The sequence below is a fragment of the Cryptomeria japonica genome, chromosome 4 (genome assembly GCF_030272615.1).
Source record: "Cryptomeria japonica chromosome 4, Sugi_1.0, whole genome shotgun sequence".
NCBI lineage: Eukaryota > Viridiplantae > Streptophyta > Pinopsida > Cupressales > Cupressaceae > Cryptomeria > Cryptomeria japonica.
Genome location: NC_081408.1, coordinates 133,553,819 through 133,625,907, shown reverse-complemented (window position 1 = coordinate 133,625,907; position 72,089 = coordinate 133,553,819). Strand labels below are relative to the sequence as shown.

Below are 72,089 nucleotides of genomic sequence, written 5' to 3'. Positions count from 1 at the left end.
CTGATTTATGAGTAAATTTTCACTCAAATGCTCACAGCAGTAAACCTATTTTTAATTATTGTTTTTGTTTCTTTTTTTTGTTGTGGGTGCAGAGCAAACCTTTCTCCATCCCAAAGTCAGTTTGATTCTGTTTTTTGTGTAGCTTGGAAATATGTAGCAGTGGGGTTCCTTGGTCGCTTGGACATTTGCACTGAAGTTATATTAGTATGGAAGTTTGAATTGTCTAGTAGGTTAATTAAACTTCTCCTGAACATCAGTTTATTATTTTCAGTTTGAGTTATATGTAATAGTTAGCTACAATTTGTGGTAATTATATAATCTTAACTCTGTTCGACTATTTTTATATTTGACGAAATTAAAATTAGTGAAAATTTTAAAGTTTTTTTTTTATCAGATGAAGAATGTTCTAAAAATTGTGAAGCAAAGAAAAAACCAGCGTTAGGTGTATTGGATAAAGAGTACATTGATTTTTTATTTTTATTTTTATTTTTTTATCTGGACTGGATTGTTTTTTTTAACATTTAAATATTATATTTATTTATTTTTAGATAAATCTTATTATCTTTGAAATATATATATGTATTGATATCTAGATCAAATTAAAAAGTCATATCATATATTTATTTTTTTCTTTGTCAAATTTTTTAATTGACTTCCATCAATTTGATGAGGTTAGGGATTACTGTAATAAAGAACAACATGATTGTGGATAATTAACAGAGTAACTTAGCTAACTATTAACAATGATCATTCAATAATTCTATTTATTTTAATTTTAAAATTTAATTGAAATGGTAAATTTCAAAATAGTATCATTATGTTATTAAAATATTAATAGAAAAATAGAAAGTAAAATATATTATCTATTAATATTGTATATTTTAAATTGAAGTCATGAAAATTGATATCTAAAGTAAAATATATTATCCATTAGTATTTTATATTTTAAATTGAAGTCATGAAAATTGATATCTAAAATAAAAAACATTATCCATTAGTATTTAATATTTTAAATTAAAGTCATGACAATTGATATCTAAAATTTCTAGTCATTGTAGTGTAGATTTCTTAAATTTGGTATTCTTAAACTCTGTATATAACAATTGATATTAAATGGTTCTAGGAAAAAATATTTTATTTTATAATTTATATTTTAAAATAAAATAAATTAACTATAATTGTTTCTTTTACTTGTATTTTAGTGGTTTATTGTTTTTGACTATCTTGTATGTAATTTGTAAAACTCCAATCTTTTAAATTATGATTAATATTTTTTCATTTAATTTTTTTATTTGAAAGGATTGTAGTTTTATGGATTAATTGCAAGTGGTGAGGGTGATGTCATGGTCTCTATTTATGATATTAATCAAGATTCATTAATTTTAGAGGTACCATAAATGAAGGATGATATAAGATTGTGGTTTTAGTTTTATTATTTATATTTATTTATTTTTATAATGATATTATTTAGTATATTTATGTTACAATGTTAATTATGATATTTTTCATGGTAGTGTAATTGGGCAACATTCATGTGAGTATATTTTGTCTTGTGATAGTACCACCTATGGATTGAATATGACAACCAAGTTGGTGATGTTTTGATTTTAATTATCTTGTAATAGGCATTTGATTAGGTTCTATCATATACTAAACTTGTGTGCTTCTAGACATCTCCTAATATTTATTGCTAAATAGATGTTGAGCAAGATGAATTGTAAAACAACTTCTCACCATTCATGAAACACATTTCTTCTTATATTCGAAGAGTTGGTGTTATTATTGTTGTTTATACTTAAGTTTCCTCTTATTTTTAGCAACCTTTATCTTTAATTTGTAGTTTATTTTGAATTTCATAAGACTAAAATTATGAACTCAATTTTCTTAAAGAACCAATTCTTAGTTCATTATCTTGCTTCAGACTTATAAAGCCTATTGTTATTTCTATAGACTTGAGTTAAAAAAATCTAATTTTATAAATAATATTGTTGTGAAGCTCTAAGTACACTTAGAATGAGCATCTCAAACCTACTATCTAACTTCAATTTCTATTTTTATTGGACTATAACCATTTAGCAAGCTCCCTACTAGTCACCCCTATTTTCTTTATCCTACTTACATGCATTAAATTAGCAATTAAATTAGCAAGTCAATTGTGTGGAGGTTTTGTATCCCTAACTCTCATTTGCCTTTTTTTTAAAAGTTTGTATACCATTTTTTTTTGGCACATATTTATACAATTCTAATAGTTGTTTACTAATTTTATTATCATCCTTTGATATTGTTGTGTGTGGGTCTTGCTATAATTGGAATAATTTTTTTGTTTATTGATTGTACTAAGTGATTTGTATATGGAGAGCCACAATAAGACAAGTACTATGCTTTTAATTATATAAGACTTCCTTAGTTTAGTAGGAAAAACATAGAAATACATCCAAAGAATGAACATAGTAATTTATTAGTTGTAAACTATATTTTTTATGTTTTGTTTCTATTTAAGAAAATAAGGAAGTGGAAATAAAGAGTAATCAACTTTATTATATTTCATTTTGGTGGACTTAAACTATTAAGCATTTTATATTACTTTTGTTTACCATCAATTATTCAATTAGAATCAAAGGGAAATCATGAAACCCTATCTAATCAAAGAATCCTAAACAAAACCAATATATCTTCATCATCAATGGGTGAGTGGTTGTAATTTGTCGTGTCTATTGTTTGTGGGCTGACATCATGATCAAATAGGAATTCATAGTCGTGAAAATCTATCACACTTTCTATGTATGTTCACCATCTGAGGTTGTATCACTTATCCCCTCTTATTCTTGTAACTCATTTTGTTGTAGATTTGTGGACCTCCTTTGTGTGGTGGATACCCTTCTTAAGCCTGATATAAGTGGGTGAACTCACAAAGGTGGTTCCCACTTTTTCGTACATGCCGATTTTTGTTGAAATCATATATTTTTTAGAAAATATAATGATTTAAGATTTAAGAGGTCCCATTTGAAGTAATTAATTGAAGAGAGTTAGATAAAAGGCTCTTAGATCAAAATTTCTTGGATAGAACCTCTTTATTTCCAAATCATACTTGCAATGGAGTTTCCTTTGCATCTATCAAATGCTGATAAAAAACCAATTTATAATTAGCTTTTGGGGGGTCAAATGAATTCATTTATAAGTTTTATTTTTTTAAGTATTTATCCCTTATTATAAGATTTCTAGATATTATAATTTTTAATATATTTAATTTCATTAATATATTTTTATTTTGTTTCTTATGAATATAGGGTTATCACCGAACATGAACTTCTTTGTTCAATGCTTATGGAAAAATAGTAAACGTCACCCAAAAAATTTTGAAAAATATTTACGCACTAGGTATTGAAGTCCTCTTTCCAACAAAATAATAATCACTAATTTTCGTTACATATAGAACAAGTAATGTAATATCAAATGGACATATGTCAAAATTACAGTTAACTCAACTTCAAATCTTAATAAAACATGAAATATTGAAGATAATATTATAGAACTAATTGAAAACACTATATATGGATGTTACAAAAACAAATTCGAAAGAATCGCATTCATATCTATTATAGTAAAAAAGTTATGGTATATGGAGTGAGTATCACTCTTTAAAAATGTTGTTTTTTGAAAAAAACTAGTTTTCGAAGGAGATAGAAAAATGAAAGAAAATGGATTCCAAAAATTATCAAAAAAATATTTTAGAATCTACATACAAAATTACACAAATCACTAGTTCACTTCATCTACAATTTCCTTACAGGTTAGAAGTAATGGATGTTTGAATCTGAAGTTTTTTTTTTTTTGAAAATGAAAATTGCAGTGTCAAAGCTGGCAAAAAGTGTAACCCGCTATTGTGGGTTCACCCAAGTCACAGTCTTTCTTCATCTAACTCATTTGGAGGAGTTGAGTTGTCTCCCTTGGCAAAAGTATTAACAACAACCAAGGATTAGGCTCATTTGTTGGTGCTAAGCCCATGTCTATTACCATATTTGCTTGTGCAGATGTTTTAGATACTGTATTGCTAGGTGATTCTGTGATAGGTTCTTATAGAAGTTGTCTCATATCTTCACCATCTGATTCCATACTAGGAGATGCTGGTGCTCTCTTGCTTCTCTGAGACGAAGAGGGAAACACTTGTATTGATAACTGACTTTGAGGTATGTACTATGATGGTAGCCTAGGTTTGTTTAGTATATCTAGTGTATGTTGTCTTGCATCTCTTATATTTGGTACATGTTTATATCCTAACCCTTGATTATTTGGGTTTTCATTCGGTAAAACAGGTTCTAATCTTCCTTTCTTCTGTATTCCCAAGCATGTGGTACCATCGTACCCATTTTTTTGTAGCATCTTAAATCGTTGCCATACTGATCTAAAGGTAATCTAGGTATTGTCATGTCATCTTCTTCTCTGTATATCCAATGATTGACATCTTCATTCAAAGATTCTTCTTGTAAGTCTCCCCATCCAATGAAAGAACATGAATCTGAGTACTTTACTATCTCTTTTCCTTTATCTTGTTTCATCACTGTGTTCTGAGGCTTCCCAAAATACCTAGGAGAAAGAGATTATTGTCTACCATTCGAGGTACTTGAAATGGAGTATTCCCCACAACCAACATCCTTATTCTGTAAAGAAGATGTGGTAGATGTATTTTTTTGTATTTATGTCATCATCAATGACTCCATTTGTGTAGTGAGTGGTGCTTCTTGATTAATGGGTACCTGGTTATCTACACTTGCCTTTAAGTGATTACAGTGTTGGAATAGATTTGGATCACCCTTTATGGTGATTTCGATGTATAAATGAAAATTCATTTATGTAATTAAAAATTTAAAGTGTCTAATAAATAAAATGCTATGAATTCAAATCAACACACCTGTGTCTGTGGCTCATGGGTAAACATCATGTCCATCAACTCATCTGTCGGTGAGATGGGGTATGGATGAAGGGAGAAGGGGAGAGAGCGAGAGAGAGAGGGATGGGGTATGGAGGAAGGGAGAAGAGGAGAGAGAGAGAGAGAGAGAGAGAGAGAGAGAGAGGGGGAGGGAGATAGGGAGAGAATAAGAAGGGGGGAGGGAGGGAGAGGAAGAGATATCAAATCCAAGACATAATATGACCCTTAGAACACAATATGACCCCTAACAACATCTAACGGGTCATAGGGTGTCCTAAGGGGTTATATGACACTATATTATCCCTTAGCACACCATAGGACCTATAACGACACCAAATGGTGTCCTAAGGGGTCATACAACACCATAGGACCCTTTAGAACACCATATGATGTTGTTATGGGTCATTGGTGTCCCGAAGGGTCTTAAGGGGTCATATGGTGGGCTAATACAATGATATATTAAATTTAAAGTTATGAATAGAACATCATACAATGAGACTCCAAGCGAACAAACAACGAGGCTTCGCTAAAAAACAAGTGTAAGAGCTTGACCTAACCCTAAGAGTACTGTAGCCTAACTTCTAAAACATATGATGCTATTAAATTTGAAAGGTTATAAGACTGATCTTGATTGTGACTATAGGAATTACACACTTGATTTCTTTCATGGGTATGTACCATTCCAAGCTATTTGACAAGTGTTAATCATCATATACTACCACTGCCATGCATACAACAAACTTTAATTTCTTTAGGTGAAAGGCATTGTGTAACAACATGGGAACTCTTGCATACCCACCACTATCATTCTACAGGACATCAGTTGTGTTACTCTCCCTCTTTCTCTTCCTACCTGTTGTTTCCTTCTGAAAAACATATTGCAGGTACTCTTTTTCATCATGTTGCTTTGTTGACAGTATTTTCCACATCTACTTAGCTCATTAAAAACACATTCGAGAAGAATATTGCTGCAGGTTTCCTTGTTTGTCATGGTAATACACCTGTGGTTAAATTTCAAACCCTATTCCTCCTATTCAATATACACACACAAATCCATCAGTCAATTTTCTTAGGAGAGCATACATGATAAAAATCAAAGAAGAAGTTGCAGACAAGAAATAAATCCACTTACTTCTATAGAAGTGCAGACACAGTTGTAGTGGGGTATGGAGGGAGGGAGGGAGAGAAGAAGAGAAAGAGGGATGGGGTATGGAGGAAGGGAGAAGGGGAGAGAGAGAGAGGGATGGGGTATTGAGGAAGGGGTATGGGTAGAGAGGGAGGGATGGGGTATGGAGGAAGGGAGAAGGCGAGCGAGCGAGCGAGGGAGAGAGAGAGGGATGAGGTATGAAGGAAGGGAGAGGGGGAGAGAGGGAGGGAGAGAGGGAGGGATGGGGTATGGAGAGAGAGAGGGAGAGAGAGAGAGAGAGAGAGGCACCTTGTATGCATTTGAGAGGGAGAGACAATACACTTACATGTGTATATATATGTTTAATATATTTTATATATACATATATATTTATATAAATATTATATATTATACGTATATACACATTATATATACAATATCATATTATACACATATTATATGTATATAAATATATTATATATTACATATATTATATGTATATACACATATTATATATAGAATATCATATTATACAATAGTGCGTACGTGCTGTTTATAGTAAAAAGAGCGCGTACGCACTGTTTATAAGAAAATGAGTGTGTACGCGCTGCTTACACCATAAGTACCCCGTACACGCTTTTTAAACTTGTAGTACCCTGTATGCACTTTTGATTGTTTAGGCTTGGAAATAGGTCTGGATGACAAAGCTACGGTTTGGAAGTTTGATTTCCCTCCATTTCTCTCATTTTTGACGTGTTTTATTTTATCAACTTGGTTAATCGACTTTGTCTTCATCAGATTTACACTTTATCAAGTGGGTATTTCTAAAATTGCCACCATATTTTCACACATCTTCTGAGTTTTCTAACCATATAAATTTTTCTCAATTTGAACAACAATAACATATTATTATTGAATTTCTTTTACCAGTGTCTCCATAGTTCTCACAGACATAGGTGCACCATTTTTTGAATAAATTTTGATATACTTATCCAAATTTAAAAACTTTATATATTATTGTAGTGCACTTGATTCTTTATAATTTTAAAAAAAATAAATTGTATTTTCGATTTGTTTAGTCCAACTTATGCTTCACACACGAACATGTACCTAATTTTTAGGATGTGCTCGATTGGAAAAATCATAAAAAAAAAATACTCAACAAAAAAACTACAAAAAAATACACGTCTTCTAGTGCTCACTCTTAACTATCTTTCTGCCAAAGGATTTGTCAAAATACTAAATCTAACTATGACTTTTTGATGCGCACATTAGACACTATGTTATGTTTTTTTAGAAAAAATCAGGGTCATTTTTTTGTGCGCGAAGGATTTGACCCCTTTAATCTTATCCAATTTTGAAAAAGTTTAGTAGTTTGGAAACTAGATTCAAAGTACTACAATATTTGTTCTTTGATTATCTTCATATCTTGAGTGGATGACTTTCAAATTTTGCCTCCAAGTTCAGGTTCACTTGATTTCAGAAAAAAAGTGTCCACTTATACCCCCCTTTTTGACCACCATCTTTGTGCACTTACCCCAAGGTGCAACTTCTTTGCACTAAAAACTATTAAAGCTCACCACTAAAGCATTATCAATAAGACAAAAAGAGGAAAAGACAATCTAACGAATAATTTTTAACACTTGGGTGCCCTTGACTCAATGGGAAAATTTGGAAACTAAAAGTTGTAAATAAAAAGATTAAAAATAAAGAAAATGTAACAAGAGTAGGAAGGCTCTATTTTTTCCACACCATGTACATTAAGGAGAAACATAAAAGTGATAAAAGAAGAACAATTATGCAAGGATACCTTCCTAGATAGTATCCCAATGAGTCTACAAGGTCATTGGAGGGTTTTACCTCTTGCAATTTCTAATATAAGGAAACATATAAACACTTTGTCAGAATTCCCACTATTTAATAAGTCTATTTATTTAGTCATATTTTTAAGTTATGATAGTTTAGTGTTAATTATGTGTTCATATTATTGAATTTTAGAGAAATGTAAAATATGACTAAATAAATAAATCTTTTAAATGAAAAACTATTTATTAATATTTTCAAACTTATTTTAACTATATCTACACCTTTTATGAATTATGATATCATATTTAATTTCTTTTTTATTTATTATTGCACTTTTTTAAAAAGTCTAGTCTTTACTTTCTTTAACTTATTTATAATCCAATTCGCTTTCACTGATCTTGATAATAGATCATCCAATATTAGGAAATTTTAATGTCAAAGACTTACATGATTAAATCCAAAAACTGTGATGGCCTATAAAAATTTCATTCTTACAAAGAACAAACTTATAAAACGAATTACTATAAAAATTTGAAAATCATTCCAAAATTAAGAGCGCACTAGGGGAAAGGACCCAGTAGTCGTGCACCCTAACTTCACACTTCTCAAAATCCTACTTGGAAATTTCAAATCACTCCGATTTTTTTACAGCAGCTTACTTGGCAAGTCCCCTGCTTATAACTAAGGTTTCAGGGCCACATCATCAAATATGATGCCACATCAGCATGCTTTTTGCCAAGGTGTCCAAAACAGCCCCCCAAAAAAGTGAGACCAATAGGCGTGCAAAAGAGACCCCAATAGTTGTGCAGCCGATGTGGCATCCCCTGATTGGTTACTTTTTACAATATTAGTACATTTCTTAACAACTATTGGTACATTTCCTAACAACTGTTGGTACATTTCCTAACAAAAATTGATATTTTTTGTTTCAAAAAATAGGTTTTATTTGTTCAATTTTTGGAACAAAAGGTATCAACAACCCTCACAACAATTGGAACATGCTCAACTACTGGGTCCTTTTCCCTAATACAAGCCTCCACCCTATCGAAAGCACGAGCGCAAAGCATCTTAAACATTGGACAGAACAGTGGAAGAATATAAGATTAAGCTAGCGATAGGTCAATAGATCAAGGTGTACGTGATAAACTGGAGAAACTAAAACATCAGAGAGGAGCAAAAGCTGCATTGGATCTACAGAATCGTCTTGCTGATGGGGATAGGAAGAAGAAAGAGACTGATGGGAGGTGTGCGGGGGAAATCACAGATGTTTTTGAATGGCTAACAGAAGTTGTACAGGGGATATTCAGCCACTACTCAGAAAAGCATCTGGAGAAGAAGGAACTGGGCTGGATATTCAGGATGTGTTGAAGAGATTCGCCTTTGATAATTTGTACGTTCTCAAAGTGGCATTTGGCACGGACATAGCTTGCATCATTATCTCGTTTCATATTTCTCGCTGTCGATTTGAATGGGAATGCAACTTTTGGGTGTGCTTTATTTTGATTTTGATTTGGGCGGGCGTTTAGTTCTCAGGCGGGAGGAGACAAATTTGAAAAGAACATAATTGTGTGATTGACTGTCCACACTTGAGACCATTACCGTACTGACAAATGCTGTGAAAATGGTGTCTGGACGGGATTTAGTCGATTCTGCATAGACATAATGCCATCGATGCATACACTAAATTATTATGATAATGATAAAAGGTCAATAGTAGGCGGATGAATTATGGTTGGGGCCCATCTAAATAGTCAATACTTAGTGTGTGCTGAAAAGTTGTTCTGTCGGCCATATCTAAATAGTCAATACTTAGTGTTTGCTGATTAAGTTCTGTCGGCAATATCAGAAATTGAACTGCGCAGAACAACAAACCATAATCTGCAATGAGTACTTCAAAAAGATACTCAAAGCACTGATATAACATGTTATGAGTGTTAAGATAAGAGACCAAAAAATATAATAAATAAATAATTTTTTAATAAATAATTTATATATATATATGACTGCAGAAATGGGTATAACACCCCTATAAATTGCAGCTGCCCTTTTAAACTGACTTAGCATGACACGTCATCTGGTGCCAGGTAGACTTTGTTGCTCTTTGATGCTTTTGTCCTCGATGACAAGAAAATAAAAAAGGGAAGTTGGTGTTGTTTAAAGGCAAGTGTATTAAGCATGTGGTTATATATTTAAAACACCTTTCTCACGGGCCAGACTAGTGACACGGATACATTGACTTGGCTGACGTGTTATATGTTTAAAACATCTTTCTCTCGAGCCAGACAGGTGACACGGATACAGTGAATAACCTGACTTGGCATTTATTGAAACAACATCTTTGGTTTAAATTATGTTTAATTTATCTACGGACAAACAGCATATACTTCAAAATATATTTTGTGACCGACAGATTAAAAGTTTTTCGGGAGATGTTTTGTGTTTCATTTTATTTTTGAACTTGTTTGGAGTCCGTCACAAACCCTAACGCCATGAGAGATGCAGCCGCCGCTAAGGAGCTTGAATCAGTTTGTTCAGTTAAAAAGAATGAAGCAAAAATGGTCTTAACCGGGAGCTTAATGGTTTTCTGGTTAGTTTGTTTTCAGTTATCAATAAGGTTGCATTTCACAGGTATTATTCTTGATCATATGTTTAAAAGATTCAGATTTGTTTTCAAATCAGGTTTTTCAGTTATGCAAAATGAAAATAAGGAAACTGTCCATGCTTTATTTTTGTTTTTCATGATTGGGAAATCAAGCATCCTTTCCGTTGTACAGTTAAAAACGGTTATTTGTTTTTCAGTTTGCAATTCCTGTAAGATTTTGGTAACCCTATACGAGGGTTATTCTGGAAGAATGATTGAGTTTTTGTTTGGGTATAAAAATAGTTTTATACAGAGCAGTTGATACGGGGAAAAACAGAGAGAGGAGCGTGAATAAAGTGAAAGACATAGCATTTGTTAAAAAGAAAAAGAAGTGCTGTAGATTACCAGAGATAGTCGAGGGTTTTGAGAATCAATACTCTGTTTTGTTGCAGAGTACATAAGGCTTTATTGTTTGAAACTATTTTGTTCAGAGATTGAATTTTTCTCTCTGAAAGTGTTGAATTCATTTAAAAGTTTGTTATTATGATTCAAATCCCTGAAGAATATTGTTGCAAATTTTTTTTGAAAGAATCATTTGTACAGACTGGTAAAATATTATCGCTCCAATCCCTGATGGTTTTGTGACTGCAAGATTTAAGTGCATGCATAAAATCACCAGTGGCTGTAGCTCGAGTTGAAATGTTTATTGGATAAGAAGAGGGGTTGGTGCTCCTTGAGGCCTTGTGGTTTCTAAAACTTGTGAACTGAGTTGGTGCTCTTTGAAATAATATAAGGGATCTTACCGAGTGGTTTTTCTACCCTAGGAGGGTTTTCCACTCATGAAAACTATGGTGTTATGTGCATTGTCTTGTCTCATTTTGTTTTACTGGTTTATGCTCTGATACGTCATATCTTTAGCTCTCTTCATTTCATACTCTGTTTTGTTGAATTTATGTAATGCAATCTTTGAAGTACTCATTTAGATGTTTCATGTTTGTGTAAAAGATTTAATACCATTCTTATTTTCTGAAAAGTCTGAATCAAGTGTTTCAGTTGGTTCTATTGTATATTTCATGCTTCATTAACGTATTTCTTCAAGGTGTTAAGTCTCAGTCATCTGTGCATATTGAGAATCAAAATTGTCAAGTTCATAAAAGTATCTCTTGTTAAAATTTGTAACACTCTGATTCACCCCCCCTCTCAGAGTGTTTCCACTTCCAACAGACTTGTGGAGAACATCTCTCTGTTTCTCTATATAAAAGTCATAAGCTTTACTACTCATAGGCTGAAATATCTTGTCTATCATCTGAGGCAGAAAATCATCCTTTCAAAAAATTATCAATCTGCGATTCTTTGAGAATAGTGCTGACTTCATTCAAGAATCCTAGTGAGTGTTAATTTTGTTCAAGTGAAGCGGAGTCCTGGCTAAGAACTTGAGTACGCAGGCACGTTTCAAACTGGAGAACAGAAAAAAGTAAGTAGGCTGTAAAGATAGAGCTTTTTATTACTCTCGAAGATATATGCATGATGCAGATTTTCAATTGCAAGACTCTCAGCGTCAGAGCCGCTGCCCAGCTGAAGATATTAACCCCACTCATTCAGGAACTTTATGTTTCGGATCTGAATTTGCCCAAGGATAAGCAAAATCCCATCTTTCATGAGTTCTACGATACACTTGTAAGAGGTGCCGAACTCGTGAAAAAATGCGAAAATATTGGTACTTTCAACCTGCTTTTCAATTATAGGTATGCTATGCAGATTCTCAAGTTTGAAAAGGATGTTAATGGCTTCCTGGGCTTAATTCCTGCCCACATAATGCTTGATACCAGAGCTGTTTTAGAAGAACTGAAAACAAATTACCCACCCGAGTCTGCTGATATAAGCAGGGGACTGAATGATTTCATCTTCAAACAAGGTTCCATGCTAAGAAATAACCCTTCCCAAAATACCATGATGCTTCAACAAATGGTTTTAGAAGATTTGTTTGACTCTAATGATATTGAAGGAGATTCTGCAAGCTATGATCATGGTAATGGCTATGGAAAATCTCATATTTTCGTTGGTCTGGAGAAATCCACTGGGGATTTGAAGGAGCTTTTGTTCAACAATGAAGTGTCTGTCGTTGGAGTTCAGTGTATGGGAGGAGGCGGTAAAACGACGTTGGCCTTGGCTCTCTGCAACGATACTCAAATAAAAGGTGAAAGAGGCTACTCTTCAATTTGGGTCATGTTTTTCTGTTTTAAGTTTTCATTTGAAAGGCACTCTCTGCAATTTCTAAGGCTTCTTTCTATGGCAACATAATACAATATTTTGGGTGCTTTTTCATGCCCTTTTCTGAGAAGATGAGACGAACTTTTAGCATCCTCATAAGCCAAATGTTTTTTTTGGGGATAGTAGTTCTGAAATGAGCTCTAAACTTCTTAAAACTTATTTTGGTTATGACTCTACGTTTGGATTTCCTATAGTAGATGATAAATATAAATCTGTCTGATTTACAATTTTATGTAGCAATTGTCATTCTCTGTTTTATTTAGATAGGACTCTGCAAATCTCTGGTCATAAGGTGTTTTTGCATGGCTCTATGTACTAATTACTGGTTTTAGTTTACAGTAGGCAGTTTCCTTTAGTTTGTTTTTCTTGTATGTTAAAGAATTTATAGAATAAACAGATTTGGTTTATTTTGAATATCAGGTTATTTTGGAAACAACATATGTTTCGTCACAGTTTCAGAGTCCCCAAATCTCAAAGGCATTTTAGAGATCATGTGGGAAAAAATAGTTGGGGGGAAGAAACCTGAATTTCAGAATGTGGAAGATGTACATATACAGCTTCAGCAGCAACTTTCAAGGCAGTCTATGCCAACTTTGGTCATTTTGGATGATGTCTGGACCATAGTATGCCTGGAAAAATTGCTACTTGAAGGCCCAGGGTACAAAACTCTCATCACAACTAGAGACAGTTCCATTATACCAAGAAACCTCTCTGTTCGACTGTATCAATTACCTTTGCTGGACCAGGAAGATGCTCTGTCACTTTTCTGCTTCTGGGCATTCGGACAGACGTCAATTCCATGCACTGAAGATGCAAATCTAGTGAAGGAGGTGTTTGTTCTTCTCTGAGCTCTTTACTGTTTTGTGAGTTGGATGAAATCTGTAATACTTCTAAATATGCCAAATTTTTATTTTTATTTTTTATATCTGGGATTTTTGCTACAGCAAAATTTTATCCTCTTGAATTTTTTCTGGATTAGGCAGGAGGAAATAACGTCTGCTGGCAAGAATAAAACATATAATTAATCATTATGGAGAAATTTTTTTATAAAATCAAATTTTAAGTGATTTAATATCAAGTAATTAAATAAAAAAACTTAGAGATCCAAATTTTTGATCTCTTGAGTCAGCTCACTTGTCTCAACTGTTGTATTAGGTAGTTCAGATCTGGGTTGGAGTCTTGATTTATCCGCAGTGTGAATGAGTTTATATTGCATATCACTTGAAGGATTATAAAAGCAGAAGACATAAATAATTTATCTATTTTCTCTAACTACAATGACTTCTTGAATGTTTTTCCATTCTGAGTTACAGGTGCAAGCAGAATGTAAAGGTTTGCCATTAGCTCTTAAGGTGATTGCAAGCTCGTTGCATGGGGAACCTCCTGTAGTCATTGGAGTGTGGATTTTTTAAATTTGGTAGTCTTAAACTTGGTATATAACAATTGATATTAAATGATTCTAAAAAAAAAAAAAAATTTTTATAATTTATTTTTCAAAATAAAATAAATTAACTATAATTGCTTCTTTTACTTGTATTTTAGTGGTTTAGTTACTTGTTTATTGTTTTTTACTATCTTGTATGTAATTGTAAAACTCCAATCTTTGAAATTCTGATTAGTATTTTTTCATTTCACTTTTTATTTAAAAGGATTGTGGTTTTATGGGTTAATTGCAAGTGGTGAGGGTGATGTCATGGTTTCTAATTATGATATTAATCAAGATTCATTTATTTTAGAGGTACAATAAATGAAGGATGAAATTGGAATTGCTTTATGTTATTTTGATCAAAATAGGGGAAAGGATCTAGTTGAGTGCATTCTAATTCTTGTGATAGAAGTTTGTCGATTTAATACCCCCATACTTGCTGATTGTCCAACTTTTGCACAACATTGCACCAATAGTTATATGATAAATACCAATAATTGAATGAAATATACCATTTGTTGTGAAAAGTATGTGATGCCACATTAGCTGCACAAGTATTAATATACATCTTGGCATAACTAAGTTACATAATTTAACAACCCTAATTAGAATTATGGATGATGACTCTTTTGGTTTTTGTAAGATTAATTTTTATTTGTTTTTGTAATTGTTGTAGTATAATTTTAGAATTTATTTATCTTTTTTTTATTTTATTTTTTAATTTGAGTGTTGAATAGTTTTTATGATTTGATATAATATTGCAGTTTTAGTTTTATCATTCATATTTATTTATTTTTTATAATTATATTATTTAGTATATTTATGTTACAATGCTAATTATGATATTTTTCATGGTAATGTAATTGGGTAACATTCATATGAGTACAAGTTGTCTTGTGATAGTACGACCTATGGATTGAATATGACAATTGGGTTGGTGATGTTTTGATTTTAATTATCTTGTAATAGGCTTTTGATTAGGTTATATCAAGTTTGTAACCAATATTTCCTAACTTACTGAGTAAAAATAACATCCTTGGTTGTTTAGGATTCTCCTTCATTCCCTACATGCATTAAATAGTTATGATGTTTTTGATATTTTGTTAAGTGTGAGAATTTTATGAGGTTTATTAAAATATTCTTGTGTATTTCTAGAGTTAAACATTGTTATAGTGCATCCACCATTGCATTATTTTTAATCATAATGTTTGTTCATAACTTTGTATACTCTCTATACTAAATGTGTGTGATTCTAGACAACCTCCTAATATTTATTACTAAATAGATGTTGAGGAACATGAATTGTAAAACAACTTCTCACCATTCATGGAACACATTTCTTCTTATATTCCAAGAGTAGTTGTTATTATTGTTGTTTTAGTTTCCTCTCATTTTTAGCTCCTTGCTCTTTAATTTGTAGTTTATTTTGAATTTCATAAAACTAAAATTATGCACTCAGTTTTCTTAAAGAACTAATTCTTAGTTCATTATCTTGCTTCAAACTTATAAAGCCTATTCTTATTTCTCTAGACTTGAGTTATAAAAATCTAATTTTATAAATATTATTGTTGTGAAGTTCTAAGTATGCTTAGAATGAGCATCTCAAACCTACAATCTAACTTCAATTTCTATTTTTATTAGACTATCCATGGAGGTTGGAAGACTAAATAGAGACAACCATTTAGCAAGCTCCTTAGTAGTCACCCCTATTTTCTTTATCCTACCTACATGAATTAAATCAGCAAGTCAATTGTGTGGAGGTTTTGTATCCCTAAGTCTCATTTGCCTTTTTTTAAAAGTTTGTATACCATGTTTTTATGGCACATATTTATACAATTCTAATAGTTGTTTACTAATTTTATTATCATCCTTTGATATTGTTGTGTGTGGGTCTTGCTATAATTGGAATAATTTTTTTGTTTGTTGATTGTACTAAGTGATTTGTATATGGAGAGCGACGATGAGCTTCAATACTAGCTCAATTGCACCATCATCCATGAATTGCATGAATACCTATGATACAAGTACCATGCTTTTAATTATCTAAGATTTCCTTAGTTTAGTAGGAAAAACATAGAAATACATCCAAAGAATGAACATCATAATTTATTAGTTGTAAACTATATTTTTATGTTTTGTTTCTATTTAAGAAAATAAGGAAGTGGAAATAAAGATTAATCAACTTTATTATATTTCATTTTGGTGGACTTAAACTATTAAGCATTTTATATTACTTTTCTATATGCTAAATTTCATCATTTATTCAATTAGAATCAAAGAGAAATAACGAATCCCTATTTAATCAAAAAATCCTAAACAAAACCAATGAAATAACACAATCAAGCAATACGAATATAAAATCTATCAATTAAAACTCCATATTCCATGATCGGATGTAACTTCCATTGTTCTTCTCTTCTTTGTGGTATGATGGCTCTCAGATATTGCGCTGACAACCTGCAAATGACACAAAGATTTAAAGTTCGTGATTGTTGAAAATGGAGATTGAATGCTCAATTTATAGATTATTGGGTGAGATTGATTGAGAGGTGGAACATAATGATTAAGAGGTGGAACTCAAGTGAGCTCACATGCTGATTGATAGTTGAACTATTGATTTGGAGGTGAAACTCAATTGATTGAATAGATCAAATGAGTTAACTGATTGAGAAAAAACTTGTTTGAAAGATGAAAAAGAATGATTGGAGGATAATTGATTGATGACAAAGAATGCTTTATTTAGAAAAAGCTAACTAGAAGACACAAAAAGAAGGATAGGAGGAAATTAAAGAAACTGAAATAGTTAACTAATTGAAAGCTTTTTGGAACAAAAGAAAGTGGAAGATATAAATAGAGATTGAAAAGATAATGATTTAATTAATTAATCTAATATGTGCTTGCACTTTGACTTGGATTTTCAATTTAATCTTTGCATGTGATTTAATTCAAATATTGAATTTATTTTAAATTCAATTTGTTATTTGAATATATTTAGAACTTGGCTTTGATTTTCAATTTAATCTTTGAAATCATGCACATGTATTTGAAATTAGAAGAAATTGGAAGAAATATGAATTTGAATTTGAATTAATGAAATTAAATGAAATTAGAGGAATTAATTAGTTAATTAAATAATTTAAAGAAACTATTTAATTATTTAAAAATTAAATTTAATTAAATAATAAAGATTATTTAAATTAAAGGATTAAATCACAATTAATTAAATAATAAATATTTAATTAATATTTAGAAAATGGTTAATGATTAAATGATTAGAGATAGAAATTGAAAATGAATTTATTTAAATAATAAAGATTATTTAATTAACATTAGGAAATGGTTGAATGATTAATTTCAAGATAAAATTGAAATAGAATAATTAGTAAGATGGTGTGGAAATATGAAACTTAGAAGAATAAGATTAATTAGCTCAATTAAATAATCAATGAATTATTTAATCAGTTAGAAGAATAATTAGTACATGATTAATGAGACATTTTTAGGTGTCTACAAATTTGCTTTTCATATTTTAACATTTCATTATCTTCACTACTTAATCCATGCCATCTTTGCATCTTATTAATTGTATCTTACACTTGAATCCCATAATGACTATTTCTGCCAATCATTCTACCTTTATTTATGTACCTTAATGGTATGCCCACCTCCCCCCCTCCTATTTCTTCTTAACTTGAAGATGATTGTTGACGGTAAAATGTAGGCCTAAGGTCTATATTATTTATGTTACAAAAGTTGGGGCATTGCAATATGAATAAATTAGAAATAGAATAATGAATAATATATGTATAACTTGAGGATTAAAATCATTTTAAGCATTCATATACATCATAAGGCAAGTTTTTTATTATTTATTCATCTTATATATTTTTTGTGGACTATGCATTTTTTATTACAAATGTAGATATATGCATCACATATGCTTGGGTAGCTTCTTCCTCTCCTGTCTATTTTATGTTTATATATTCTATCTCACCATTGTGGGGTTCATAAGATTTGTGTCCCTCTTCCTTGAGATATTCCTTGATTATATTGTAGAAGGTATCACATGATGCTATTTAATGCTACTTGTATTTTGGTTACTATTAGATTATTTTGGTTATGGTTCATAACCTACCAACATCCTCTCAGGGCCTAAAACATCATGTTGTCTTTAAAAATACTTTTTTTATCAGATTGTGTGTTTCAAGGTTAGAGATGTTTACAGATAGAATTTAATTATTCATTCTTTTCCTCTCACCTCTTTATTATAGATTAAATTTCGTGTGTCATATGGGTAAGATCAAGAAGTTGAGTACACTTAGCCAAATTTTGCAAATCGTGCAGAGCACAATAGGATCTGGACCAAAAGAAATTAGAATCCCAGATAGCTTTAGGATGTCGAGTTGAAAAACAGATAGGGATCTCATTGCCTATGGGATCCCGAGCCTAATTGGAATCCTATTTTAAATGAATCAAGATCTCATTTCAAACTAGTATTAATTTAAAAAAAAAATGAGATCCAGTTTATTTTCACCATCAAACCTAATCAAGATCCCAATTCAAAGAGCATTTAGTTGCCTACCAACCCCTCTAGGTAGGCATTTTTCTCTCTCTTTTGTTTTATTTATTACCTTTTTAAGAAAAAAATTAAAATGAAAAAATATTGTTTTGTTTAGGCTTTTATTAAAAAAATTAAGCTTAGGTTTTAATATTAAAGCAATGCATAATTTTGCATTTAGTCACGTTTTAAAATTTATGTAGTTTATATTTTTTTGTAAAATAATTTGTTTTGCATAATCAACAAAAAAAAAAACGAATACGAAAATGAAAATAAAAACAAAAACAAAAATGAAAATGAATCCAAAAACGAAAACAAAAACAAACACAAAAATGAATCCAAAAACGAAAACGAAAATGAAATTCAAACCCAAACCACAAGCATAGAAGAGGAAAGCAAAAATGAAAGTTAAGACCAAAACCAAAATCAAAACCCATATTAGATAGGACCCCTTGACATTCTTGATTATGACTTGGGTGTAAACTTTCATACTTGACATGCACTTAACAGTTAGACATATAAGTACAATAAGACCCCTTAGGCTCTTTCAATGTGCATTTTCAACATTTAGGATCATTAGGACCTTTAGTTGAACTAGGACCCCTTAATATTTCATGCAGATATCTAATTAAATTGTTCTCCCCTTAAGAAATCCTATAATAATCCCCTTAAGACACATGAACTAGATCTTAACCCCTTAAGATTTTCCATTCTAGGATGGTCCTTGACATGTTCTAGGCTTAAGCTTGTATACTTGATGTACATGTAAGTTTAATGTTTATACATATATAAGTTTGATCATGACCCCTTAATCTCTTTCATACTTAATGTACTTTCAACATGTATACTTGACAATTCAAGGTTAGGATCTATAACTAAATAAGTATCCCTTAATCTATATCTCAATCATGCATGTGACCCCTTATTTAATCTTTCATTTATTTCAACATTCAGTATTAGGACCTCTAGCTGAAATAGGACCCCTTGATAAATTCATTATCACATGACCCCTTAAGATATTAATTATCACATGACCCCTTATACTTTCAATGTATGTACCTACATTCAGGATCTCATTAGGACCTCTAGCTGAAATAGGACCCCTTAAGACATTAATTATCACATGATGGTCCCTTAAAACATTCATTATCACACATGACCCCTTAAGACATGTTAATTATCACATGAACCCTTATACTCTCAATGTATGTACTTGACATTTAGGATCTTAGGACCTCTCTAAGTTGAAATAAGACCCCTTAAGACATCCTTAGTCAAATGACCCTAAGTATACTTTGAATGTTTACTTTCAACATTCAATATTAGGACCTCTTGCTAAAATAGGAGCCCTTAAGACATTAATTATCATATGACCCCTTAAGATATTAATTATCTCATGAACCCTTCTACTTTCAATGTATCTACCTAACATTCAAGATCTCATTAGAACCTCTAGCTGATTTATAGGACCCCGTAAGAGGTTAATTATCACATGACCCCTTAAAACATTCATTATCACACATGACCCCTTAAGAGGTTAATTATCACATGAACCCTTAAAACATTCATTATCACACCTGACCCCTTAAGACTTAACTATCACGACCCCAAGTATACTTTCAATGTATGTGCTTAACATTTAGGAGATCTTAGGACCTCTCAAAGTTGAAATAGGACCCCTTAAGGCATCCTCAATCACATGGCCACTTATACTTTAAATGTAAATATACTTGCCATTTAGGATCTTATTAGGACCTCTAGTTGAAATAGGACCCCTTAAGATATTAATTATCACATGACCCCAAGTATAATTTCCATGTATGTACTTGACATTCATGATATCTTAGGACATCTCTAAGCTGAAATAGAACCCTTTAAGACATCCTCAATCACATGATTTCTTAAACTTTCAATGTATGTACTTGACATTCAGAATCTCATTAGGTCATCTAGTGGAAATAGGACCCCTTCCTTGACATCTTCGATCGCATGACCCCTTAAGACATTAAAATATGCATTTATTTTTAATACATATGTGTACATGTCCTTGAAAGTTTCAAATGATACATGTGTACACAATTCTCAGATTTATCTAGTTAGATTACAATATATATGTATGTATGTACATCTATGATTTAATGTGTCTAGTTTTAATTTTGTGTTAAAAAATAATACACACACACACACATGTATATATATGTATACATGTATATATATACATATATGTATATGTATACATGTACATACATATATATGTATACATGTATATATATACATATATGTATATGTATACATATACATACATATATATGTATATGTACATACATGTATATATATACATATACATACATATATATGTATATGTATGTATATGTATATATATACATGTATGTACATGTGTAAAGCGGAAAATCGAACCCTAGGTGTTCCCCCCACCCCAAAGAGAGAGAAAGGAGGTCACTAGGATTGACGGTTTTCACTTAGGAGAGACTTTACATTCAAAAGAGGGGTTAAAACTCACAAGATCCAATCCCACACAATGCAAGATTGAATTCTAAATGAGTTTCAAGGGTTGAGACAACAAGGATACCCTCTTTTGTAAAGAATGTAGATAGAAGGATTGAACTAGGAGTGTATGTGAAAGTAGGAAAGATTCGCTTGTAAACGGAGATAGAAACACGGGATGAAGCTACGGACCTGAAATTAGCAGTAAAATGTCGAGATGATGTTGTCCTGCAAGTTTGAGCGAAAGTTGACAGGACGATGGTGCCCGGAGTGCACACGGTCCTCTGAAAAATCAGCGAAACGAAGGGGGATCTGTTCGTCTCTGCACAAGGATTCCAGATCTTCAATTACAGCCGCGTACCTGCAACCTACACACAGAAAAGAGAGGACGATTGGGGGGTTAGGGATTAGGGGTTTGCCTTCAGGTTAAACCCCGATTTTCGAATTAACCAAGAAATGAGAATGCTGTAAATGTAAATGTTTGTAATGTAATCAAGTACTGATACCTTGTTGTAAGAATGTTTGTATTCTTACATGCGAAGGTGTAATGATGTTGTATGTTGTATGTTGTATGTGATCTCCTCTTCAATGGTTGAATCCTTGTCTTGAATGCAACACCTAGCCTTGAACGGAGACCTAGAATGCTCAATTGCTTGAAGGAATGCTTGAATGTTTGCTTATCGCTTCCGCCTCTTGTACACATGTTTTTCCTCCTCTTTCTGTAAGGGGAAATGTAGTTTATATACTTGTCAATTAGGGTTAGGAGATTGATTTTTCTGACGTTAGGCTTACCTAGGAACATTATTTTCCAAATTGCAAACTTAAAGACCCGATGCCCAACAAGAGACCGGGCCCAAAATAGGGCCAGGGACCAGGGCGCTGGGCGCCATGGTCCCACCTCCCAGGACAGCAGGGTGCAAGGAGGATCAGGCCAAGGTACAGAAAGATGCAGTTTTTGATGTTGTAAACAGGTTTCGGGGTCTCCATTCAGGTTCAACGTTGCGCCGCCATCATGAAGACCCAAATGCAGTCGAAATTGCAATTGTCGCAATTTTACGACGCTACATTTAGCCCCCACTTTAGCGGGAGTATAAGCGTACACCCATACTTCTGGTAAAGTACAAGGAAACAACATTGAAAGACTTTCACCACGTCAAGGAGGCAAGATACACCAAGCCCCCAGTGGACTAAGGATCCCCCAGTGGACTAAGGATCTTACGACTTCGATTGACAAAGTAAAAGGGAAGATCACGAGGGAGAATCATGACTGATAGTAGTAAGGTTCCCTCACTATGAGTCATGCAAGAAAAATACCAAAAATTTTCAAGGCAAAGCTAAGTTCGCCAAGAAATTTTTAAGAATCTTGAAGAGATATGGACGGAGTGTATGCCCCCTACATTAAAGTGATCGCACACGCCTCATCGGGGGTGATTGCTTTAAGGTAGTGATGCACATAAGAAATGAGAAGGGAAAGGAGCACGTTATCACAAAGATTTAGCCCCCAAGTGTGAGATAAACCCAAGGATAATAGACACAAAACACAAACCACGAGGTGACTTCGCTTTCCTTGGGGTCAGTATGCTATATGATAATTCATGTATATCATATGTATGTATGCATAATTGTTCTTCATTCCCCAATCAAGGAAGGTCACCTAGAAGAAGGGAACACATGTGTCTTTTGAGTCAACATGAGAGAGACCAAAAGAGGTCTCAATGCTTTGCATCGTCCTCAAGTAGACAACACTAAGGACAACAAATAGAAGAATGAGAATAACACATAGAAGAAGTAACAAAAGAGATCAAGAGAGGAGAAGAGAGTCTGCTATGCTAATGAACTAGTCTAGCACATCATCCACCCCCCGATCTTGCTGATCAATATTTTGGGAAGGCAGGAAACACGCTAGAGGAGGAACATCCAACACAACAGATGGAGCTATCACAAGATCCAAACAAGGGCTGTGTTCATGTTCCAAGCCATGTTGTTCTTGTCTAGGAGCTAGGATAAGTGCTTTAGAAAATTCGTTAGATAAATGGTTATCAATATCAACATATTCATATTCACTATCAGAAGCAAGAGAAGTAACACTTTCATCATGAATAACATTTTCATCTATATCATCATCAAGATTTATAAAAATAGGATCTTTAACTTGCACAGGATCAAAACCATCATGCATCTTATGCTTAGGAGATTTTGGCTCAATTTTCGGCTGAGGAGAAAATGGAATAATACCAGCTGAAGGTGTTTTTGGGGATTGCAAAGTTTGAGAAGAAGCTGCATGAGCTCTAAGATGATGCTTTCATCGGCGTTCACGCACAGAACGATTTCGTCTAGTCTTAGTAGGAAGTTGAGAAGATTGAGGAGGAGGAATGTTCTCATCCTTATCACTTGGGTGTTTAGGTTGTGGTCTCTTAGGTTGGATAATAGGAGAAGAGGAAGGTCTCTTCTCTTTATACGAGGAAGGAGGAGGAACTGCTCCATATAAAGGAGGAATATTTGGTTTAGGAAGGAGACCAAGTCCATCATGACAAGGAGGTATAGGTCTACTTTTAGAAAGTTTATTAGACATAGACATAGTCACATCCATAGGAATGGGTTGGGAATCTTCTTGAGGAAAGACATTAGTTTTATCTTTCAAAGGAAGAACTTCCTTCTCAAGAACGATAGGAATATCAAGTTTGGGTGTTCGAGGTTCACTTAGAGATAGGATCATATCTTTTTTCCACTTTTGATAAGATTTGAAAAGATGATCACTTCGTGGTGGAAGAGATTGGAATTGTTTAGGCCAAAAATAATCGATAGGAACACTAGAAGTTCTTTCAGCTGGTTTAAAGAGACTATGATTGACAGTAACAACTTCACCATTATGGGGAAATTTCAAACACTTGTGAATAGGAGAAGCAATAGCTTTCATGGAAGATAGCCAAGGATAGCCTAGCTTCACACGAAATTGTTTGGATGATGGAATAATAGCAAAGCTCATATCAAGGGATTTGTTATGGACCTCAATAGGTAATGTAATAGAACCAATTGCAGGAGAAGAAAATGCATCAAATAATTTCACAACCACATTTGTTTTTTCATAGATCACTTGATTCAATTGCAAAGTAAAAAGAAATTCTTCAGTAATAGCATTAACCATGCAAGAAGGATCAATAAGCACTCCACGGCAAGGTGTATTCTTGACTTTTGCAACTATATATAAAGGACCATCAGGTGCCCTAATAGTTTCACTGGAATCAAATGTGATGGAAGGTTCTTTAGGGATTTTCTGCTGCTACAAAGTTAATCACATTCGGAGTCATAGACACAAGACCATCAGGTTTGAAAGAGGAATCATTATTCTCAATCACATTAGAGGTATGAGAAGGTAATGGATCATTAAAAATCTTAAGATTTTGATTAGGAAGAACTACAGATGTGTTGCCTTTATCATTCACGCCTGAAACATAGATAGTATTATTATCAATCAAATCTTGAATTTTACCCTTTAAAGCAAAACATTTTTCAGTATCATGCCCAGGTTGACGATGAAATTGACAAAAAGATTTGTTATCAAAATAGGGTGAATTAATCTTTGCAGGATCTATTTGCTTTATAGGAGGGAGAGTAAGCACATTTTGTTCCAATAACTTATTCATAATACTATGCAATGATTCATTCAAAGTAGTAAACTTTCTTTCTTTCTTGAAAAACTTAGAAATAGGAGGCACACCTGATGCTGCATTCACATTGTTGTTGGTGATGTTTTCATTGAACTTAACGAACCCTCTGTTCGGTTTAAACTTCCCAAATGGTTGTTGACTACTATCACCCTTATCACTCAGAGCCATAGGATTTGCTTGTTCCATTTGACTCATAGTCAGTTGATAATTGTGAAGAGTTGCACACAACTGTTGGAAAGAAGTAAACTCAGAAAACAAAAGTTTTTCTCTAACATCTTTTTGTAAATTAGAAATAAAGATTCTTTGAATATCATTGTCAGGTACTAGAAAAGAAACTTGAGCACACAAATGCTTATATGTACCAATGAAATCAGCCACTTTTTCTTTAACACCTTGTTTACAATGCATTAAATCAATCAAAGTAACTTTATGACTTATATTGTTTTGAAATTGTTGAATAAAAGCATTTGCAAGTTGTTGGAAAGAAGTAATAGAATAGGAAGGAAATGAGCAATACCATTGTAGAGCCTTATCTCTTAATGTTCTAGTAAACAGTTTTGCAAGCAACCTTTGGTCATGAGCAAAATTAGTACATATTGTTTGAAAGGTCTTAACATGTGTTAGAGGATCACCTTTACCATTATAAAGCTCCAACTGTGGGATTTCAACATGCTTAGGGGGGATAGCTCGAACAATGTCAAGAGAAAGTGGGCTCACAACATCAAATGTGGGCACACTAAACTTAGATTGATTCATATAGGCGATTTGTTGCTGTAAAGAAGAGACAGTTTCTGCAAGATTGTTAGTGGTCACTTCAGTCGAAGAGTTCATATTAGACGTGTTAGATTGTGATGGAGGTATTATGTTATTGAAAGAAGGTATTGATTGAGAGTAAGGTGGCGAGACACTATGATAGTTAGTCATAGGAGATGATTGGAAAAAAGGAGCACTACAAGGAGGAATGGAATGGTTGAATGAATTGCCCCCTTGCGTCATGTTCATTTGTGGAGATGTAATAGGGACACTCATTGAAGGAATGAATGAAGAAGTCGGATTGAATGAAGGAAGAGGGTTGATTGAAGAGGAAGGATTGCCCCCATGACTGGTGATCATAGGTGGAATGTTTTGTATTGAAGTAGTCATTATGTTTGATGTAAAAGTGGGTATACTAGCAATAGAAGTTGTCAAAGGGATAGAATGATTGACTTGAGTAGGAGGTTGTGTATAACCTAAAGTTTTGGCACAACTCTTCATAGGCATCACATTTGAATCCACAATGTGTGCAATACTATGCAAAATATCAATTCCATTCTTATCACTTTGAACCATACGTTTTAGACCCTCAATTAATGAAAGAGCTTGACTATCGGGGTATTCTCAAGACATCCATTGCTGAAAATCATCAAATTGGTTATCCAATTTCGAAAGTTGTTCTACAGAAACCTCATGGAGAGCTTCTTCATCATTAAGAGGATTAGGGGAATTACCCGTGTCTTCGTTAAAAAGGCCATTCAAATTAGGTTCTATCTCCTTGGTAATTAAACCTTGGAAAGACTTAATTCTAAGGCTTCGTCTAATGGGAATAGTGTAAGTAGGGCTTATTGTTGTAAAACTCATGCACTAGAGAGAGAGAGAAGATTTTGAATTTTGAAAAACAAAGTTGGCAAAATTGAACAATGAGATAATGATTATCCAATTTGAACTTTGTGAAAGAAGAGGGAAACACAACTTCCAAGAAAGGTAGGGACAATTGAAAATTAGGGCCAAGGGGGTAGCACTTAATTTTAATTGTTATCTTGAAAATTGAAATCTTGAATTTTGAATTTATTTTTGAATTTAGAGGTAGCAAGTTTCAATAAAATCAGCCAATCTCCTAGATTTAAGCTGTTAAATGCAATCACAACAATCTCCCGAATTTCGGAAAAAAATGTCAGGGACCGTGGTGAACGGAGTGCACACGGTCCTTGTAACTTTTTTCTGAAATTTTTAGGGATGAAAGTTATGATGATTTTAAAGCTAATCTGAAAAAATTGAGTGATTTTACGATCTGTAGATAGACCAAATTAAAGTTGCAATCTCAAAATTGAACCCTACCAAGATTGTTGAAAAATGCAAAATTTGAATTTTGAAAAAGAGAGGGAAACTGAAATTTTGAATTTTATGATTTTAGAGGGAATACTAAAAGCAATGCAAGCTTTGAAATTTAAAAGTTGACTCAATTTCATGCAAAATTCAATTTTGAAAGTGGAAATCAAAGTTGTTGCAATCAAACACTTAATTTCAAAAGTCACAAATTGCAAAAATTTGAATAAAGCACTGAAACTTTGAATGAATGCCAACACACTTTTCAGATTTAGGACAGTAAGAAACACAATTTCGACACAAAATTTCAATTTCAACAATTTTTGAATGATTAGAAGCCTTAATCCAAGGAATCACTAGACCAACTTTGACTTTAATTTTGAAAGTGTTAGAATTGATGAAATCAGCCAAGATTCTGGATTCTAGCAGAAAAATATAGTAAGATCTAGCTCCCGAAATTTTGGAAAAAATGTCGGGGACAATGGCGCTCGGGGTGCACACGGTCCTCGCAACTTTTTTCAAAATTTTCAGGCATGAAAGCTATTATGATTTTGTTGCGGAATCCAAAGTTACAGCCGATTTGGAGGTGTTTTGATCAGTGAAATCATCAGTCAAAGGTTGAATCAAGAGGGTTTTAAAAATTAGGGTTTTGACACTTAACCACGTAATTTTCAGAATTAAAGCACAAATATGAATTGATAATTTGCAATAGAAGGGTAGATCTGAAACAAGCATTAACAATTAAACATTTCACAAGCTCAATTACTAAAAAGAAAATTTAGGGTTTTTATGCAATTAACCTCTAAAATTTGCAAAAGATCAAACATGGAAATGTAATTAAGGAAGCAAAATTTTTTAGATCTAACCATGAATAATCAGAATTAGGATGTTCACATCGGGTTCACCAAAATGTAAAGCGGAAAATCAAACCCTAGGTGTTCCCTCCACCCAAAGAGAGAGAAAGGAGGTCACTAGGATTGACAGTTTTCACTTAGGAGAGATTTTACATTCAAAAGAGGGGTTGAAACTCACAAGATCCAATCCCACACAATGCAAGATTGAATTCTAAATGAGTTTCAAGGGTTGAGACAACAAGGATACCCTCTTTTGTAAAGAATGTAGATAGAAGGATTGAACTAGGAGTGTATGTGAAAGTAGGAAAGATTCGCTTGTAGACGGAGATAGAAACACGGGATGAAGCTACGGACCTGAAATTAGCAGTAAAATGTCGAGACGATGTTGTCCTGCAAGTTTGAGCGAAAGTTGATGGGACGATGGCGCCCGGAGTGCACACGGTCCTCCGAAAAATCCGCGAAACGAAGGGGGATCTGTTCGTCTCTGCACAAGGATTCCAGATCTTCAATTACAACCGCGTACCTGCAACCTACACACATAAAAGAGAGGACGATTGGGGGGTTAGGGATTAGGGGTTTGCCTTCAGGTCAAACCCCGGTTTTGGAATTAACCAAGAAATGAGAATGCTATAAATGTAAATGTTTGTAATGTAATCAAGTGCTGATACCTTGTTGTAAGAATGTTTGTATTCTTACATGCGAAGGTGTAATGATGTTGTATGTTGTATGTTGTATGTGATCTCCTCTTCAATGGTTGAATCCTTGTCTTGAATGCAACACCTAGCCTTGAATGGAGACCTAGAATGCTCAATTGCTTGAAGGAATGCTTGAATGTTTGAATGTTTGCTTATCGCTTCCGCCTCTTGTACACATATGTTTTTCCTCCTCTTTCTGTAAGGGGAAATGTAGTTTATATACTTGTCAATTAGGGTTAGGAGACTGATTTTTCCGACCTTAGGCCGACCTAGGAACATTATTTTCCAAATTGCAAACTTAAAGAACCGATGCCCAACAAGAGATCGGGCCCAAAATAGGGCCAGGGACCAGGGTGCTGGGCGCCATGGTCCCACCTCCCGGGACAACAGGGTGCAAGGAGGATCAGGCCAAGGTGCAGAAAGATGCAGTTTTTGATGTCGTAAACAGGTTTCGGGGTCTCCATTCAGGTTCAACGTTGCACCGCCATCGTGAAGACCCAAATGCAGTCGAAATTGCAATTGTCGCAATTTTACGAAGCTACAACATGTATATATATAGTGTCATAAAATTGCGAACCTTGCAATTTTAACCATATTTTAGGTCCTCACCTTGGCGAGGACATCTTCTTCCCTAACCAAGACCTATTTCTACATTCTCACCCCTTCACTCTTCCTCCTTCAAGACCTGTGGTTGCTTTAGACCATGTTCGGGCCCCAAAATAGGGCAGGATGGGGGCGTGGCGCCCCTGTCCCCACCCCATAGTGTGGCCTTAAGCTAGGTCTTCTAGGTCTCCTATGCATAATTTGCCTTCGCGGTTTGTAATTCCTCTTTGTCGGCCTTTGGTGGTTGAAAATTAATCCTTGAGGCATGTTTAACAGGGGATTCAGTTCCCTCATTTGAAGGAGGATGATAGGCATAAGGATAAGATACGAGATTTCAAGGTCGTCATCAAGCATTCAAGCATTCAAGTCTTCTTCATTCATCCATTGGAGCAACATTACAACATTCATTTGCAAGTATGTGTGTGTGTTAGAGTTTTGTTACGTTACATGCCATTTCATATGACACTTGTGATTACTTTCAAGAAGCAAAGCAACCATTATCAACAAGTTGCAGATCTACAAGGTATACATTTCCATTGTTTACTTTCAAGCATTTGCAATTACTTTCTTTCAAGGTTGATTCCTCAATCGAGGTTTGATTGAGGCAAACCCCTATCCACAACCATTCTTCCTCCCATTTCTGTGTGTAGGTTGTAGGTGTGCAACTGTAATTGCAGGTTTGTGTTAGGAGAACCGGTGAACAACTGAGAGAGGGGGGGGCAGTGAATCAGTTGTTAACAGATTATAACTTTTAATCCACTTAATAACCTTAAACAGATCAAGTACATGTAAAGCACATACAGATGCTGGTAGGAACAGATACCGGTAAACAATACAACTTAACAATTAAATAGATAATCAATGCAAAGCAACCATACCACATAACACCACGATTTGTACGTGGAAAACCTGGAAAGGAAAAAACCACGGTGGGAAGCCTACCCACAATCAAATGATACTTCTGCAGAAAGTATGTGTTACAATGAGGGGCATGCGCTTGCAAGAAGGCACACTGCCTAGAGCGTATTGCTCATTATAAAAGACTCTCACTGACTACAGAGAGGCTACAACCTTCTCAAGATAAATGGACAACAATCCAATAGAGTGAACTGCTAGAGATAGCATCTATCATGCTTGATTACAGTCTCGGTTAAGCTCAATGCTAGAGGACTAAATCCTCTTTTGAATCGAATTTGATCACCTATGATCGATCAACTCCTCTTCCTAAATGATATTATAATATTCACACATTACATTCCTTGACCATGACGTTTTCCTTAACCATGATATCTTACAAAGAGTTTCTACCTCTTATTTATACAAACCCTAAGACCTAAACCAATTAGGTCTGCCACCTAAAAGACATTACAATATAAATCCATATTACAATGATATGCCATGTTGGCTTAAAACCAAAACAACAATAACCAATCCATAAATCATCTCGAAACATCTCGATAACGTGTAGAGTACACGTTAGCATGATACCAGTCCATAACCTAGATAGGTACCAGACCTATTCTAGGTCCACCACACCAAAGCAAGTTCTTCAAGTAGTTGAAGCACGATCAAAGAACATCTTTAGCATCCTGAAATCCATGTAGAAACTGCACCAACACCAATTATGCATCTTGTCAAGATTCCTTAATAAAAGCTCTACCGGTTAAACCTTAAACTAGTGCCGGTAAGCGTTTACTAGAATGTATGACAACATTTGATTACCAAGTCAATACCAACTGACCAAAACATGCTCAAGAAGCACGTACCACATGTAACCAATCACATTCCATAGATCCAAACATGCCGGAAGTGCCCAACAAATAGTCTCTTCTACCGGTAACACTAGATCTTCTACTGGTAACCAAAACTTGTCTATTGGTAACCAACCATAGCAGATAGTGTTGACATCAATGACAAAACATCAATGCAACACATAATCAATTCATCTAGTAATGCCAACAATTTGGGTTTCATTCGTAGAGACGAAAGAACCCTTTTCGTTTCGCAAATTTTGTAGAGGACCATGTACACTCCCACTATGGTCCCGACGAATTTTCTCCAAATTTGCACGGTAGATCTGTATCAGTCTAATTAGCTCAGATCAGAAGTTACAGGGCAATCCCGAACTAGTAGCTCCTCATTTCACTCATTTCCTCTCTCTTTTCCACATAGTCAACAAGTCAAATTTCTCATTTACAAAAGAGGGTAAATCACACTTCAACCCTTGTAATCCACTTGGAATTCACATCTTTGTTTCCCTCGGATTTGGATCTAGTGGATTCAAGCCCCTCTTTTGAATGTAGAGTTCCTCCAAGTGAAAATCATCCTAGTGACTTCCTTTCTCTCTCCTAAGTGGGGAGTCACTAGGATCCAATTTTCCACTTTACATTTTGGTGAACCCAACGTCTTACACATTAGTTCTGATTTCTCATTATTAGATCTGATTAATTGAAATTTTAATTTCAAATTTTAATTTTCAAGTTTGATCTATTTGCAAATTTTAGAGGTTAATTGCATAAAAACCTTGATTTTTCATTTTGAGAAAATTAAGTTTGTGAGGTGTAAAATTTTAATTGCTTATTTTAGATCTAATTTCTATTTCAAAATTGCAATTCAAATCCATCTCTTTATCCTGAAAATTAAGTGGTTACATCATAAAACCCTAATTTTTAAAAATTTCTTCTATTTTCAACCTTTGACTGCAAGTTTGACCGATCTAGACATCTCCAAATTGGTTGTTTTTTTGGATTTCACATTAAAATCATAATTTCTATCAGCCTTGAAAATTTCAAAAAAAGTTGGTCGGATCGTGTGCACTCCCGCCATAGTCCTCGACTTTTTTTTTTTTTTTTTTTTTTTTTTTTTTTCTGAAATTTTGGGAGGCGATAAATTTGACTGTATTTTTATGCTCAAATCCATAAAATCAGCGTACTTTATCAATTTTAACACTCTCTAAGGTCAAACACAAATTCAAATCTTAAAATTAATTTTCATAGAAAGGTCCTAATTTTAGATATGTTTTTCTAGTAAATTTAGATTTCACTTAAGAGACTTTTAATGGCAATTAATAAATTGGATTTACTTGTTCTTTCGCATGTGATTACATTGTTTTTTGCACATATTTTCTACAATCATGTGTCGGATAAGAGTTTCTTTCATTTCATGTTGCTTCTATTTATTCATAGCACTTGGTCATATTGTGTTGTTAGGATTTCCAAATTATTTTCTTTTCAATTAGATCTCAAAGCTTTCATGTATCATTTATGTTGCCTTATGGTGATGTTGTTAATAAAATGCATTTACTATGTTAATCACCTTAAAGCTTTTGTAGATCCTAAACCTTAAGATCCTAACCTTTGTACCTCTTTTAGGGTATCTTGTGTGAATGAGATGAGACCTAATGCTATAACCAATGACCTCTCCAAAAAAGAGCAATCGTTGGAAAGTAACATGGATCTATCTTCTTCTCATACACATATCCTTGAGCAAGGGGGGCAAAATAAAAACATCAACATTCTCACATCTTTCGATTCTCCTTATTCTCTGAGAACCTATTTTCGACGTCAAAGTATATGTAGGGAGGATGATGTCATGCATTTTATTCGTGACATTTCCCCTCGCATAAAAATAACTAAAACTGAGCTTTTAGACAATGAAGATGTTCATCCCCAATCCACCCAAAAGGATAAGCTTGATAAAGGCAAAGAGAATTCTTACATAGATATTCCCATATGGTAATCAATTTTATTGATGAAATTTTTAACAATTTTAGAGGCACACCTAAGGTGAATGAATCCATTGCTTAGCTAATCTCACCCATATCTATTGTAGTTAGTGTTTTTATTTTCCATATACTTTTTATTTTTTTTTAAACTCCTAATTAGAATGTGGATGATGAACGAAACCTTTTATGGTATATGTTGACTTGAGTATCTTTGAATACGTCTCCTATTATTTTTGTCAGCTCTTCCTTGTGTTTAGTATCAATTAGACTTTGGCCTTTTGTTTATTCTAGATGTGTGTTGTAATACTTCTCTTTACACTCCTATTTAGCTTATAAAACCTTGCACTTTGGCCTTCTCATTCATGCCATTTATATTCTAAACCAACTGTTATCATTTCACCTTTTAAATGTTATACTTTATGCCTTATTTTTAAACTTAGCGACATCTTTCTTTTTGTGATTTTATGTTTATAGCATATACTTTACTATGTGACACGAGTATTTTCATAAAAAAATGGGGTTGAATAAATGGTCAAACATTCATATTTAGCCACAAAAAAAAATTCCATGTTCTAAATAAAAAAAATTGAGCATTATAATGTACTCACATTAAGGATCATACTTATTTTTGTCAATGCGAGAAAATTATGAGAAATATACATCTTGTTTAAAGAAAGTCATTGTCATTCCTAGGGTTATAATAATTACAAATTTAAATTGAATGTTGGACATGTAATTTTGGTGCCCAAAATTCTACACATATTAGAAAGGACATAAAAATTTGAGGTCTATTCACCATTCGGTTCTTGTATTTTATGACACTATTACACCATAAGATTTGTTTTAGCTTTTGAACCATTTTTTTTTCCTAAATTCCTTGATTATTAATTGATTTTATTAGTGTCTTTAATTCAAAAAATACATGTATTGATTTTTTTATATAAATTTTTTTTTTCTGGATCGGTAATTGGCCGAAGCCTGAATAGCTTTTGACTGGAGCTATGAACTAGTGGGGAGACAGTAGGGGGCCCCATCCCCAATTTTTTTATATAATTATTGATGAACCAATCCAAATTTTAAAAATCACATATCTACATCTAATGATTAAATCCATATAACTTGATAAATATACTTTTTAATTATTTTTTAATAACTTATAAGAGGAGTGCACTCAATTTTCTATTTTGCAGGATATGTCCACTTTAAATTTGTGAATAAAATAAAAATAATCTAGTAATATTATAAAGTACGTAATCATGGATTAATTGCATGCTTGCTTGATGTATTTAATCTTAGATCATCATCATTAAAATAGTTCAACTATGAGTCTAACTAGAAAAACTTGACCATTGCAATTCACCATATTTCTAAAAGATGTTCCTATAAAGATAAGTACTCCTTACAAACATTTAGATGGTAGAGATCAAGGTGAAAAAATACAAACAATCCATCTTCTACCATTTTAGGTCTATAGATTATAGTTTAGGTTTGTGTAATAAATATTATATTCACAAAAATCTATTTTGTAAGTGCATATGTAGGCCATACAAAAAAAAAACATCTTTTCAAATCTAAAATTATAACAGATTAATAAAATAATTTTTCTTATATCTATCCAATTATATTCCCATCACTAAATTTTAAATTAAATATTATATTTAAATTAATTTAATTTAAAAACTATTATTTTTAATTCCAACTTTTTTTTTAATTAATAATTTAGAAATTGATTAAATATTTATGTAAAGTATTTTTTTCTTTTAAAGATAAAGTCTATATAAACTTATGCAACAATTGTATTGGCTCTTATTTTATATAAAATCTAATGAAACTCAAATACTTGATTACTATTGGGTTGGTACTCTAGCACAATCGGTGAGAGCTTAAATTAGTGGTTAATCATAAGATCACAAGATCTAGTCTTCAATATATACTTAATTAATATTATAGAGAACAAAATTTTAATTATTTATTAATTAGTTATAGATTTATTTTTTATTTATAGAAATGAAATCTATATGAACTTACTCAATAATTGTTTTGGTTCTATATAATTTTTTTGTATTTAATTAATATTAGTAGATAATGATTTCTTTATCTTTTCCTAATTAAATATATATCTATTCTTGAAAAAATAACATTTTCATGAACTAAATCTACTGTCTAAATCAATTAGTCAATGTAAGTAATAAATATTAAATTAATTTAAACAATAAAAATTACTCTAATAATAAAAAAATAAAAATATTAATTATTAATTATAAAAATTAAATGTGAGGGAGAAAGTCATTTAGTTTTAGACTTAAATTTTAACATGATATTATATTTTATGTAATTTGAGGTTAGAAATGAAGCCTGTATCTATATTTCATTTTAGAGCAACAATAATTGCGAGTCAAGGATACTTCTATAGATGAGGGTTTCTAATATATGGTTAGATATTCAATTTGAACTGTATAATGTATACTTCCACTTTCTAGTTCATCGATTCATTATTGGCGGTATCTAAAACTATCTTTAGAGGATTTCTAGATCATTATGATATGTGTTTGTCTAGATCTGTTGGGATGTGAAGCCCAACAGTCACATGACTGTCTACCTTCCCAAACTCTTTGTTTCATGTCTTAATAAATGTATAAATGACTAGGTGCAGTCTATGTATTTGGTAATTGAGATATCAGCTAATATAAGATTTCCCTGCTTAAGAGTGGACGTAGGCAATTGCCGAACCACTGTAAATCGTGTTTCGTCTCTTTCTATTTCTTGTTATGTTTTGTTTTCATTTTTTTGCTTGTCTTTAATCTTTACAATTGGTATCAGAGCACAGGTTAAGTCTTTGAGCAGAGATGGAAGAAGATGAAGTGGATTGCATCATTGACGAGTTTCTCAGCAATTTAGACTCGGAAGGGAGTGAAGTTGTGCAAGTGAAAGATAAAACAATTCGCCATGTACATTGGTGGGATGGCTGGAAAGATGAAGAAGAAGATGCTAAGTTTGTGGACAAGATCCAAAAATATGATGATGAAGAAAGAGGGAAGAGCAAAATAGATCGTGAGAAATCACAAAGAAAGTCAAACTACAAACCTAAAGATGGTGGTTGCTGGTATTGTGGCAAGTGAGGCCACATCAAAAATAATTGTTGGGATTATAAGAAAATTGATGTCTTCCCCGTTCTCAGCAAAAAGAGAGCCTAAAGAGATAGTTTGCAGGCTGAATCCCCCACAGAGAAGGCTCAGGAGGTTAATCGAGTGAATGGGCAGGTGAAGAGTCGCAAGGTGCAGGAGACCTGTGAGTCGAGTCTCTATGATGGCGACCTGGATTTCATGCCCCTTCACGAGGGCAGCCGTGAAGATGAGGCCAAGGTTATAATTCTGATGGGTGGGCTGGCCATTCATTCATTGTCCACGGTGGACAACTGCTTTGAGAGGGGTAAGGACGAAGGAAAGGCTGTCAGAATTGACCTCCAGACTCCATACAGAGGCGGCGTTGGAATACTGGACAACATTTCCCCAGAGATGGACGATAGTAGGAAGGACAGGGCAGACGCCGAAGGCAAAAGGATCAAAGACGATGATGGGTTTTTGGGTAATCATTTGGAGCACAGAAGTGGCAGTGTGGTGGCTCTGCTCGACAATGGCAGAAGTGACTCAAAGAAATCGTCATCATGTGCAAAAAAAGTTGGAATGGCCCAAATGCTCTACGACACTGTATTTGTAGAAGTCTCCAATGTGAAACAGGCCCGAATTGCAGAAGTAGGAGCCATAGTGGTGGTCGCGGCCGAGGAGACACCAATGCAAGCATGGGCTGAGGCAGCCATCGGCGTTAACAGAATGAGCGATCCACATGTGGTCCGCGAGATCAAGAAAATTACCGTTAATATTCCCATCATATCGCGCGTTTGAATCGGGCAATTCGTTGAGGCCGTAGGCATGGATTTCATCGATGAGAGTGAGAGTTTGAGCTATATGAACAAGCACAATTTACGGTGCCCTTTTGTGTGCAGTTGTAAAGACCTGGACGAAGCTTTAAGGAGGTTTGTAGAAGGCGCGGCTTTAGTGATGATGGAGGATGATTCAAGGTGTTTGTCGGGCGTGGAGCAGAGGATGCTCTTGAAGACTATCATGAGTTGTGAGTCAGAATTCAAGAGTCGGGTAGAACAGCCAGGGATCCCACTTTCCAAGGCTGGGGTGCAAATCTCAGATGTTTCGGTGGGTGCTGCAAGTTGCGTGATGACCAAGCTTATTCCAAGGAATACTATGATTTCGACCAAGAAAGAGCGTGTTTTATCCACTTATTTTTATAATCAGCCTGAGATTTTGATCCAGGTGTGCCAGGGCGAGCAGGCCCAATCTTGGGACAATAATCTGCTCGGAAAATTTGAGTTTTCTGGCATCTTCCTAGCGGTCCGAGAAGAGCCGCAGATCACTGTGTATCGAATTTCAAATGTGTCGGTGGAGGACAAAACCGCCGGTGTGAAAAATAATATTATCATTACCAACGACCTAGTAAAGCAGCGTATTTTTGCCAATGAGGCAGACGATTTCAGCCTGATTGAGACGCTCTCGGAGTTGTGCGAGATTTTGTCATTTGCTTTGGAGAAGCTGGCATGCTTGGAGACCCCGGATATTGGGAAGTATTTGGAAGTGTATCGAGCAGGGGATTCTATGCTATATGGTGAGGAGCTTGTGGAGCAAATATGGAGCAAAGGTTTCTGGATGAACATAGATCACTCTGCTATACATAAGCACAAGATGATGATTGAGGAAACGAAGCAAAGTCTTTATGATGCTGAGCTATTAGGTTTTATTGATTCTGACATAGCTTGGAAAAGGCTGATTCGAAGTGTACGTGAGCAAGAGTTCGCAAAGCTTAAATCTTGTAGTCTTGTTGTAATGTGAGTTTCGAAATAGAAGCAGGGATGTCACAGCATGGTTGTGCCGGTTGGTCTTCATGGGGGAGATTGTTGGGATGTGAAGCCCAACGGTCACATGACTGTCTACCTTCCCCAAACTCTTTGTTTCATGCCTGAATACATGTATAAATGACTAGGTGCAGTCTATGTATTTGGTAATTGAGATATCAGCTAATATAAGATTTCCTTGCTTAACAGTGGACGTAGGCAATTGCCGAACCACTGTAAATCGTGTTTCGTCTCTTGCTATTTCTTGTTATGTTTTGTTTTCATTTTTCTTCTTGTCTTTAATCTTTACAAGATCAACCCTTCAAAAAAATCAATTTCAAGATCTTTGGAATAATTCAATAAAACAATTTTAAATATCTAGATTCTTTTAGAATTATATATTTGGGGATTAATAGAAGTGTTCCTGGTATGTTTTCTTAATTAATGTGATTTTTTTTCTTTTTTATGTTCAATGGTATAAATAAATGCAATTGAATTTATTTGAATATAATAGTGTAATAGTGAATTGTACAAATAGATTTTGAATTTTAGAAAATTAGAGATCAAATTTATGGTGTAGAATCAATTCCTCATCTATGGGATTGACTATGAATGAATGATGCTAAAATCAAGGTAGATAGTGACCATATGATGATAGGTGCAATAATTAGCACAATAAATTAGGGGTATATAGAATTGCATGCAGATTTGAATAACATATGAATAATTCATGTGTGAATGTGTGCAATGTGATGAATAATGATATGGTTGAATATGATTCATTGTGTATTTTTTAATATGTAATTGTATTAAGTCATTTTACAAGATAAATATTAAGTTAAATAAAGATTGACATGAATTTAAAAATTTGACTATTCTAATAATCAAAACTTATAAGTAAAATTTTAAGCAAAATATATGTACATATAACTATTATCATTGTTGAAATTTTCTAAATTAAGAATTTTCATTGTATGGAGCTAGAATTAATATTGAATATGATTGAATTCTTTCTTTAAGATCTTTATTTCCTATCAATTTCCTTTAAACTTGACATATTCAATTTCATGAAGATAGTATCAAATTGTGGTGGATAAAATTAATAAGATTCTAACCAACTCTCATTTGTCAACAACACCTTTCACAAAGAGTAACGAATGAACATTGCCAACTACCACTATTTGCACAATGTGCAAGCAATAATAATACCTTTGACGAGAGTAATGGATCAACATGACCAACTACCATTATTTGCACAATGTGCAAGCAACAATAACACCTTTCACAAGAGTAATGGATCGACATGGCCAACTTAATTGAAGAATGAACGAAATAAACAATAGTGAAAAAATTTCACCTATAGCTAGCTCCTCTTCACACTTCAACTTATTTTAATTTTGTTGATGACCTATTCATATCATGTTATAGGATGTTTTTGGATTTCGATTGTGCTCACTAACATCCGAGCTCTCTAACATCTGATAATATATCACACAGTGTGATCGAAATGTAGATGCAAATAAAAATACACAATTGAAATCCAAAAACAATACATAACAACATTATGAATTGCAAAAAAGTTGATATCACTACACATACCAGCTAGATTCTTATTTTTGTAGTCCTTGTTTATTCTTTATTTGAAATTATATTATCTCAATTAAAAAGTCTCTTTTTGCATGCTCCTGAATTTACTTCGATCAACTATTGGAAAGAGTTGTTTGATCATGATGCGTTGTGCGAAACAACTCTGCTTTCATAAAGCAACCTACTCCTCAGCTTCAAAGAATTTTTATTGAAGGGTGAAATTTCTTATCAGTATGAGACGTAGAAAGAGGCAGACGTCCTCATACATCTGTGAAGGTGCCAAGAAAAACTGTAAAGAAGTTAAAAGTGGGTAAACATAGTTGAAAGATCTCAGTGATGACATTATCATTTTACCATTTTCTCTTAATTAATTAAATTAAATTAGAGATAATCTTAGACTTTAAATGATATATGTATTTTTTAAATGATCTCCAGTCATTCATTTGTAATTGCTTCACTGACCTCAACAACTTTGTTTCTAGAAATAAAAATTTCCCACAATATTAATTTGAAATTTCTACATTTGACTCTATGAACATTTTTACACCAATACAATTCAAATCACTGAAACTTCAAATTAACTCTGCTGAAACATCGTTTAAAGACACATTTTCGTTTACTTTTATAAAGAATTTTAGTTTCGGGTGAAATTTCTTATCAAAATGAAGGCAGAAAGAGACTGAAATCATGATAATTGCGAGAGTTTCTTGCCGAGAAAGCAGTCTAAGAAAAAATTCAAAACTGAAACTTCGGTTACAAATATGTCGTAGAATTAATCGTTGGATATTCACCATCACTTTTTACTTTTTCTTAAATCTTAGAAATATATTTTTAAATTTGTCAGATTAGATTTGTACAGTCTATTACAATTGTTTAATTTGTTTTCTGGATTTCAATTGTGTAAACTTTTATTTCGGATCATACTCAATGATCCATCATCAAGATGAGAGAGGAAAGCTGGTGCAAAGAAAATTTGCACAATTGAAATCTAGAAAACAAATCCAACAACTACTTTTAAATTTATTTATATAAATTAATTTAATAGTTAAAAGATTTTTTAATAATGATTTATTACTTTTAATATAAATAAATATAAAGTTCGAAAGAGTGGTGTAGTTGGCTAAGGTTTTGGGTTCATCCCATGTAGGTTTGGAGGTTGATTCTCTCCACCTCGTTTTGTCCCACTTGGATATCAAAATAAAATAGAACATATAAGTAAATATAAAAATAGATATAAATAAATATAAAAATTATTATTAATTATTTGATCTGATATTTTAAAATTAAAATAGAAAAACTAATTCAAAAAGAAAAATAATTTAATTTTACATTAATAAATAGTATTTAAAATACTATTAAATGATTTATAAGTACAAATTTTTTTAGTATAATGGTTGAACATTATACATGTTTACATTGCTCTGGTAGTCAATCCTATGACATTTGTTGAATGAGATTTGAAGGGTAAGTTATATTTACTAATGTTCATTATCACTCTCAAAGATACTCAAGACTCATACTCATATATACATTTTTTTATGCATTTGAATATTTAATGTTTGTTAATTACCATTTTCCTCTTTTTTACAATATTACAATGCGCTGCAATTAATATGAACATTTCATATAGAAATGTTGATTAAGGCATTCAAGCAAGAATCATTATGTACAATTATACTAACATGATAATGAACAAATGGCATGATCATCTTCTACAAGAGACCATATTAACAAATCATATTAAAAAATAAAACTGTAAACATAAAATGGTTGATTTAATGTTTTCAAAGGACTCCTTGCCCTCGATAATCGATTTGAAATTTGAATCCTTCTTAAGCATTAGAGTGACCAATCAAACTATACCCATGAAGTTTGATATGAATTGGCTCACAAAATTAATCTTTTCCAAGAAAGATTGTATTAACTTTTTTTAACTAGGAGTGGGAAATCTCTTATTTTTCTAACTCCATTGTGGGCAAGTCTCAAATAAGGCTACATGTTGCTTTAAATATTTTAATGCATTCCTTCATTATGGATGAACACATAAAACTTGATCATGATTGTTGAACTTGAGTGCTTGAATCCTTGATTATAGACATGTGCTCAATTATTCTTGATTGTATGTTAAATTGTGAATTCTTGTGAAGAATTAATGTCGATAGGAGTTCAAGTAAGAGAGGGAGTTGCATTTATATGCAACATACACCTGTTAAAATTGAGTTTTTAGGAAAAGTCAACACTGGGGAGCAATTTCCCGCCACTTGCAAAGATAACTATTATCTTTTGAAAATTGGGGTAAAATTGCCTAGATATGGTTGTTAGGTAACCTATTACACCAAGATAGGGATGTTGGGAACCTAGTCCAATTATTTTAGGCTAAACTAAAGGTCGTGAGTTGGGGATTATACCAAGCTTCTAGAAATTGACTCAAAATTAAGCACAATCATACATGAATCATATACATTAGGAATAACCACTAAAGTGAGTCCAAAATGAGTGTGAAATTGTAAAGATACAGAATTTACGACACTACGTTTAGCCCCCACTTTAGCAAGAGCATGAACTTAATGTTTTATTAGTATACAAAGTTTTTGGAGTTGTGGTGTAGAAAAACTTAATGTTTCTCTTATTAGTTTGGCTAGTGTGTTGTTGGTTACCTCATTTTGGTTTCAGAGTGTTGCAAAAGTTGTCACATCGCGTCATGAGGCCCAAAGGGCAAAACATCCATGAACATAAAAATGCAATTTTTTTTATACATATACAAATGTTGAAGATACATTTAACAAGATACATAATGAATCAACTAACAAATGTCCCCAAGGCCTCGTAACGATGCAACATAAGGTTATATATCATCTCAAATAATTAACAAGGAACTTCTATACAAATCACAATATATATCATTACATGAGTACAAGATTCTCATTATACTGCTTGAGAATTTACATAAGAATTTCGTATACGTAATGATGGATCCTCGACATACAAATCTCCAAAAGGTCCCATGTAGGGAAGTATACATGAATCTGGTCCAACAATAATAGTCTTCAAAACTTCTCCAAGCCAACACGAACATGAAGCTGAAAGAGCCAAATGTAACAAGAGCAATTATACTATAAAATCAAGGAGTTCAAGATAACACCTATAACTTCATTAATCAAATTAAATATTAAGCTCAATACTTCAAAGTCCAAAATATTAACAATTTATTCGATTCACACTTACACATTAAGACTAATTTTAGTTTGATTAATTCTTTATAATAACTAAGTACATTTCTACCGATTTCACAATTCAAGACTAAATCAATAACAATAAGAATGAATTTAGAGCACAAAATTAAAATATACTTTTATTTATACACTCATATTATGTCCCATATAAAACTGAATTTGTAACACAATTTTGAATATCTTCTTTATTCCATAATAGAGAAATAAATGAAAAAAAAGCTTTAAGATATAGATAGATAGATCGATCAAAATAATTAAATTTATACAATCACTTTTATTAAGATTAAATCTGCCATATTCCAGAGAGATAAATCAAAATCTTTTGTATATAAAATAAATCTACACACATATATAAATCACAAAACATTATTAAATTCGATAACCGTAAATATCATAACATCGCACAACAAATGGTAAGGCGGCCATTGCAGGGTATGCACGGGTAGGAGGGGTCGCAGGCTTCCCCACAGCAGTGGGAAGAGCCGTTCCACTTCGTGGGTTTCGGCTTCCCCACTTTTGTGGGGTTGAGCCTCCCACTACCAAAACAACAGTTTAAAAAAAAAAATCATAGTGCCAAAGAAAAAACAAGAACAAGCCGCAGGGATTCATGGCAATAATTTTGATAAATACGAATACACGCACACAGGAAGAGTTATAGAACAATTTATAATCAGAGATAAAATAGTTTTTCCTCAAATGTGAATCCATCTATCAAGATTTTGTTGATGAATCCAATCTAGCTATAGTTTTCTTTCTTTTCTTTTCTTTTTTTATTAAGAATACATATTAAACAAGGAAATCGAAACCCACGAAGATTTAAATTTGATTCCAAAGGTATGACAAAATAATAAACTATATATATAATTTAAATACAAACAAAAATCACTTAAATTCTCAGTTAAAGATAAATACCCATCCTGATATATGAACCAGATCTGAAAATTTTAATAAAGATTTGAACTTCAAATTTTCCAATCTAAGCAATTTAAGATCACAAATCAAGGAATAAGAAGAGTTTTTTATTTATTTATTTTTATATTTTTTGTGTTAACAATTTCTAGACTCAAAATCACAAAAAAACTATAAAACCAAAACCCTTCCCATGATCAGACAATTTCATTACATTTTCTTCTTTGAGTATAACAGAAACAATCAAATTGATTTCATTCAAATAAGAACAAATTTTAACATGCAAAGAATCAAAAAGTCTACCTTATTCACTAGAATAGATGAGAAGACTGAAAATTCCTAAGAGATTCATAGCACCGCTTCAACAAATTCTCTCAAGCTCTTTAGTGATTTCCTCTTAAACAATTTTTCCCCCAAATTTCTTTTATAAAAACACCCATAACTAGAAAAATATTTGCAAAGAGAAAATTCATGGGAAGAACCCTAAAAGCCACACACTCCAATTTCTCCAAAAGCCAATAAATAAAATTCCTTTAAAAAATGTAACTCCCCACATGCAGATTCCTCCACATTAAAAATCATTAATTATTTTATTTATTTTCTTGTAACTCCCACTCACATGCAAATAATTTAATTAAATATTTATTTCTTTCTAAAAAATTAATTTTTAAAATAATTAAAAATAAATTGTATTTTAATAAATTATTACAAGAGTAATGAGAATACTTCATTGAATATTTATAATTTTCTGTTCAATTAATCCTTACAATTTATAAAAATAATCTAAGCCCTCAAGTTACTCAATAAATAAATCAAATGAAAAAACTATAATTAATTAATCTTTAAAAAACACAAACACTCTTTTCAAATTAATTAAATAATTTAAATCTTAAGGTTCCACTAATTCCAACTTATTAATTAATTAATTAATCAATCTCATCCCAAAAACTGATAGGGGTAAAATATTAATAATTTCACAAAATTATTAACTATAAGTAGGAGTAACAATTTAGACAACTCAAAACACAGAAATTCAACAGAGGGTGACGACTCACAAGACCTGACAAACAAGGAACTAGGGTGCCTGATAGGGGTCTGACTAATATCTCCTTTGTCCACTTTACTATTGGATTGGAGAACATGCTCATACCTGAAGATTTAGGTGGAGTTGATGCTCAGTACCTATAGTTGCATAAATGAACCGTCGAACACACACACACACACACAATCTACAAAATATCATACTATGAATAGAGAATGGAAGTGATGTAGCTTGCCCATAAAGAGAAGTGCGACACTTTTCCCTTTCATCCAAGCAAATCAAATATGGAAGCAGTGTACATCAAGTCAGTATACATCGATAAATGTAAAGAAAATCATAAATAAACTAATCCAATAATGAAGTATCATATATGAATAACATCTGATAATGACATCATAAACTACATCATATGATTCCATCGAAGACAATGCCATATAATTATTAATCACAACCACATAAAAATATCAGACAACCACATAAAAATATCAGAGATAATAAGTAATGTAGGATCAAAGAAAATATACATCTAAGAGCATCAAGATAAAATTCTATTATTACAAAAACATCCCATCTATAATCATCTAACATACACATGGAGTGAAGAAACATCAAATAACATCATTATTCTAACCATCCACATAACATGAAACATCATAGTCATATAGAAATCTAGGAAGCATAGACAAGAATCACAACCAAATCCAAAATCGACCAACACCAATAAGGTTCAAAGCCACACACAAAAAGATCCAAAAATATAAGTTCTACCAAGTCAAAAGAGAGGGGCACTACATCCTCCCCCCTAGAATCAGGCTTACTCTTGGAAGCCTCCAAAAAGATAAGGATAAAGATCACACATACGAGAAGCCTCCTCCCAAGTAGCAGAAGACTCATCATTAGGGTCCCACTGGACCCTGACCTGCTCGATGTCTCTACCTCTGAGAACCTGATGCATGTGCTCTAGAATGCCCATGGGCTTGAGAGAAAGTTGCCCATCCTATACCCAAAGAGTAGTCCAATCAAGAATGTGAGATATATCAGGATGATACCAAGGAAGAACAAAAACATGAAAAACATCATGAATGCGTGAGAGACTAAGTGGTAGAGAAAGTCGATAGGAAACTAGATCAATCCTCTCTAAAATCTCAAATGGACCCACAAAGTGCGGTGCAATCTTAGAGCCCTTTCTGTAATGGATTAGACTCTTAAATGGTCGCACACACAAGAATAGTTAATCACCAACTGAAAAATGATGATCCATCCTATGCCTGTCAGTGTACTTCTTCTGTCGAAGGACTATGCTATAGTTAAGTGCTCTCTAACCCTCTCAACCTGGGGCTCCATATCTCTTAGAATATCTGGACCCAGATGCAACTTGTCCTCTAATTGATCCCAACTCAAGGGAGTCTGACAAGGACGAGCATATAATTCGTAAAAAGGAGCCATACTGATGGAACTATGGTATCCATTATTGTAAACGAATTCCGCCAAGTATAAGTACTCCTCCCCACAAGTTTGTTGATTCATAATGTACATACGAAGCATGTCCTCTAGTACTTGGTTGACCCTCTCGGTCTGTCCGTCAGTCTCAGGATGATAAGCTGAACTAAACTTCAACTGAGTGCCCAAGGCCTACTGAAGAGACTTCCAAAGGGCTAATGTGAACACATGATCTCTATCTGAAATGATCTTTTGAGGAATGCCATGAAGTCTGATGATGTCCTCTATGAAAATTCTAGCCATCGTCATTGCATTATAAGAAGATTGGATAGGTGAGAAGTGTGCAACTTTGGTCAACCTGTCTACTGTGACCATGATGGCATCATGCCGACACGGGATTTTGGGTAAACCCACAATAAAATCCATAAAAATAATATCTGATTTCCAAACTCGAACAAGGTGCTGCTCCAAAATTCTTGCTAGATGACAATGCTCTGCCTTCACCCTCTAGCATTCTAAGCACCAAGCTGCAAAATTTTCTATATCCCTCTTCATACCCGACCAAAACTACAACTACTGAAGATCCAAATGGATACTCTTGAGACCAGGATGAGCTCAATATGGTGCCCAATGTGACTCAGAAATAATCAAAATGTAAAGATCCTCGAAAGAAGGTACATAAATACATCCCAAATGTCGCAAAAGACCATCGGGATCAATGAAATAACCTACAAATATTCCTTCCAAAGCTATACCGGACTCCACCTCAGTACAAGTTTCCTGATACCAGGTGTCCGCAGGGAGTGTTGCCAAAATACATCCTCTGAAATCCACCTCCAAAGTTACTATTGAAATCTCATGTCAACGACGACTAAGTGCATCTGCCACTACATTCTCCTTTCCCTAAATATATTTAACCTTAAAGTCATACTCACAAAGAAATTCCATCAATCTTCTCTGTCTAGCATTTAGGTTCGGCTGCATAAATATGTACTGCAAACTGTAATGATCTGTGTGCAACTCAAACTGATGCCCCAGGAGAAAGTGTCTCCATCGAATCAAGGCATGCACTACAATTACCTATTCTAAATCATGTGTAGGATAATTAAGCTTATTTTTCTTAAGTTTACGAGACTCATAAGAAATCACTCTCCCATCATGCATCAACATCACACCTAAACCTTCCAAGGATGCATCTATACAATCCAAGAAATCATTGGATGGATCGAGAACTACCAAAATAGGCACACTAGTCAACTTCTCCTTAAGAATCTGAAAGGCTTCCTGACACTTCTCTGACTAAAAAAATTTCTTCCCTTTTCTTTGTAGGGAAGTGATGGGATGAGCAATCCTAGAGAATCCCTGAACAAAGCTCCGATAATAACATGCTAAAACCATTAAACTGTGAGCCTCATAAATGTTTGTAGATGTAGGCCACTCAAGAATCACTTGGATCTTTGAAGGATCCACTGTAATACCCTCTCTAGAAATGACATGCCCAAGATACTTGATCTTGGTCTTAAAGAATTCACACTTAGCTATATTCTCATACAACTGATTCTCCCTCAGAAATTGCAATACCTACCTCAGATACTCCTCATGCTCCTCCATGGTTTTGGAATAAATCAATATGTCATCAAGGAACACGAGGATGTATCTATCTAGATATGTCCTGAATATATCATTCATAAGGCTCATGAAAACAGATGGTGCATTAGTCAACCCGAAAGGCACAACAGTGAACTCATAATGGTCATAGTGAGTGCGGAAAGTTGTCTTATGAATATCTGCCTTCATGATCCTCAACTAGTGATACCCCTATTTCAAATCATTCTTAGAAAATACCTTTGCCCCCTTAATTTGATCAAACAGGTCATTAATCCTCGGTAGTGGATAACAGTTCTTTACTGTCAATTTGTTCAGCTACCGGTAATGAATACATAAGTGGAGAGACCCATCCTTCTTCTTCACAAATTTAACAAGTGCTCTCCAAGGAGAAACACTAGGTCGGATAAACCCTTTCGCCAAAAGTTCCTCCAACTGAATCTGAAGCTCTTCAAGCTCCTGAGTTGTCATCCGATAAGGAATACGTGAGATAGGTTCAGCTCTAGGCACTAAATCAATTCTGAAATCAATGTCCCTCTTAGGAGGCACACCCGATATCTCACTCGGAAAAACATCTGCAAATTCTCTAAGGGATGATCATCAAGTGATACCTTCTGAATTTCATCCATATCCAAGTCATTCATTAACACAACAAATAACTAACATCTTTGATGCATACAACGCTTCATCTACATAACAGAAATTAGGTGTATAGAAATAGGTCTGTGTATGCCAACCACTTCCACCAAATTCCTTGAACGGTCCAAACACTTCACTATTTTATTTCGACAATCTATAACTTCTTGATTGGCTGACAACCAATCCATGCCCAATACAATATCATAGGAACCCAAAGGCATGATACATAGATCCGTAGGGGTATGAAGTTTACCAATCTGCAATTCACATCCATGAACCAAGGTTTCTACTGCGACTTTAACCCTAGAGGATAACTCTACTTTCCACCTAATACCTTGCTCTACTACGACTAGTCCACATCGCTCAACAAGAGAAAATGATATAAAAGAATTCGTTCCTCTGGAATCAAACAAAAGAGAAACCAAATTACCATGCAACACACCTAAATTCTCCACTACAGTGCTTTGATGTTCTTCTTGATGGTTGTCCACTACTTCATGTATCTTATAGCTCCTGCCAGCATCTCCAACTGTAGGCTCTGAAGTAGTCGATCTGTAACTAGATCCCTGGTTACCCTTCTGAGGGCAATACCTCGTAATGTGGCCCTACTGCCACCAAAAGAAACATTCTATCCCATGGTCATTACTGCCTCCACCCCTAGCGGGTGCACTCGATTGCTAATGACAACCTCTGCTAGCTGTCATTTGAATACTGTGAGCAAGCTAGTCATTGCGATCATGCGTATTCCTCTTCTAGTTCCTATTCTTTCCTAAATGAGCACCCTAAGACTGTTGATGATATGTATTCTTATGCTTTGGATGGTGTTGTTGTCCTCTGAAAGATCTTGCTCCCTGATTTTGAGCTTCTCGAGAACCCTATCCACTAGCTGATGTATTACCAAATTGCCCTATTGAGTGAGACCCATGAGTCCTAACAAGTTTCCCCTCTACCAAATGGGCTTTCTCAACTGCAACTTCCATGGTTTTGGGTTGGAAAGCCCGCAGATCACCACATATTTAATTATTGAGACCTCTGATAAAATGTTGTACTAGCTCATAGTCTCATAATCTCGTATCTCGGCATATCTCTTGAGCTCATAAAAATGACGCTCATGTTGTTTTACTAACATGGACAGCTGACGCAAATCATGGAATTCATCTACTCTATGCTGCTTTTGATGATCTGAAAAAACTGTGTCCGAAGACATTCTACAAATAACTCCCAAGAGATAGTATTAATGTTTAGGCAAAGCTTCTATTCTTGCAACCGCCACCATGTGGATGCAAAATTCCTTAGATGCATGATTGTACATCTATCCTTAGTATTAGTACTGAAGGGATGCATACAAAAACATCATTCCAATTCAATCAAGGTCAGTTTTTAGCCTCTAAACCAATTCCGGTACCATGCAATTTAGGAGGGTTGGTTCTCATCAAGTCTCTCATGAATATCACCACCCATTCTGATAGATCATTAACCCGTCTTACTAGTAACCTTTCATGAGCCCCATTGTCCTAGCAGGGACCCAAGCGGTCGAGAAGCTGCTCAAGAAGCACTTGCAACTGATTTCCTACTTCTCCAGACTGCTCACACTCCCAACTACCAGAATCCCCTTGGGAACTCTTTGTGGGGGTATTATCAGTTGCTACCCCTTTGCCACATCCCCTACCTCAGCCTCTACCACAACCTCTTCCACGTGTTCTCGACATCCTTATGGACAACACAACACGCAAGGGACAATCTTAGGACTAGAATCAAAATTGTATGCAAAGAAAAACATCATCAACAAAAGGAACCCAAGTAAGCCTAGAGGATCGCAATGTTTGAACATGGGCTCTAATGCCAAAGTGTCACGCCCGCCATGAGGCCCCGAGGACAGAACATCCATGAACTTGAAAATACGATTTTATTTTTTAAATATACGTATACAAATGCTAAAAATACATTTAACAAGATATATAATGAATCAATTAACAAATGCCCTCATGGCCCTGTAAAAATACAACATATTCAAAAAATATCCATATTTTATGAGATACAAATGAAACAATATTCAATATTTAGACATGAAAAAATAAAAGTAGATAATTAATTTTATTGTCTTACAATATTTTAAGATATTGTTCACTATTAATATCAAAATTAATTCATATCCTCCTATAAAAAAAATGCCATTTTATTTAATTATTAATCAATTATTAATTATTTTTATTTCGCAACTTACAATTTTACACACAATAAATAAATAATTAAAATTAGCTCTTGACATACAATATTGTCTTATATTCTTGTCAAACTTTAAATTTTACACAAGTATTGTGAATACAAAGTTTTTTCATTGGAAAAATACATATACTAATAAAAAAGAAATACTGCAATAGAATGTTATTTCAAGATCTTGAAGACATATATATATATATATATATATATATATATATATATATATATATATATATATATCTGTGTGTAGTTACAAACACATTAGAATGAGGAAATACATGGGCAAAATGTGAATGCAAAGTTGATCTTGAAGACAAATATATATATATATATATATATATTTGTGTGTGTGTGTGTGTAGTTACAAACACATTAGAATGAGGAAATACAAGGGCATGAACGTTTTTCAAAGTTCAAGTTGTACAAAGATCATTATACATTAAAAGAAAGTCTCATCAATGGATGTTAACAAGAGACACAGACGTATTTGGTGTCTAACATGTTGAATAAGGTGAGATACCATTTTAGAGTCAAAGCTATTCTGGCTTCAAAACAGACCTTTCGTATAGCATGATAGTGACGTGTTAGTCAATTGCAGCTGTTTATTGCAAAATCGATGGTATAAAACGCGCGACTAACACGCGTATTAGTAAATTCACGTGTTACTCAATTTGTACTACCGTTTTGAAGCCAGAATAGGCACGTCCCAATTTCAAGAGGTTGGAAAGCAGCTTTATCTAGATAGAAAAGAAAGATTGTGTACAACAACAAAATGATCTGGTTGTTGAGAATTTGTCCAAATCAAAACATAATCGGAAGCTTGGATGAATATACATCTATTTGTTAGAACTGAATTGGAAATTACGTATATCTTTTTTCCTCACGACAGGTCTGAAGTGTGATACAAGTTAATGTAGGTTGTTAAAGCAGCGTCTACAAATTGACCTGAAATATACGTAATCAGTAGCTTGCATGAAATATACGTCTACTTTTTATAACTTAATTGGGAAGAGGGTAGCTTGCATGAATTTACGTTCTTCCTTTTTGCTGATGACAGGTTTCAATTGGGTGAAAGTGGGTATACTCTATTTCATCTTCCGGGGTATAATCTTGGATATGGTTGGATATACTTGATTCAGTAAACATTTTCTTGTTAATGATTTATGACATAGTAGAGAAAAGACATTTTTAGCTATAGCTTAAAAATAAGTTGATTGATGTTTTTAAGAATAACACACCATCAATCATCTTCTTTTAAGAATGAAAACAACAAAATGCGATTGCATATGTGAGCTATGATCCTCTCATTGTCCCTAATCCATTGCCATATTTAATTCTTACAGTCCTTTCATAAAATGATACTTTAGTAATCATCAAAATTTATAATATCAAAGTGATAATATTTTGCAATATATATCTAAATTTTATTTTTAATATCAAACTAATGATATTTTGCAATATTTTTTTATAGTTTCAAGATTATGAAATATCTTTTTTTATGTCAATAATATCAAAGTAGGATATTTTGTTATATATTTTAATAATTCAAAGATTACTAGTAAAGTTAAAGTTAAAATTATGAAATATTTTTGTTAGTACAACTTAGAATTTATAATATCAAAGTAGTAATATTTTGTAAAATCTATATTAATAGTCTAAAGATCATTAAATTATGTTAAGATTATGAAATTATTCTCCATAATGTCAAAAGATTCTTATTTTTATTATTTTGGAAATATGAACATATTATAAAAAAATTGTAAATTTCTTAAGTATCTTTTCAATTGTCAAAAGATAACTCTGAATGAAGGTTAAAGTGAAAAGCTATGGTGAAATTATTAAAATAGTTTTGTTTTGTATCAAAAGAATTTTTTTTCTTTTCAAACCAAAAAAACTACTATAAATTTGTCAAAAATAATGTTAAAAAACTTGTATATCTCTATAAGGTCTTTCCAACAACCTAAAGATTACTCAAAATAGAAATTGGGATTAAAAGAAATGGTAGAATAATGAAAAGATCCTTCCATATGAGGGACAACTTGTTAGTGGAATAGAATTAGTCATTATGCATTCACAATGACAAAAACTATTAAACTTTTGAGCATGTCTTTTATTTATATATTGGCTAATAGAATAGGTTTTTTTCCTTGTCTTGTTGAACTAAAAAAGTATTAATTGAAGATCAGCTACCAATTAACCCTTTTTAACATACACTCAAATTAATAATCAAATTTTTTTTTTTTTCAATTTAAATAGGGTGACTACATGTGCTATTGGATGGAAAATAAGAACATGCATTTATACAAGGTGTTGGTAAAACATTCTACAATATGATTTTATTAAAATATATAATCATAGAATGTCTGGTCGACATAACTATTTATATGTACCTATTGACCATCAAATAGAACCTAAAGGTGTTTTTACCAGTGACTAAATCTAGGAGCCCCATGTTTCATTTGTGAATAATAATTAGTGCTACAAAGGGATCATATGCATGCTTGGAGTAGCCATTGGAGTTTTCACCAATATGTTATGCAACCATCTAATAGCACCTAAAGGTGTTTTTACTAGTGACTAAATCTAGGAGCCCCATGTTTAATTTGTGAATAATAATTAGTGCTACAAAGGGATCACATGCATGCTTGGTGTAGCCATTGGAGTTTGCACCAATATGTTATGCAAAATGATAAGATCAAATGTCTATTCATTCACAATTATTCACTTATGTCACATATATTTTATTTGTGATGAGAATGGGCTAAACATATCATGTGGGGTGTATTAGTATGCTTTCTATTAGACATAATGTCATATATTTTATATAATATCAATTTTGAAAGGTTTGGTTATATTTTTTCCAATGAGTGACACTATTTTTTAATTTTTGTAGGAAGGATTTTGAGCAGTTGAACTAGTTTATGTGGAGTGGACTAGTTGGGGTGTCATCCAAATTTATTGTTTGATCAAACAATATCAAAAATAAAACATAGGAATACAGAAGGCATTGAAAGTAGATTAGAGTATTGATTTAATTTTTTGGATGGATAAAAAATTACTTTTCTTTAAGACGACAAAGTCTGAGAAATGAGAATGTATAAGAGTGAAGGCTTTAATATTTGAACCATTTTCTTTGTCATCTATCTCTAGGACAAGCCATGGACACATACACACACAATATTAATGTGCTTATATTTACTCTACTTTGTAATTGAACTCTTATAAATGATTAACAATTATAAAGAGGTGAAAATCATACACTAAAAACTTAACAATAAATAATCAATATTGACAATTGAAATAAATAAATTGAATAAATCTCTATATATGAACACATCATTGTAAATATAAATATTTAATAAAATTTTAAATTATCCCAAAAATAATTATTTCAACACTCATCCCTTTTTAAAATATACTAATATTTTATTTCTTTCATTCAGTAATTGTTGAGGTTGGGGATGTCAATTTTATGCATCCCAAGGTGAGATACTAAGGAAAAGGTAGGGCTATAAAAATACCATGATAAACTCGTAACTTTGAGAATACAACAAACCAATTACTCTCTTATGAATATAAAGTTTCATATATTTTTCAAAGCCAAGGAAAAAGAGGAATGAGAGAAAGTGTTGAGAAATTGTACTTTTTGATCTAACTTATTAATATTTTGCTAAATTGTAGGATCTACTCAATCTTTCAATCTTTTGCATTTAGGAAGATGTCATGGCCTCCCTTCTTCCAAAAAGTTTTCCTTATCAATGTCATCTTTGTTTAGCAATGGTGTTAAAGAGTACAAAACCTATGGTGTTGTCATCCCTTTGATATACCAATAGTTGTGGTATACTAGTGAGAATGTGTACCTTATATGTGTAAATTGGATATGTAATGTGTACCTTTAATATGAAAATATTTGTGTGATTAGGATGTGTAGAAATAGTAGCAATGCTTCCCCTTTTTATTTAATCAGTTCAAGTGAATTATTTTACATTATATAGATATCATTCTTGGTGTCTTTTAATGTCACCACATATTGGTGAACATCTCTTTGTGGATCTTTATTATTTGTTTGGTTGGATTTTGGTCAAAAAATCATATTTAACATCTAAGCCTTGATACTATTTGAGATTAATGGAAGGGTCGATAATCAAACATATAATAAAAGTCCACATAAAAAATAAGACAATACTAATATTTCATGATTTAATTAGAGAACAAAAGAATAATTTCATTGTAATGTAGAATTTCAATTTTTCTAGTTTTTATTATCGCCATGGTTTAGTTTATGGATTCAATAAAAGGGGTTGGTTTCATTCACACTAAAAATATAAAATCACACACGCATACACATGCAAACTTTATAATGGAGTTGATTCCTCATCCTTGTAGCTCCCAAGATCACTTAGAATCAAACACCTATAAAAAAGGAGAGAGAAATAAATGTTGTGGAGGCCAATTGAGACATTATTGACCCAAAAAATGTGAATAATTATAAATGGTCTTTGGATTAATTAATGATTATGATAAGAATTCTTATAAAAGGAAAAAATAAAAAATTGACCCCAGAGAAATTCTAGGCGAGGATAAAAATAGGTCATGACATGTCCCCCCATCATATGAATCAATACATAAAAAATACAAGACTTGAGTAAGCTTAAGATGCTAGTGTTGAAAGGGACCTAAGTAATTAAATAATGAATTAGGTAAATGCATTTTTAGTCTAATAATTTCTTGAGTAAAACTTAAGGAGAAGCTACAACCTTAACTTATGAATGCATAAAAAAAATGATGTTTCCCAACTAGGCTTGATGCAAGGTACCTATGTACAAATAAAAAGGATCTCTCATAAATAGAGAGAAAAGAGAAAACCTCATGGGGAAAAAATCCTCTCCAAAAGAGATGCACATTCCAAAAAAAAAAAAGAATAGAAACAAGGACACTATTCAAGAAAAAGAAGCTACAAATAATTGTCAAAAGATGTCCGATATAGAGAAAAATAAATAACCTCCTCTAATAGTAAGTGCACAAATATGTGACATATTCAAGATGCGACTTTGTATTTTGGTCCTCAAATGAGCATTGAGTGAGCACTAGATGGCTCAAAATGACCAAGGCTTAGGTTTGGACAATTCAAAATTTTTGATGAGCACAAAATTTGGTGCTCGCCAAATGAGAAATTATTTTTTCCACACTTGGCACACACCAAATTTGGCACTTGTGAAAAGTGAAAAATGTAATATTTCATTTGGTGTACACCAAATTGGCACTCACAAAATGTAATTTTTCATTTGGCATGCACCAAATTCGGTGCTTGCAAAATGTAGAAAATGTAAATTTCCATTTGGTGAGAGACAACTTTTTTGGCTCTCGCCAAATGTTCTGCATTGGAATTATCTTTCTCTTTGTCCCTATTAGAGATAGGTTGGCTAATAGATTCTTATTCTTTTCTTACAATTGAGTGGCTTGGTATGGATAGATATTTTTTAGATATCTTTGGACCCTTCTCCAATTCAATCTCTATATGTATAAGTCATCCATGTTTTTGCTAAGAATATTTGCATGAAATTCTCTATCTATGATGACTATTCTTCTTAACTATGCTCATCTCTTTCTCTTATACTTTGAATTATGAGACCTACAAGGAATCAACTACTACTATTTCACTTAAATGAATTAATTTATTATATTAGATTACTATGAATTTAGGTGAATCAGTTAGAAAATTGAAACTAGTATGGACAAAAAAGATATGCATGTGAAGCTTGAAATGATAGGAGATGTATCTTAGAAACAAAATGCTTAGGTAATTAAATAAATCTATAAGAAGGGACTATTGAAAATAAAACCATGAAAATATGATACTTTCGCTTTGGATGCTTGGAATGTTTGAAACCTCAAAAATAATGTAATACCTCTGAGAAATAATAGCTAAAATTCTTTTGTTTGAATTTTTTTATGAAATTTTATTTTAGTGTATAGTTAAAATGATTTTGTATTAAAAAATGTGAGCATCCTAGTAATTAATGACTCAATTTTGAGTAATGGGATGCCTTGAATCTTTTTGGTAACTTTGACAATAGGTAAGCGCATGCACAATATGGACAAACAAACATGTTGATCCAAAGTAAAGTTATAGGTAATTACTTTGGAGAAAATATTAAATAAGGTAAAACAACCCAAAGATTAGTTAAATACATATTCATACAAAGGAAAATTAAACAATATGATCTTTCTTAGTAATATGTATCACAATCTTAACTTACAAAGAAAACATATAATAATTGTGGTAGCATAAATCAAATAATCGCTTAGAAAAACTCATTGATATGCACAAACCATTTTAGAGACCATGTGGGAAAAGATAGTTGGGAAGAACAAACCTGAGTTTCAGAATGCGGAAGATGCACATATACAGCTGAAACAGCAGCTTCTGAAGCAACTGAAGCCAACTCTGGTGATTCTGGATGATGTCTGGGACAGAGTAAGCCTGGAAAACTTGCTATTTGAAGGCCCAGGATACAAAACACTCATCACAACTAGAGACAGTTCCATTATACCAAAAAACCTCTCAACTCAAGTGTATCAATTGCCATTGCTGGGCCATGAAGATGCTTTGTCACTTTTCTGCTTCTGGGCATTCGGACAGACTTCAATTCCATGCACTGCAGATGCAAATCTAGTGGAGGAGGTATTTATTCTTCTCAGCTCTTATCTGTTTTGCAAGTTGGATGAAATCCGTAATACTTTTAAATATGCCTAATTTTTATTTTTATTTTTTATATCTGGGATTTTTGCTACAGCAAAATTATTCCTGTTGACTTTTTTCTGGAGAAGGCAGGAGGAAATAAGGAGTTTGCTAGCAAGAGTAAAACATTCAATTAATCATTTTGGAGAAAATAAATTTATAAAATCAAATTTTCAAGTGATTTAGCATCAAGTAATTAAATTAAAAATTTTAGAGATCCAAATTAAATTAAAAATTTAGAGATCCAAATTTGTGATCTCTGGAGTCAGCTTACTTGTCTCAACTGTCATTTTGGGTAGTTCAGGTTTGGGTTGGACTCTTGATTTGTCAACGGTGCGAGTGAGTGTCCATTGTATATCACTTAAAGATTATAAAAGAAAAGGACACAAACTATGTGTGTAATTTTTGTTTTCCTGCAATGACCTCTTGAATGTTTTTCCATTCTATGAGTTACAGGTGGAAGCAGAATGTAAAGGTCTGCCATTAGCTCTTAAGGTGATTGCAAGCTCATTGCATGGTGAACCTCCTGTAGTCTGGGAGATTGCAAAGATTAAGCTTTCCAAAGGGGAACCAATATCAGATTATCACAAAGAAGGGCTTTACAAATTCTTGGAGACGAGTATTGAGTTGTTAGATGATGTGGTGAGAGAATGTTTCTTAGACTTGGGGTCATTTCCAGAGGACAAAAAGATCTGTGCTGATGCACTGCTAGATATATGGGTTTATGTCCGGAATCTGGAATGGCAGGATGCCTTTGTCATCCTGTTGGAACTTGCAAGCCGAAATCTGTTGAATTTAACCAGCAATTCAGGGTAATTGTTGACATATTAATGTTAATATGTTTGAGAGCTTTTGGATTTCATTGTTTTTTTTTTTTTAATTTATTTAATTCTCTTTTTAATTTTGTTGTGTTCTTTCTGTTAGAATTAACATATCATATCATACTTTCATAAAGTATGATTCATAATGAATTAAATAATAAAAAAAAATGCATCAAAAAGAAAAAATAGAGTTAAATTAGAAGCTCTCAAGTTATCCTTTCATGTACAAAAAATTTTTTTTTAACAATTTTTTTTGTTTGAACATTATTGACATGATGATTGCACTTATCAGGAGCGGAGCAGCAATTTCTCATGGAAGTGTCTCTGAGCTATACTTTTCTCAACACGATGTAGTGAGAGATTTGGCCTTGTATTTGGGATGCCAGGGCGATTTAGTGCACAGGAAGAGGTTCCTTATGCCCAGAAAGGAGCTTACTTTGCCAAGGTCATGGGCGTTTTGTGATACACAGTTTGATGCTCAAATTGTTTCTGTTCACACAGGTGGGTTTCAATATTTCTCACAGATGGGATCTGAAATTCTGGCCATATGTTTTAATAGATCTTAAAATTTCTGTACCAAATTTTTCGTCTAGCGTAAGTGTCATTAATTGATGTTAAATTTACATACCCAATTTTCTGGATGTATTATGTGCATGACTGACATGATAATAAATACTAGGACAATTGAAACTTCAATTGTCTTATCAGTTCTCCTTATAACCCAGACATGGAGTATTTGTGGCCACTTCCTGTATTTTACACGCTTATTGAATCTCATTTTCTGATTTGTACATGCAGGGTCTATGGTGGAAAACCAGTGGTACGAGATGAATTTCTCGGAAGCAGAGGCTCTGATATTACTCTTTACTGCGAGTGAATATTACCTCCCTCCATTTTTGAAATCCATGAAGAAATTGAAATATCTCATGGTATACAATTACGGCACAAAGAGAGCAACTTTGAAAGGTCTAGAAACCCTATCTTCACTCGCTCAACTCAAAAGTGTCCGCTTGGAGAAGGTGATTGCAACAGCTGTACTAAAACAGAGCAAAGCACTGCAGAACTTGGAGAAGCTATCTTTAAGCTTATGTGAAGGGTTTAAAAATACATCCACATTCAACAATACCAAGCTGCATGATTTTAACATGGACCACTGCAGTGATTTAGAGGAGTTGCCCCCAAATATCTGCTATATGCCTTCTGCTCACATGTGGTCTATTACCAACTGCCATCAGGTTCAGAAGTTACCATATGACATTGGGAATCTGAGCTCTTTGAGAGTGTTAAGTTTGTCAGCACTGCCAGGCCTAAAAGAGTTGCCATCATCAATTGGAAATCTTGGGTGGTTGGAATATCTGGATATTTCAGTATGCGTGGGACTGAAAGAACTTCCAGAGGAAATAGGGCAACTGAAGAATTTAAGTGAGTTAGATATGAGAGAGTGTTCTCGTTTGAAGAGGCTGCCTAGAAGTGTTTTGGGACTGACTTCCCTGAAACATGTTATCTGTGATGAGAAGATTGGGAAACAGTGGTTGAAGGCCAAGGGAATCGCTGTCCCAGAGCTCAGAGTTGAAATTGTGGAAGTACAGTTCAGTTTGGATTGGCTTGATAATTGACTCGCATCCTGGTAAAATATCAATATTTCTTTCCGTCTATTTAGCTACCAGACTGTACATTTGATCATAGTTATTAATTGAAAAATAAAATATAATATATTTTATATTTTCAATTTATATATCAAATATACAACCTGATAATTACATATACCATACAGACAACCCTGACTTATGAATAAATTTTCACTGCAGTAATTTTTTTAATTATAGGTTTTTTTTGTTTTTTTTTGGTTGCAGAGCAAACCTTTTCTCCATCTCAAAGTCAGTTCGATTCTGTATTTTGCGTAGCTTGGAATAATGTGGCAGTGGGGTTCCTTGGTCACTTGAACATTTGCACCAGTGTTATATTAGTTTGGAAATTTTGAATTGTCTAGTAGGTTAATTAAACTTCTCCTGAACATCAGTTTTTAATTTTCAGTTTGAGTTATATGTAATAGTTAGCTACGCTAATTAAACTCTTCCTGAACATCAGTTTTTAATTTTCAGTTTGAGTTATATGTAATAGTTAGCTACCAGCTGTGATAGTTATATAATCTTAATTTTGACTACTTTATATTTTGATGAAATTAATGTTCTAAAAATCTTGAGTAAAAAACCAAAGTTAGGTGTTTTTGATTATAAAGCAGTCAAAACAAGGGGGCTGAACCGAAGACATGGACACAACTGCCTAACGGCAGTCAGCCAATCCCTATTTTAGTCCTCAAAAACAAAAACTGTCTGCCGCTATTGGATAACCCAAGATTGAAAACAATCTCGTCCAAAAAGTGCCTTAACCAGTAGTAAACCAGCTTATTGTTTAAACTATAAAAATTGTTAAAAGTAGCAAGATTACCGTGGAATCAGTCGTTCGAGCAATAAAAACTATAACAAAAAAGAAAAGTTTCAACCATTAATCATGTTTTTCAACACCCATGTGCTTAGAGAGCATAAGCCTGGTCCAGTTTTCCGCCAGTTCTTTAGTGGTGTCACTTTCCAGCCCACCCTGTTCAACCTTATCTTGGTGGAGCAAGCACAAAGAGGTAGCAAAAGAGTGCATAACTTTGACGGCGAATTTCCCTATTTTGTGGCGGAAGGCTAGAACAGTTCCTTAGTGGTGTCACTTTCTAGCCCGCCACTATGACGACGAATTTCCCTATTTTGTTGACATAGGACTTCAGATACTCCAGTTTTTTCTTAACACCATTTAAGTTATTAGAGATGGCATTGCAACCCGTGCAATGCACCACCTCTTCCTTCTCCCCACCATCTGCAATAGTGGATTAATTGGATGAAGAGTATATTGATTTTTTTGGAGTGGATTAATTTTTCTTATATTTGAATATTTTTATTCATTCATTTTTAGATTTTCATATATTTTAGATAATAATAGTCTTATTGTTTTTAAAATAAGTAATATGTATTGATATTCAGATCAAATTTAAAATTCATATCATATATTTGTTTTTTTACTTTTTAAAATTTCTAATTGACCTCCAACAGTTTGAAGAGGCTAGATATTACTCTAATAAAGAAAAATATAATTGTTAGCAATTAGCCTTTAACAATGATTGTTCAATTGTTCTATCATTTTTACTTTAACAGTTAACTTGTTATGCTTGAATATATGATTGAAAATTTAATTGAAATCTTAAAAGTTTCAAAATAACATTATCATTTTATTTTAATATATTCTAGATAATAATAGTCTTCTTGTTTTTAAAATAAGTAATATGTATTGATATTTAGATCAAATTTAAAATTCATATCACATATTTGTTCTTTACTTTTTAAAATTTCTAATTGACCTCCAACAGTTTGAAGAAGCTAGATATTACTCTAATAAAGAAAAATATAATTGTTAGCAATTAGCCTCTAACAATGATTGTTCAATTATTCTATCATTTTTACTTTAATTTAACAGTTAACTTGTTATGCTTGAATATATAATTGAAAATTTAATTGAAATCTTAAAAAGTTTCAAAATAACATTATCATTTTATTACATTATTAATAAAAAATAAGAAAGTAAAAGTATTTTGTCCATTACTATTCTAATTTATTATTCATTTTAAATTGAAGCTATGATAATTGATATCTAAAATATCAAGTGCTAATGAAATTGTAGTGTGGAGTTCTTAATTTGATATATAACAATTGATATTAAATAATTTTAGTAAAACATATGTTTTATTATATAATTTTTATTTTTTTTATAATATAAATTAATATAATTGTTTCTTTTACTTGTATTCTAGTGGTTTAGTTATTTGTTTATCGTTTTTTCAATCAATTAAACTACAATACTTTTAATTATGTTTAATATTTTCAGTATTTTATTTAAACGGATTGTAGTTTTATGAATTGACTACAATTGATGAGAGTGAGATCTTGGTTTATAATTATGTTATTAATCAATATTCATTAATTTTAGAGTTGCCATAAATGAAAAATGAAATTGGAATTGTGCTTATGTAACTTTGACGAAATAGATACCTTGTAGATTTTAGAAACTTAAATTTTAGATTCAATAAAATTTTTTATCTTAAGAATTGTTTTAAATATAAATATAACACTTCGAAATAACTATGTTAAATATTTCTAAAATTGTAATTAGGTGGGTTCAAGAAAGTGCTTTTTAGCATTATGGATGATGACTCTTGAATGGTGTAGATTATATAAATACTAGCACATAGAGTTGTAGATATTTACTTTCAAAGTTTATATTATAGAGATTCTAGCATATAAAGCCATAGGTACAAGAATTATTATTTTTTTGTATTGATAAAATGCAAAAGAATTACATAAGAAAGACAGTCATAGGACTGTCAAAGAAGATTGTCAAAGAAGATTGTTACACAAAAAAGTAGTGTTATAAATAACAACCAATAGTACATAGAGTTGAAATAATTTATTAACAACAGAAAATAGAACTGAAATAACCTTCAACCAATAATATCAAGGCTACAAATACATATTTCTAGCAAAGAGACTAGGAAAGAAAACCATCAATAGCCAAAAAAAAGCCTTAAACCTTGTGGCATGACAACATCTCTCTTTGTGAGTAGCATTTTTACATGCAGTTTGATTTGTTGTATTTGGAAGTCAGTCTTTAAATTCTTTGCAGCCTCTTCCTGTAATTGAGAGAAAAGAGACGTCAAACAATAAAATATGTTTGAGTAAAACACTAGAGATGCATCATCTTGGTGAGCATTGAGATTATTCAAGATAACTTTACACCTGTATCTCCATATATGAGAGAAGATAACATTCTTGACTCCATTAGCAATAGGATTAACATGAAGTCCCACATCAAGAAGGGCTTCCTTCCAAGACAATTTGTGCTAAAAAATAGCAGGGAAATCATTAAAAACCAGATTCCATTGTTTTTTAACAAAAAGGCACCTCCAAAAGATATGCTTTATGTTTTCTTGTTTATGACAGAATGGGCAATTCGCTGGTTGGATCATCATACATTTCAACCTATCCACAATAGACAATTGGAAATGTAAAATCCTCCAAGCAATTAATTGTGCATCTGCATTGGATTTAGTTTTCCCAATCTGCGCAGATAAATTTGACTGAAATTTTTCATTAAACTTGTATTTCCACTTGGAGTTCAGATGGAGTTTTAAAGGCAACCTTGGAGGACATTGCAAATAAACCTTTTTTGAAGGAAATAACATAAACAGATGTGATGAAATCCATAACCAGTCTTTGAAAAAACTACAATGGACAGGAGTACACAATTTCACAGACAGTTCCGAAGGAGCCAAAGATTGCACAAAAATTAAAAAAACTTTGTATTTATCATTTAAATTGAATTGTCCTTTAACAGAATGCCATGACAACTAACTCATGGTATGAAAATCCCAAAGATTTCCAACCTCACGAACACCTTTCATGAATAGGGCATATGATTGACTGGGAAAACATAGAGCAAGGGGCTGATCTTGATAGAGAATATGGTTATTTCACCAGATAGTTGAAGTGGAGAAGCTGAAGCCATGCTGAAGTGAATTACCTCTCCATTTTAAAAGAGAACATGTATGTTGTTAGGCCTTCCATATCGAACAAAAGGGAGGCAAAGTCTTAATGGAGAAAAAAGGAGCGTGAAGAATTTTGTCTAACAATCCCACTTGCTGTCATTTACCCTTAGCAGTGGCAAGATTAATGCGGTTCCAGATGAGAATCTTCTATGGTTCATTCCCATGAACAACTATAATTATCCTTTTGGAGGCAAGGCAAAACTCTTGTGTTGTTGGATCAATAAGTCCCAAGCCACCTTTGCATTTAGGTTGGATGCAATGAATCCATGATGTAAAAATAAAACCTCTGCTACCATGATCCCATTTAGCCCACAAAAATTGATGGATGAGCTTAATTAATTCCCCATACCCCTTTTTTGAAGGCATCCAACATGAGAAATAGTATACATGAGCTACAATAAATATCTTATTGACAACTTGAATCTTGCCAGCTAGGGAGAGATTTACTTCCCCAATTAAGGAGTTTGTTCCTAATTCTATCAAGGTACCATTTCCACATATCTGAAAGGAGCACTCCAAAACCAAATGGTATGCCAAGGTATCTCATTATTTCTTGTGCTTGATTTGTTTCCACTCTTGTGGAATCTAGGGAGGAGTAGGACCACTTTGAACCATGAGAAATTTTGTTTTGTTATGTGCAAGTTTGGACCCTGAAACAACACATAACAAATCCTGAATATCCATCGCATTCAAAATACATTGGTCAGAATTTTGTAAGAATAACAAGTTATCATCAACATAATGGGAATTAATGACAACCATGTTTTCAGGGATAGAAATTCCTGAAATGAGTTTCATATTATTAGCACATTGGAATAAATATCCCAAAGCATCGTCAATGAGAGCATATAGATATGATGCTAATGGACAACCTTGCCAAACAGATCTTTGTAAAGAAAATAGCTCTATCACCACATTGTTGGGTATATGCATGATGTTGTGGTACCAAAAAGGTGCCACACTTAAAAAAAAAAAAAAAATGGTCATAAGGTGCGTGCCTTATAAGGAATGCACACTATAAGGTGCGTGCGCCTTATGACCTTTTAAAACTTTAAAAAAACCCAAGTCTGCATTTTGGATGCATTCTGCATTCCCAAACCTGCGTTTTGGTGATTTGGGGTGCCATTTTCTTGAGCTTGCCCTTTGTAGAAGCTTGATATTGGGCACTAAGTTGTCCATCTCTCATCAAAATGCTTCCACGCCATCGAAGAGCTCGAAGAGGTATGTATTTTTGTTTTCTTATTGTCATTTTTTTATTAATTTGAAGATTAAACTAGGTTTATTGATTTAAATTTATTTTCATTATCAAGAAACGAGATTAGACAAGAAAATGTTGAAAACACTCAATCACCTCCTCATGAAGACCATATTGAAGAAGAAGCACATCAAGAACCTCCTACAATCTCTAGACATCCCATAGGTACACAAGACAACCTATTAGGTCAAATAGAAAATAGCCAAAAAGAGCTTGAAGGTTTAATCACAAGGCTAAAAGATCCCACTAGAACAAACTCCCATAGGACAAACCTTGCCATTTCTTTGCAATCTATTGTATCTCACATACAATCTGTGAGTGGACAAATAAATTTTTGGTCTAGTAAGAAGGAAGAACAAAAGCAATTTTATGCTGACAAATTATCATATGTGGCAGTGAAGAAAAAGAAAATTAATAAATTTGACTTGTGTGCTCTTTTTACGGACCCCCGAACGAATCAACCTTTACATCCTAGATGTAGGAGATTCCCTATTCATTGGTGTCATCATGAAGGGATTAAGAATAATTTTTGGGATAGGTGGTGGATGGTATTTGATCAACCCCCATGCAATAATCATGAGGTACCCCAATACTTTTTGAGAAAATTATACTGTGAGTTTGTCCTTAATGAGATCCCAAACTATTTTGATTTTCTAGATTTCCAAGCTAGAGGTGGGGGTTCCTCACATGATAGAGAGGGTGCACAACATGACCCAAATCTCCCACCAAGACCTTGGCCAGACCTATGGTGGAGAATGTTATTATTCCTTCCATTGTGAGGGAGATTATTGAGGTTGAAACTCTAGACTCCATTAGATCACTCACTCAGACCCTTATACAGTATGCTAGACCTCTAGTAGAGGGTGATGCGAGTGATGATGGTGATTCTTCTAGGAATCGAGTTCCAACTTATTTTTGTCGATCTTGTGGTTCTCTTTGCACTTATGATCCTAATAGTTCTGAGAATGCACGTGCACGAACGGAGTTTGCTACAAAGAACATTGTCATGACAAAATCCTTGTTGAACGAAACATTTGGCATTGATATCTAGGTGAATTTCATTACAAGTTCATTTCATTCTTTTTATTAAATCTTATATGGAAATTTGAGAATATATCTAAATTAGTAAATTATTATGATAAAAAATTAGGGTCAAAGTGTTCACAATACTAGGAACATTTCTACAACACCCTTTTTCACGACTTCGTTGACTCCACAAGTATACAACGAGTGAAGAAATATAATTATTATCTGTAGATAGTTGAACCTTATGTGAATGATTTTCTAATTACTCATTTTGGATGTCAAATAGTTTAATGCTAGAGCTTCAACATCAACACCTCGCAGTGTATTTCATCAACAATCTTTCACCCAGGTAAGCAATTTATCTTTAATGTTGTTATTAAATAATATAGGTAGTTCTGGTGATTAATCAATATACTTTGTTTAATTTTTAGATGTTGACATCAGAGACTCATCCTGCTGTCTGCGCGTCAATGGAGCGCGGTGTTGTTGCAACAATTGCAAGTTCAATTGCTTTGACAGAAGTATGAGACATATTTGTATATTTAGTAAATTTAGCATTACATTTGTTATCTTAATAATATTTTATTGAAAATTTTAACGACACTTGTATTTAGTTTAATTTATATTGTGATGCTTACAAGAGGGGCTTGTCACTCCAGATCATGAATGTGCACCTATTGTGGATGAACATCATGATTATTTGTATGCTGTAAGTGACTATTCTATTATATGTCATTCTAAAATTCAATTTTTGTATATGCTAACATCATTCTTTTCATTGTATCAGGTGGAGTCGCAAAAAAGTATGGAGAGGAGGTCGAGTGGGTGTACTCGAAAGACACCTGCATCATATATATCCCCATCCCCTCGATAGGCAAAGATATCTCGTGATCTGTTTCCTTCCCCTAGAGGGAAATGAATAGAATAGGGTCCTATGTTGTATGCCTATATGGCAATTTTGAACATATGTTTTGTATTACAAATATGTGACATTCTATGTCCATATGGCTTTTGTCAAGCTCCTATTTGACTTTATTGGATACCATGTTGTATGCCTATATGGCAATTTTCAATATATGTTTTGTATTACGAATATGTGACATTCTATGTCCATATAGCTTTTGCCAAGCTCCTATTTGACTTTATTCCAAATATCATGTTGTATGCCTTTATGGCAATTTTGAACATATGTTTTGTTTTATGAATACATGACATTCTATGTCCATATGGCTTTTGGCAAACATATTTGTCTGTATTGGATATATTTGATAGTTTTAATGGTAGACAATGTTGTATGGATTTGTAGCTTTTTGGTTAATGCAAATCATTTATCATGGCTATCCATAATTGCAGTACAAATGATTAAATGAATAATTGCACAAAGTTTATTGTTACTTAAGCTTTGAATTTAAATACGTGTTTGTAATCCAAGACACAAGCTTATGGATATCAACACAAATTCAATAGTTATAGTCAAAATAAGACTATATAAAGGAAACATGGAAAGAACCAAAATTAGACAATGTAAGACACCATTGTACAAATAACCATTCTAAAAAAATTGCATAGCCCATACATTTCTATTCATCTAATGCATGCACTTAAGTGATTTTGCTTCTAGGGTGTGGCCCGCAATGATCGGGTGAGTTGGAGAGAAAAACGACAAAACGAAGGCATTCCTAGCGTAAACCCGACCACCCCGACATGTACTATCTAACGGTTCGGTGCCACGACAAGCGGATTGAAAGATGGTCATTGTGCAACTTTTCATTGAACTCATATGACACTTTTTGTTGCAACCGAGAAAGTGTCGTCACGAGCAATTGGATCTGAGTCTACCTAAACCGAGAAAGGATTTTTTAGAGTATCAAAACACGACCCCTTAGGATCAGACAACTCGTTCTTATGATTAACGGGCACTGAGAAACGCAATGCTGAATATTGACAACTTTGAGCAACTTGAGCACTTAAGTGATTTTGCTAAGGTGTGGTCTGCAACGATCAGACGAGTTAGAGAGAAAAAAAAGGCATTCCTAGTGTAAAACCGGCCACCCTGATGCGTACGAGCTGACGGTTTAGTGTTGCGATGAGCGGATTGAAAGATTGGGCATTATGCAACTTTTGATTGAACTCATTTGACGCTATTTGTCGTAATCGAGAAAGTGTCGCCACAAGCAATTGGATCCGAGTATACCTAAACTAAGAGAGGATTTTTTAAAGTGCCATAACATCACCCCATAGGATCAGACGACTCGTTCTTATGATTAATGGGTGCTGAGAAACGCGATGCTGAATATTGACTTGACTTTGACCAACTTGAGCACTTAAGCGATTTCGCTGCTAGAGTGTGGCCCGCAACAATCAGGAGAGTTGGAGAGAAAAACAAAGGCATTCCTAGCGTAAACTCGGCCACCCCGATATGTACGAGCTAATGGTTTGATGTCGCGATGAGCGGATTGAAAGATGGGGCATTGTGGAACTTTTCATTGAACTCATCTGATGCTTTTTGTCGCAACCGAGAAAGTGTTGCCACGAGCAATTGGTTTCGAGTCTACCTAAACTGAGAGAAGTGTTTTTAGAGTGGCATAACATGACCTCGTAGGATCAAACAACTCATTCTTATGATTAACGGGTATCGAGAAATGCGATGCCTAATATTGACAAATTTGAGCAACTTGAGCACTTAAGCGATTTTGCTGCTAGGGTGTGGCCTGCAATGATCGGATGAGTTGGAGAGAAAAACAAAGGCATTCCTAGTGTAAACCCGACCACCCCAACATGTACAAGCTGATGGTTCGGTGCCGCGACGAGCGGATTGAAAGATGGGGCATTGTGCTATTTTTCATTGAACTCATCTGACGCTTTTTGTCGCAATCGAAAAAATGTCGCCATGAGCAATTGGATCCGAGTCTACCTAAACCGAGAGAGGATTTTTTAGAGTGCCATAATAGGACCCTATAGGATTAGATGACTAGTTCTTATGGTTAACGGGTGCTAAGAAACGTGATGCCGAATATTGACAACTCTGAGCAACTTGAGAACTTAAGCGATTTCACTACTAGGGTGTGGCTCGTAATGATCGGGCGAGTTGGAGAGAAAAACAAAGGGATTCCTAGTATAAACCTGACCACCCCAATGCGTACAAGATGAGGGTTTGGTGTATCGACGAGTAGATTGAAATATGGGGCATCGTGCAACTTTTCATTGAACTCATCTGACGCTTTTTGTTGCAATCGAGAAAGTGTCGCCATGAGCAATTGGATCTGAGTCTACCTAAACCGAGAGAGGCTTTTTTAGAGTTCCATAACATGATCTTGTAGGATCAGATGAATCATTCTTATGATTAACGGTGGTCGAGAAATGTGATGCCAAATATCAACAACTTTGCGCAACATGAGCACTTAAGCGATTTCGATGCTAGGGCGTGGCCCGCAATGATAGGGCGAGTTGGAGAGAAAAATGAAAGCATTCCTAGCGTAAACCAAGCCACCCCATCGCGTATGATTTGACGGTTTGGTGCTGCGACGAATGGATTGAAAGATGGGGCATTGTGCAACTTTTCATTGAACTCATTTGACGCTTTTTGTCGCAACCGAGAAAGTGTCACCACGAGCAATTGGATTCGAGTCTACCTAAACCGAGAGAGAATTTTTTAGAGTGCCATAGCATGACCCTGTAGGATTAGATGGCTCATTCTTATGATTAATGGGTGCCGAAAAACGTGATGCCGAATATCGACAACTTTGAGAAACTTGAGCACAAGCGATTTCATTGCTAGGGTGTGGCCCGCAATGATCAGACGAGTTGGAGAGAAAAATGAAGGCATTCCTAGCATAAACCCTGCCACCCCAACGCGTATGAGCTGACGGTTCGGTGCCACGACGAGTGGATTGAAATATTGGGCATTGTGCAACTTTTCATTGAACTCATCTGACGCTTTTTGTCGCAATCGAGAAAGTGTCGCCACAAGCAAATGGATCCGAGTCTACCTAAACCAAGAGAGGATTTTTAAGAGTGCCATAACACGATCCTATAGGATCAGACAAATCATTCTTATGCATAACGGGCGTCGAGAAACGCGATGCTGAATATTAACAACTTTGAACAAATTGAACACTTAAGCGATTTTGCTTCTAGGGTGTGGCCCGCAACGATCAAACAAGTTGGAGAGCAAAACAAAGACATTCATAGCATGAAAATGGCCACCCTGACGTGTACGAGCTAACGGTTCAGTGTCACAATGAGTGGATTGAAAGATGGGGAATTGTGCAACTTTTCATTGAACTCATTTGATGCTTTTTGTCGCAACCGAAAAAGTGTCGCCACGAGCAATTGGATCCGAGTCTACCTAAACCGAGAGAGGATTGTTTAGAATGCCATAACACAACCCCATACGATCAGACTACTTGTTCTTATGATTAACGAACACCGAGAAATGCGATGCCAAATATTGACAACTTTGAGCAACTTGAGCACTTAAGTGATTTCACTGCCAAGGTGTGGCTCGCATCAATCATGTGAGTTTGATAGAGGAATGAAGGCATTCCTAGCATAAAATCAGCCACCCGAATGCGTACGAGCTGATAGTTCGATGCCATGACGAGTGGATTGAAAGATGGGGCATTGTGCAACTTTTCATTGAACTCATGTGACGTTTTCTGTCACAACCGAGAAAGTGTCGCCACGAGCAATTGGATCCGAGTCTAGCTAAAACAAGAGAGGATTTTTTAGAGTGCCATAATATGACCTCGTAGGATCAGACGAATCATTCTTATGTGTCACTAACATCGAGAAAAATGATGTCGAATTTTGACAATTTTTCACACTTTGAGTGATTGACGACAAATGAGCAATTTTTACATCTTTTACCATATTAGCCTAGAACTTCATGAAATGATCCCATGTGATCTCTAATGGTCCAAAATGACATTATTTACATAAAACCACACAAAACAAGACAAAAAAAACTAATTTTTATACTACAATGCCTCGAGTAGTCGAAAAATACAAGTCATGTACATATATCCAAATATGATTGATATTATAATTTTTTACATTTACATTTAATCCAATGAACCATCTGGATGTGCTCTACTCTATATCGTGTCTAGTATGGTCTCATGGTCAGACTCATGAACCTTCCATAGGTTCTTTTTTAGTGGTCTACCTCCATATCTGATCAAATGAACATTTGAAGCTACAACAAGGTTAGAATAATGAAGAATCTTCCTATGTGTCTCAAAGTCCTTGAACAACCACAAGTTAGACTTCTTCACTGGGTACCTTCTAAGCCATGTACCAGTAACAACTACTGATCATGTGGGCTACTCAATATTTCTCCATCTACCACAGGGACATCCAATTTCTTTTTTGCGTCCACACAACGACACAGGTAATAATATGTTCCTTCTTCATTGTCTTCAACTGCAATAACTGTATAAACATGCCTTGCAATGATAAAGTGAGAAGAATTTTAGCAAACAACTAAGGTAAGATATTAAAGTACAAAATTTGCATGTGGATAATTTACCTAGTTGGACTAAATCTGACACATGGTCAAAGTCAACTGATGCTTCCATCTGTGTTAGTTGTAGTTCACTCGGAGGTTGATATGTCTCAAGTGGGATTAGAGGCCTCATACACCATTCGTCCACCCACTCCTTTGACTCACACTCATTATAGGCACCATCTCTACATGAAGAATAATAACATGCCATCTGTCGCGTATGGATAGTCCATGAACCTGCATTAGAGCTTTTGAAAGAGTGTAACTCACTCGATCCTGTCAATGTACAACAATCTTCGAATTTGGCAATGTTAGTATCATCTACCAACCAAAAAAATCTACGAAATGAAGACTTACCTTGATTACCTAGACCAATTGTACCATTGCACCACTGAACAATTAATTTTTCATCTTTCAAGTTTGCATTCCCCTTGTACTTTAACTCTTCTCGTTCTAAAGCTCTTTTAATACATGCTTCTACACCATCATGCTCCTCTTTTCCATGCCTAGCCTTAAAGAAATTTCACATATGTTAAATAGTAGTCAACTTATGCATCCCACTCAACCAATAAAACATCTGAGAGTTCTTAAATTGCGATGCACAGTTATCTGACCATATGATATGTTGACAGAATGATATGCCTTAGCTAGCCAAATAATCGTAGAATATCTAAAAACAACCTTGTACAAACTTTGT

At 33.6% G+C, this 72,089-nt stretch overlaps 2 protein-coding genes across 2 annotated transcripts in view; both read left to right on the top strand.

Annotated features, from left to right (window-relative positions):
- LOC131050367 (putative disease resistance protein At5g47280) overlaps nucleotides 1-378 on the top strand; it is a 4,635-nt gene extending 4,257 nt beyond the window's left edge. Inside the window, exon 6 of the mRNA XM_057984529.2 lies at nucleotides 93-378. The gene's annotated coding sequence lies outside the window, so the exon portion shown is untranslated. The remainder of the gene's footprint in view (nucleotides 1-92) is intronic.
- Nucleotides 379-11,674: 11,296 nt separating this feature from the next.
- LOC131050374 (uncharacterized) lies at nucleotides 11,675-60,133 on the top strand. Its single transcript, XM_057984535.2, has 12 exons — nucleotides 11,675-12,637; nucleotides 13,132-13,541; nucleotides 14,025-14,108; nucleotides 35,474-35,543; nucleotides 35,671-35,937; nucleotides 36,052-36,718; nucleotides 36,830-37,720; nucleotides 56,723-57,086; nucleotides 57,600-57,955; nucleotides 58,257-58,465; nucleotides 58,763-59,591; nucleotides 59,818-60,133. The coding sequence occupies exons 1-11, from the start codon at nucleotides 11,965-11,967 to the stop codon at nucleotides 59,578-59,580; spliced, it is 4,809 nt and encodes a 1,602-aa protein (XP_057840518.2). The 5' UTR covers nucleotides 11,675-11,964; the 3' UTR covers nucleotides 59,581-59,591; nucleotides 59,818-60,133.
- The last annotated feature ends 11,956 nt before the right edge of the window (nucleotides 60,134-72,089 follow it).

Bases quoted from the DNA above. Each gene is read 5' to 3' on its own strand.
- LOC131050374 (XM_057984535.2), top strand. From the start codon at position 11,965: ATGATGCAGATTTTCAATTGCAAGACTCTCAGCGTCAGAGCCGCTGCC. The intron at 35,938-36,051 runs GCAAGTGAGGCC...AATCCCCCACAG, and splicing joins TGGTGGTTGCTGGTATTGTG to AGAAGGCTCAGGAGGTTAAT. The intron at 58,466-58,762 runs GTGGGTTTCAAT...TTGTACATGCAG, and splicing joins AATTGTTTCTGTTCACACAG to GGTCTATGGTGGAAAACCAG.